General features: G+C 63.2%; 5 protein-coding genes across 5 annotated transcripts in view; 4 read left to right on the top strand and 1 right to left on the bottom strand.

Moving 5' to 3' along the window:
* FGR (FGR proto-oncogene, Src family tyrosine kinase) overlaps positions 1-5,343 on the bottom strand; it is a 10,086-nt gene extending 4,743 nt beyond the window's left edge. Inside the window, exons 1-4 of the mRNA XM_084274321.1 lie at positions 5,318-5,343; positions 781-841; positions 299-551; positions 96-198 (exon numbers count right to left, since the gene is read on the bottom strand). Coding sequence (XP_084130447.1) covers positions 96-198; positions 299-539 — 344 coding nt within the window. The 5' untranslated portion in view covers positions 540-551; positions 781-841; positions 5,318-5,343. The remainder of the gene's footprint in view (positions 1-95; positions 199-298; positions 552-780; positions 842-5,317) is intronic.
* A 2,838-nt stretch (positions 5,344-8,181) lies between these two features.
* LOC311200086 (digestive cysteine proteinase 1-like) lies at positions 8,182-13,807 on the top strand (the record flags this gene model as incomplete). The annotated part of the gene is made up of 11 exons (XM_084274254.1): positions 8,182-8,233; positions 9,301-9,360; positions 9,574-9,666; positions 9,788-9,960; positions 11,025-11,268; positions 11,364-11,559; positions 11,645-11,838; positions 12,243-12,334; positions 12,419-12,580; positions 13,138-13,327; positions 13,515-13,807. The coding sequence occupies 11 exons, from the start codon at positions 8,182-8,184 to the stop codon at positions 13,700-13,702; spliced, it is 1,644 nt and encodes a 547-aa protein (XP_084130380.1). The 3' UTR covers positions 13,703-13,807.
* A 1,432-nt stretch (positions 13,808-15,239) lies between these two features.
* LOC311200045 (digestive cysteine proteinase 1-like) lies at positions 15,240-19,175 on the top strand (the record flags this gene model as incomplete). Its single annotated transcript, XM_084274205.1, has 11 exons — positions 15,240-15,288; positions 15,706-15,765; positions 15,992-16,084; positions 16,191-16,363; positions 16,657-16,897; positions 17,269-17,470; positions 17,721-17,914; positions 18,036-18,127; positions 18,213-18,374; positions 18,611-18,800; positions 18,988-19,175. The coding sequence occupies 11 exons, from the start codon at positions 15,240-15,242 to the stop codon at positions 19,173-19,175; spliced, it is 1,644 nt and encodes a 547-aa protein (XP_084130331.1).
* A 3,429-nt stretch (positions 19,176-22,604) lies between these two features.
* FAM76A (family with sequence similarity 76 member A) lies at positions 22,605-37,555 on the top strand. Its single transcript, XM_084274301.1, has 9 exons — positions 22,605-22,724; positions 24,505-24,569; positions 25,322-25,376; positions 26,451-26,603; positions 27,954-28,111; positions 28,576-28,662; positions 33,120-33,255; positions 33,621-33,722; positions 36,136-37,555. Exons 1-9 carry the CDS (start codon positions 22,644-22,646, stop codon positions 36,220-36,222), a joined length of 924 nt encoding a protein of 307 aa, XP_084130427.1. The 5' UTR covers positions 22,605-22,643; the 3' UTR covers positions 36,223-37,555.
* A 6,531-nt stretch (positions 37,556-44,086) lies between these two features.
* SESN2 (sestrin 2) lies at positions 44,087-52,470 on the top strand. The gene is made up of 10 exons (XM_084274430.1): positions 44,087-44,228; positions 47,848-47,913; positions 48,784-48,981; positions 49,363-49,545; positions 49,794-50,003; positions 50,334-50,484; positions 50,610-50,725; positions 50,937-51,127; positions 51,273-51,417; positions 51,503-52,470. The coding sequence occupies exons 1-10, from the start codon at positions 44,151-44,153 to the stop codon at positions 51,587-51,589; spliced, it is 1,425 nt and encodes a 474-aa protein (XP_084130556.1). The 5' UTR covers positions 44,087-44,150; the 3' UTR covers positions 51,590-52,470.
* The last annotated feature ends 13,875 nt before the right edge of the window (positions 52,471-66,345 follow it).

Raw genomic sequence — 66,345 nt, 5'->3', positions numbered from 1 at the left:
GCAACGGAGCCAAGGCAGAGCCTGGGTCCTGATGGGGGTTGCCCATAGCAGGGACTGGGGATGGAGGGGGCCAGGGGGATTCGGGAGGGGCTCACGTGTTGTTGATGATGTGGAATTTCTCCCCTTTCTGGAAGCTCAGGTCATCCTCTGTCCTGGCCTCATAGTCATACAGGGCGATGAAAAGCGTCACCCCCCCGCCTGCAGCACACAGAGGGGACCACGGTGACCCACTGGGTGTCCCTGGTGCTGCAGGGGTGCAGCCAGAAAACCCCCCCAGCCCTACCCCCCCCACACTGACCTGCGATGCCCCCGCTCCGCATCGGCAGCGTGTTGGAGGTGAAGCCCCCCGGCCCCGCGAAGGAGGGGGCTGAGGGCACCGCCGCGCCCTGGAAGTTGTTGAAGTCGGGGATGCGGGTGAAGACGGAGCTGGGCTGCGTGGGGTCGGGGTCATACTGGGAGGCGGGCGGGGGGGGGAACCCCACCTCATCCCCCAGCTGACCCTTGCCGGTCACCTTCTCTTTGCAGTGCACACAGCCCATCCTGGGCACGGCCTGCGGGACAGAGGCACCGTGAGCCCTGCGCCACCCTGGCACACGTGTGTGCACACACGCTCCCTCGCACACGTGTGAGCCCCGGCCCGCCCCAAGCAGCGGGGGCTGGGTGCCTGTGCTGTGACCCGGGGACACCAGGGTCACACCGGGCACCGAGCACAGGCAGGGACCAGGCTGCAGCCAGCGCACCCCGCGTCCCCCCCGCACCGTTGACGGCCACCCCACTCACTGTGACGGCTCCTCGGGTCACTTCAGCTGCTCCATATCACCTCGGGTGGGGGAAGAGGCACCTGTGGACACAGGGAGGGCATCAGGGAAAGGGTAGGAGTCCCCACGGGCTGCGAGACACCAGCTCAGCTGCAAGACCCCAGCTCAGGCTGCAAGACCCCAGCTCAGGATGCAAAACCCCAGCACAGGCTGCGAGACCCCAGCTCAGGCTGCAAGACCCCAGCTCAGGCTGCGAGACCCCCGCTCGGGCTGCAAGACCCCAGCTCAGGCTGCAAGACCCCAGCTCAGGATGCAAAACCCCAGCTCAGGCTGCAAGACCCCAGCTCAGGCTGCCAGACCCCCGCTCAGGCTGTGAGACCCCCGCTCGGGCTGCAAGACCCCAGCTCAGGATGCAAAACCCCAGCTCAGCTGCAAGACCCCCAGATCAGGCTGCCAGACCCTCGCTCAGGCTGCAAGACCCCCGCTCGGGCTGCAAGACCCCAGCTCAGGCTGCCAGACCCCAGCTCAGGCTGCAAGACCCCAGCTCAGGATGCAAAACCCCAGCTCAGCTGCAAGACCCCCAGATCAGGCTGCCAGACCCCCGCTCAGGCTGCGAGACCCCCGCTCGGGCTGCAAGACGCCCGCCTGAGCTCGAGCAGCCCAGCACCGGCTGCGCAGCTGGAACCACATCCTCGCGCGGGTTTCCCTCCCCTTCGAGCCCATCACCTCCCTCCCAGGCGAGAGGCCTCCGCCGGCTGCGCCGAGGCCCTGGGAGCCGGCAGGGTGGGAAGGAGACCTCAACGTGCCCCGTCCCCGTCCTGTCTGGGGGAGGAAGGGGCCTGCTCGCCTTGCTGCGGTCGCAGCCACGCTCTTCCGGCCCAGCCCGCGCTCGGCTGCAAAGGTGTCGCGGAGGAGGAGGAGGAAGCCGGACCTGTCCTGTGGTGATCTGTGAGGAGACATTTCTGTCCCCAGCCCTGACACCTCCGCTGCATGCTGGCCACACACCCACCCACACCAGTCTGCCCAGTTTGGACCTGGCTGAGCTTTCAGTTGAGGGCTCTGTGGTGACACGGCAGAGCTCGCCCTTGTCTCCAGCCCGGGGACAGAGGGAAGGTGCTGTGAAGCCGTCCCCTGTGCCCTGTGCCCTGTGCCCTGTGCCCTGAGCTCCGGAGGAGACCGAGGGTTTAGGGTGGATGAGACGTTTCAGGAAGGTCTCCCTGAAACTGCTCCTCGATCCACTTTCCTCTCTCAGCAGGGGGTGGGAAGGGCCCAGCTCTCCCCCCTCCACCTTCGCTTTCGACATCAGCGTGTGGCAAGGCCGCGGCCGTTGCCGACGGGGCCATTGCCAAACCCGAGGGGTTTGCCCAGCTGAGCTTTGGCTTTAGCTGACGGTCAGTGGCTATTTTGGCCTCTGGACGTTCCCAGCTCCCACAGACCCCGTCCTCTCTCAGTGGGGATCACCGCCCCCCCTCACCAGCACGCTCAGAAACTTCCCATTTTGCCCAAAACACTGCAGGGCCGTGGGACTGAGCCGCTGCCCATGCCATGCCCGGGCCTTCACACAGCAGCGCTGCACCCCAACGCCCTTTCTGGGCACTCACAGAAGCCCCAGGCTGGTCCCTGCCACCCCACAGCAGGAGAGGGTGGCACAAAAAGTCCCCTTGAGTCCTCTTTGGGGAAGGGACATGGCTGGCCTCAGGGCTGGTGGCTGTGTGCTGGCGTCTGGCCTCGGCTCTCCCGCCACGGAGCTGCTCAGAGCCCGGGAGCAGATGGTGACCGAGCCCTTCCCGCACCGGCTCTGCCAGCACCGGTCCCAACCAAGCTGCCAGCTCCCGCCCTGCGCTGAGACCCAGCCAACTCATCACCCCTGCCGCTGCCCCCGCCCCGCCGGGCACGGCTGGACACCAGGCAGCCACATCCCTGGCCACCCGTCCATCTGCCCCCTGCTCCCCCTGGGACACGGGGCAGCTCAGCCCCATCCCAAGCCCTGGGCTGGAGAGCAACATCCCAGCACACCCCAGTGACACCCTGCGTGTCACCCACTGCCCCATCCATCCCCTGCCTCCATCGTGCTCTGGGCAATAACAGCAACACCGGGTCAGGTTCTGGGGGGGACACACGGAGCTGCACAGGGGGATCCAGGGGCTGCTGGAGATGCCATGTGCCCTGTGCCGGGGGGATGAGCCAGGGTGGTGAGTGTGACGCTGCACCCAGGGGTGCCATGGCTCCCAGGCAGCAGCAGGGAGCCCAGGCAGCGGGAGGAGGAAGCAGAAGGAGCAGAGCGTGGGGGAGGAAGAGGACGGTTCTGTGGCCACCAAGGGGAACCTGGGGGCTGGCAGGACCCGAGGCCTTGGGGATGGTGGCAGCTGGGGGGGGCTGGGCAGGGACCACAGCGGGGCCAAGCAGTGGCTGCAGCCCCTCGGGGACTGCGCCCTGTGCCCACCCCTGTGCTGTGTCCCCCCGCCTTGGCCCTGCACCCCCCTGTCCTTTGCATGGGGCCTTGCAGCCCAGTGGCTCCCAGCACCGTGCTGCAGCCTCCCTGGGGAAGAGGAACCGAGACTGCTGCAGGCTCAGCCCCAGCCCGTGCAGGCGCCTCCACTGCCCCAGAGCTCTGGAGCTCCTTGGTCCCAGGGGGAAGGAAACTGAGGCACGGAGCAGCTGCAGCATGAGAGGAGAAGGTGCCTTGTTTTAGGTGGCTTGTTAGGACATGTGATACTGAGCCATGTCCCCATCCGTGCCCAGCACCCCCACAGACCTGGGGAGGGGATGAGATGTATGCTGCCCCTCCACAAGCCGCTCCTTGGCCCAGCATGGTGGCAGATGGTGTCCCTGCTCCTTCCCTGCTGCACCCAGCCCTGTGACAGGAGCTGGGGCTGTGGAGTAAACCCCTGCCCCTGCTCCAGTACTCCCAGTTCACCCAGTGACTCACGTGTCCCCCGCAGCTCCCAGAGGAGCACAGCATCCCCCAGCCCCTGTCAGGAACAGGGGGTGCGAGCAGGGATGGGGAGGGTCCTGCTGTGCCCAGAGAGACCCAGGCCACGAGCAAACAGCTCCAACCTCTGCAGGACACACGGACAGCAGCACGGGGTGCAGTGAGCCATGGGAACGTGTGCTGGGGTGACAGCTGCAAGAGGATCCCCCCGAGCAAGGGTTTCCTGGGGGGGTGTCCCACCCCACCCTGGTTGGGGCACACGGGCTGGGGCACTGTTGGCAACTCGGTGGTGGCATGGTGCTGCTCCCCAGCACCCTGCGGCGGTGACACCGGCAGGGACACCCCTTCCCCTGCCTGTCCATCAGTGGGACAGGGCTCAAACTGGGCTGCTGTCCCCCAAAACCGGCTGCACCCTGGCTGGGCAGTGCCAGCGCTGGGCTGGCATCGTCCCGGTGCCAGCCCCGGGAGGCAGCAGGCGCTGCCCCCCAACGAGACCCCAGGGCAGGAGAGGAAGGACTCACCCCCTCCCCCCTCCCCTTCCCAAAAAGCCATCTGTCCCCACAAGCCCACGAGCCGGTGCCCAGGGCACAGGGCGTCCCCTCGGCCCCTCCCTGGGAGGAGATGCCCATGGCAGGGGGAGCTCCCACCCCCCGGCCCCGCAGCCCCACCGCTGGCTGGGAAAGCAGGATTTCCGCTGGAAGAAGAGCAATTCCCGGATCCAAGGGGCTGCGGGGCGGAGGGAGGGAGCCGGCCAGGGCTCCAAATACAATGTCCCGGGAGGAGCGGGGCGGGGAGGGAATTGTACAGGGCAGGAAGCCACCAGTTCCTGTCCCTGCTCGGGACACACCAAGGGCCGGGAGATGAGGCAGAGCTGCAGGCAGCGGGGGAAGCACCCGCTCCGGCCGGGCCCGAGCCCCCCGCCGCTGCCCCCGGCCCCCAGCCCCGGCTGGGAAGCGCTCGGTCCGCAGCGGGAGCGTTGCCGGGCTGGCACGTCGTGGGCACCTGCGGGGATGCGGGGAGCGGGAGTGTGTGTGTGTGCCCCCCACCCCCCCGCCCCCATCCCGGTGTCCCCCCTGACCTGCCCCTTCCCCAGCCTCGGGTCCCGCAGGGTGCAGGCGGGTTCGTCCCCGCAGCCCCCCCGCTGCGCCGGTGAGTGCCGGGAGGGTGAGCTGGAGCTGGTGGCTGCCCCCAGCCCCCCCGCACCACGGCACCAGGCGGGCTGCCGCCCGTAACACCCTTTCCCCCCCCAAGCTGGCCTGCTGCTCCCCAGGACAGGGAGCACGGGGGGTCTCCTGCCTCCCCCGCACCCCCCCCTCCCGGCTCATTGCAGAGCCGGGTGTCGCTCCGGGGGGAGCGGTGAGGGCAGGATCCGGTGGCAGCCCCCTGGCAGCCCCCCCCCTGGGGCACGGAGCCGTCTGTCCCCACGGCTCAGCGCCGCGTCCCACCCCGCACCCAGAGCCGCCCCACACATGGCGGGAGGGGGGGGGGGGTGTCAGCTCTCAGCACCCCCCACCCCACAGCAAGGGGACTGAGAGACACCCCCCCCTTTCCATCGCAGGGGGCAGAGCCCCCCCCACCCCCCCCACCTCACACACCCCCCCCCCGCAGCCCCGTGCATCCCTCCTACCGTCAGCCCTCCTGCTCCGGTTCGCATGGACCCCGCTCGCAGCCGCCCCCGGCTCCCAGGGGTACCCCCGCAGCGCCCCGCACCGCCCGGCGCTGGGGCCGGGCTCCGAGGGCTGTGCGGGGCAGGGCAGGGCGCGGGGGAGCCGCGGGGGAGAGCGGGAGCGCCGGTGCGTGTGTTTCCCCTGTCTCTTCGGCGGCTCTCGCAGCAGAGCAAGAGCTTCCCCTCCCCTCGCCCCCCCTTCCTCCCAGCGCTCCCAGCAATGGGTCATTGTACCAGCCAGCCCAGCCGGGGCGGCCGCGGGCTCCCCCCTCGGGCTCCCCCCTCGGGGTCCCCCCCGGGGTCCCCCCGGCATCGCTCGCACAGGCCCGCGGAGGTGGTTACCGGAGCGGGGGGTGGGACAGACACACACACGGGGGACGGGATGGCATCGCGGGGACCCCCCAGCTCGCAGCGGTACCGGGGATGCTGCGGGCTGGGTCACAGGGTCTGCGGGATGCAGCTCCGCGCCCCGAGGATGCCCGCGCCAGGCTGGGGGGCTGCCCGCACCCCGCCCCCCCCCCCCCCAGACAGCGCCCGGCATCGCCCCCCCGACTCCCCCCCCCAGCAGCTGGCACAGGGGCAGCATATTGAGGATGGGGGCTGTGACCCTGGCACGGGGCCTCTGCGGGGGTCCTGCTGGGGGGGTGAATGGGGAAGGAGGAGTTGGGGGGGCAGTGAGGGGGTCACCTCACCTGGCCCTCTGAGCCATGTTTGGGGGTCTCCTACGGGTCCCCCCAGGTGGGGCTGCAGCTCAAGTGGCTGCCACAGCCTCTGATAAACCCCCCCTGTGCTCCCTGGGCAGGTGAAGCTTCTGGTGGGGTCACATCGGCCACAGTGACCCACAGACCCTTCTGGGGTCTGGGAGAGGGGCTGGACCCCCCAGCACCCTGCCTAAGCACCCACCTGAGCCCCCAGTACAGGTCACTGGGGCACCCACCCTGCAGAGAGCTCCTCAAGCTTTAGGCACCCTGACCATTGCACCAAGGGGGGGCTGGGTGCTGACCCCAGTTTCAGGGCAGCCACCCCTCCCCAGCTGGAAACACCCTCTGCACACCCACCCAAGCCTGGCCCTGTGCCCCCCCCCCCAGCCCCCAGCCCCCTCCCACCGCAGGGGACGGTGTCAGCGAGGGGCCGGTGATACTTTTTACGTGCCCCCCCCCCGCAGTTTCCGGCGTGGGGCTGTGCTGCCCGGGGGGTGAGGGTGCACGGGGAGGGCAGGGGGCTGCAGTCACACCCCACCCGGGCTGGCTGCATCCCCTCTCAGCCACCCCACACCCCCCCCCACCACGGCCGGGCTGGGCTGTCTGCTGGTGGACGGGGGCACTTCCCCATCCCTCCGGAGCCTTCCTCCTCCTCCTCCTCCTCCTCTCCCTGTGGTTAGGCCTCGCAGCTGACCTCTTTCCTGTGTGACCTGGTGTTTCCTGTTCTCAGGGGCGGGGGCCAGGGCTGGCTGAGGTCCCGTGTCCGCACCGGGACAGGCCCGTTGTCCCCTGGGCCGATGTGGCGGTGGCCTTGTCACCCCCCGACTCCTTCTGGGGATGGGGCATGTCACAGCTCCCATTTAGTCCCCACTCTGGTGGCTTTTGGGGTTCGCTGGGACTTGCTGGGGGGGGGTGTGTGGCATTCAGACCCTGTCCTGGGGGGCACAGGGCACACAGGGAGGGGACCTGCTGCTCAGCAGTCACCTGAAGAGTGATGAGCCCCCCCCACCCAGGGTCCACCTGGGCTCCCAGGACCCTTCCCCAGGTGTTTGTGGTCAGCATCAGCCCTTGAAAAGAGCTGCTGAGGCCCTGCCCACCCCCCACTGCCTGCATGCTGGGGTTTTGGGGGGCTCTGGCACAAGGCAGGTGCCCCCACTGTGGAGGGGACAGGGCAGGTCCTGGGGTGTTGGAGATGCTGAATGCCTGACCCCCAGGGGGGCTCCCTGTCCTTGGGGGTCACAGTCTGGTGTGGGGTGTCCCCTTGGTGGAAGGCAGCCTTGCCAAGAAGGGTCCCACCCTGGTCCCTGCGTGCAGGATGGAAATGGGGGTGGTGGCATCTAACCCCCCACCCCAGGAGTGTCCTCATCTCTGCCCCCACTGCTTGGGGAGCCCCCAGAAGCAGGTAAGAGGGTGAGGGAAGGTGGGTGGTTTCCCTGTGTTGCTGGAGGAAATGCTCCCCTGCCTTGCTAGGTCAGGCTTTCTGCTTCAGCCTGGCTGCTGCCCGTGCCTCAGTTTCCCTCTTTGCCATAAGAGCAGCTGAGCAGCGAGTGAGGGGTGATAGGTACCCCCAAACCCTGGAGGCTGGAGTGCCCGTGCTTCCCTGTGCCCCACAGCTGGCTCAGCCCTCCTACCCTTCAAGCCCCCCAGCAAGGGGTTCCCAGTACTCCCAGTCTCAGCTGCCCTCTGCTCTGGGCTCTGCTTCCTGCCCGTCACCCTGGTGTCGGGGCTGCTGGGTGAAGAGCTCCTAGAACAGGAACTCTCTCCCCTTGCACCCCTGCACACGGAGAGGACGTGCAGCCTTCAGCACCCCATTGCTCTGCCAGGCTGGGTGGGGGTCCCCATGAGTCCAGCCAGTCCCACCCCCCCGCACCCTCCCCCACTGCTCCCAGCTTTGGGGCTCATCCTGCACCCCCTGTGCCCCTGCAGCACCCAGCGTGGCTCCACCTCCCTCTGCAGGGACCCTGCCAGGACACGCTCTTCCCGCAGCACCCCGGGGGTGCCCGGCCCCCGTCGCGCCCCGCCAGGCACCACATGATGCTGGTTCCGTCCCTCCTCTGGGGAGGGCCCCAAATTCTGCCCTGACGGCTGCTCGGTGGAGGCCAGAGCTGGTGCTGGGCGGTGAGGATGGGTGTTCTCTGCTGGCTGGTGGCCTCTGCGCTCTGTGTCACCGTCCGGGGTGAGTGAGTGGGGGTGGGTGGGTTGGGGGGTGTCCCCCCAGGGTGAGTGACCACCCCCCCCCGTGGCACCATCCCCGGTGGGGATGGGAGCTGGGGGCACCCAGGTGGGTGTTGCTCCCCCATCCCGCTGCGTTACTGGGATGCAGGGTGGGTGGGCTGGGTGAGTGGCTGCTTGCTGGTTGGGACCCCAAATATGGAGCTTCCCCCAAGGGAGAGGAGGGCTGGGGGGAGGAGATGTGCCTCGAGGGCTTGGCTGGGCTGGGGGGGGGGGGCGGAAACAGGGGCTCAGCTGAGCCTGAATCAGGGTTTAACAGGCACAAGCCTAAGGTGATCCCTGGGTTTGCTGGTTGGGCTGGGAGCAGCGTGGGGGAACGGGGTGGCCCCACATGACCCCCTTCCTGGTGGGTACAAAGCCAAGCAGGGCTGTGGGGTTGCTGGGTCCATAGCTGCTCCCCCCACCCCATTTGTGGGTGCTCAGAGCTGGGGTGGGGGCAGCGGGGCTGCGGGTCCCTGCCTGCCCCAGGTTTGGGGAGCAGGAGCAGGGGCTGGGCAGGAGGATGCTGAGGGAGGGGAAGGCTCCCGGCAGTGGGTGTGTTGGCGTGGGGTTGCACAAGTTGGGATCCCCTGAGGGAGGTTGGGGGGGGGGGTGACTGGGAGATGCCCGGTGAGACCAACCGGCTCCTGGGTACCCCTCATCCCTGCCCTGCCTGTCGGGGGGGGGGCAGCCTGGCCACATCCCCCCTTGGAAACACCATCCAAAGCCTGGGGTGGCACCACTTCCCAGGGGGTGTCACCCAACGGCCCCCCAGCAGCTGGGGTCCCCTGGGATGGACCATGGTGGGGGTCCCTTGGTGTAGCGGTGGGTGCTGACCCTGGGAGGGTGTCAGTGCTGGGTGGCCCCTGCACATGGCACCACCCGGCTTGTGGTGCTGCTTTGGGCCCCCCCAGCCCCGTGCAGGGAAGGGGAGCCCTGCCTCGGGCTGACTCCTGCCCCCTCACCCCATCCCTGCTTGGGTCCAGGGGGAGACACGGCCCCTGCTGACCCCCACCCTTCTCTGCCCTCCAGGACAGGACCATGGGCTCTCCCGCCACCCCCCACAGTTCGGCTCCATCTACCATGTCCGAGGTAACAGGACCCCTCAGCACCCTTTGAGTGGGGGATGCTCAGCACCGGGCAGGACCAGGACATCCCAGTGCCAAACTGGGTGCTTCTCCTTGCCTCAGCACCCATGGGGACAGCAGCCTGTTTGGTCCACATCCCCTGTGGGTGCTGGGGGGATCGGAGAGGGATGTTGGGGTGCTCGTGGCTGACCTGTGTCCTGCACTGGGGACCCCACAGGTGTCATTAACCTGCCCTATGCTGAGATTGAGGAGCCCTTCGAAGCCTGGTACAATGGGACTGGGAACAAGAGCCGGATCCAGTACTATGGGGGTGAGCAGAACGTCCCTCTGCCCCCGGCTCTGCCTGTCCTGACCTGGCCCTATTCACCCCTGTGCGAAGGGAAGCTACAGGTGGGACCACTGTGCCTCAGTTTCCCCTCCTGCTGGCACAGGGCAGGTGATAACCTACCAGCTGGCAGCGGTGAAGCCTTACGGGATGCGGTACAAGATCACTCCAGAGACCACGGAGAAGGAGGTGAACGCCAGGAAATGCTTCCAGCTGCCTGGCTCCAAGGAGGACGTGGTCAAGGCTCAGAGCGTCTTCCCTGCCATCGAGGGCTTCAAGGTGAGGGAGCTCCAGGCTCTGGGTGAGGGTGCCGGGCAGCTGGAGATGCTCCTCTCACACCCAGGGGGTGCTGGGACAGGCCAGGACAAGCCCCTGCACCCTGGGGTGTGGGGAGGGTCAATTCTCCACCCGGATCCGGGCTGGACTCCCGGCGTCTTTCCCAATCCTGGCAGCCGTGTTGGGACGTGTCGCAGCCCACACGAGCGCCGGCGCTGCGGGACGGCTCAGGCGTGTCCCTGCACGGCGGCTTGGCTGCTGCCAGCACCAGCCTGCGGCGGGGCGGGGGGCACAGCGAGCAGGGGGGCACGGCACATGAGTGGGGGGCACAGTGAGCAGGGGGGCACGGCACATGAGTGGGGGGCACAGTGAGCAGGGGGGCACAGTGAGCAGGGGGGCACAGTGAGCAGGGGGGCACGGCACATGAGTGGGGGGCACAGTGAGCAGGGGGGCACAGTGAGCAGGGGGGCACGGCACATGAGTGGGGGGCACAGTGAGCAGGGGGGCACGGCGCATGAGCGGGGGGCACAGTGAGCAGGGGGGCATGGCACAGTGAGCGGGGGGCACAGTGAACAGGGAGGGGCACAGCACAGTGAGCAGGGGGGCACAGTGAGCAGGGGGGCACGGCACATGAGTGGGGGGCACAGTGAGCAGGGGGGCACGGCACATGAGTGGGGGGCACAGTGAGCAGGGGGGCACAGCACATGAGCGGGGGGCACAGTGAGCAGGGGGGCATGGCACATGAGTGGGGGGCACGGCACGTGAGCGGGGGGCACAGTGAGCCAGCACCAAGCCCAGCACGTGTCTGCAGGCCGAGTGCTTGGAAACACATGGGGGAAAACCTGGAGCCATTTGTGGGGTGCAGCCAGGCCCCCCGGTACGGGTGTACAGCACCCAGGCACTGCTGAGCTGGACTTGGGGGGGTCCTGCCTTGTGTCGCACCCCGAATCCGTGTGCTGCTGCACCCCCAGATGCGCTGGGGATAAAGGCAGCGGGTGGGGTGGAGTGAGCGCGGGGGGGGATGCTGGGGGTGCAGAGCCCCCTCCCCTGAGGCCCTGTCCCCCCAGTTCCTGCGGGAGGAGTACTTCCAGGGCCGGTACTGCGCCGTCTGGCAGAACGTGACGCGCTGGGCGCAGAAGAAGAACGTCTACACGCTGTGGGTGACCAACTCCAGCTGCGGGGTGGCCCCGGTGCACTACGAGATGCGGGGCTACAACAGCCTCCTGGGCTCCCACTACGACAAGTACGAGATCCACTACTCCGACTTCGACAACAGCTTCCCACCCTCCATCTTCGACCTCCCCGTCAACGGTGAGCTGGGACGGGCACCCCTTGCAACCCCCCGACCCTACCCCTGGGGCTGATGGCAGCTCCCCCCCCCCCTCTCTTTGCCTCCCCCCAACCAGAGACAAAGAAGTGTGGGGACCTGCCGGGCAGCGCGGCGGAGCACCGGGTGCTGGTGAACCCCATGGAGGACCTGGTGGGCCGGCACCAGCCCTGGGCACACGAGGTGTTCCATCACTACCGCCGGCGGCTGGGCCGGCGCTACGGCTCCACGCGGGAGCTGGAGCACCGGCAGAGCATCTTCGTGCACAACATGAGGTACAGGCGGGACCCCCACCTCCCGCGGGGTGCTGCCTGCCCCCCGGGCTTGGCGCTGGCTGATACCATCCCTGCTCTGCTGCAGGTTCGTGCACTCGAGGAACCGCGCCGCGCTCTCCTACACGCTGGCGCTGAACCACCTGGCCGACCGCACACCCCAGGAGCTGGCTGCCCTGCGGGGCCGCCGCCGGAGCGGGGTCCCCAACAACGGGCAGCCCTTCCCCACCGAGCTCTACGCCGGCCTCATCCTGCCCGAGAGCCTCGACTGGCGCATGTACGGTAGGCGCAGGGTTGGGGTGTGAGCACAGAGTCTGCCTGAGCTCCCCGGCTCTGTCACCTCGTTGCACCCTCCCTGGGGACCCTTGTGTTCCCACAGTCCCTACTGGAAGGCTGAGGCAGGGCTCATGCTGCAAGAGGCAGCTCAGGGGCGCTCAGTCCCTGTGGGGTCTGGTGCCCCAGGGACAGATGTGATGTCCAAAGCTGTGTCCAGCTTCCCCCATGTCCCATCAGCTGGGAGCGACACCCCCAGAGCTCACCCCACCCAGGGGTCCTGCAGGGTTGCTGGCACGTTCGCTCCCTCCCCGATCAGCACAGCGAGTCCTTGGCTCCTGCCTCTGTTTCCCCTCCACCTGCCCTCACCCCCCAGTGCCGCCCCAGCCCCTCACCCCATCCCGCTGTGCCAGGCGCCGTGACCCCCGTGAAGGACCAGGCTGTCTGCGGGTCCTGCTGGAGCTTCGCTACGACGGGCGCCATGGAGGGAGCGCTCTTCCTCAAGGTGAGAGCAGGGCTGGGTCCCAGGGATGCCTGGGGGGTGCTGGGATGATGCCGTCCCCATTCCTGTGGTGTGTGTCCCCCCCAGACCGGCGTGCTGACCCCCCTGTCCCAACAAGTCCTCATCGACTGCTCCTGGGGCTTTGGGAACTATGCCTGCGATGGGGGCGAGGAGTGGCGAGCCTATGAGTGGATCAAGAAGCACGGTGGCATCGCCAGCACAGAGTCCTATGGCTCCTACAAGGGGCAGGTGAGGGAGGGCAGCCCCATGTCCCTGCTGGGGTCCCCCAGGTCTCAGGGTGATGGCCCAGAGGGGCTGATGGGCTCTGGAGTGGGGGTGTCCCCCCCATTCCATGGCACACAGGTTCCCTCTGGCTCAACGCACAGCCCAAAGCTGAGCCCCAGGGCTCGGCTGGGCAGTTTCATCACCTTGTGCCTCAGTTTCTCGTCTTGCAAAACAGAGACAGGCTCCTCCACCCCTGGGTGGTGCCACAGGTCCCTCTGTACCCCAGGGTGCAGGGTGGAGCAGGACTCCCTGGGGACAGGGACGTGGCCTCAAGCTCCCTGCGGCTTTGGGTGCAGACCCAGCTCCCCACACTGCACACAACCAACGCTGGGTCCCTGCAGCCATGGGGGAAACGTCCCCAGCACAGCGGGCAAGGGGGGACAGGGGTACCCAAGCTAGGATGCTGTCACAGCCTGAACCCCAGCTCGCTCCCTGCACCAGAGCTGAGCTGCATGGGTAGACAGGGTCCTGGCGAGGGGGGCTTCAGGTGACATGGGGTGTGTGTGTCCTGGGTGCTGCAGAATGGCCTGTGCCACTACAACCAGTCTGAGATGCTGGCCAAGATCACCGGCTACGTCAACGTCACCTCGGGCAACCTCACGGCGGTGAAGGCTGCCATCTACAAGCACGGCCCCGTGGCCGTCAGCATCGACGCCTCGCACAGGACCTTCTCCTTCTACTCCAACGGCGTCTACTACGAGCCCAAGTGCGGTGAGTGGGGGGCTTGGGGGGGGATGCAGGTGCCCAGGGAGATGCCAGATCCCCTCCTCCTTGTTGAGCATCTTGGGTGGGGGTAGAAGAGGGTCCTGCAGCCCCTCTGGGACTGGGGCTGCTCTCTGGCCAGGGGCTGCTCTCTGGCTGGGGCCCCACACCACCTCCCTGGTTGCTCCTCCTGCAGCGAACGAGCTGGGCTCGCTGGACCACGCGGTGCTGGCCGTGGGCTACGGGGTCCTTCAGGGAGAAACCTACTGGCTGATCAAGAACTCCTGGTCCACCTACTGGGGCAACGATGGCTACATCCTCATGGCCATGAAGGACAACAACTGCGGCGTGGCCACCGAAGCCACCTACCCCATCCTGGCCTGAGCCGCCTCAGCCCTGCCAGGAGAGCCCTGCTGACACTCTCAGTGCCCATCCCTGGGTCAGCCCCTCCGGTGTGACACATCACACAGCAGGATGGGGACATGGGGTGCTGGACAAGGGGCAGGGTGGGGACCCAGCTGTCATCTTGCCAATAAAGACCCTGGAGAAGTACTGGGCTGCTTCTGCAGGAGGGGTTTGAGTGCTGCCCCTCCACAGCCCCAGTGCCTGTGGTGTGGGACAGCCGTGCCCTGTGTGTGTCCCTGTCCCCAGCTTGTTTTGTGTCTGGGGGGTGGCAGGGCCCCTGGGGACACACACAGTGTCTGCCTGGCAGAGCTGGCTGCGCTCCCCACATCCCAGACGCCCGGTGAGGGGAGCGGCTCTCCCAGCCCTGTCTGAGACACAAACAACCCTGGGGATTTCTGCTGAGACTGGAGATTCCTGGCGTGGGGTGGGGAGAGGGGGGAGCAGCCACCCTCTGCCCCACTGCCCGGGCCCTGTTGTGGCTACGGGTGGGATGTTTGCTGCTGCCAGGGCCCCCCAGGGAAAGGCACTTTGTGGCTCATCCCTGATGGGGCTTCGAGCTCTCAGGGAAGATGTAGGTTGGTGCTTGAGGATCCCAAACAGGGTGAGAAGCCTTTTCCTGACCCCCTTGGTCTTCCCACGCAGGCACTGCTGTGTGCTGTGGTCTGGGGGTGCTGCAGCACCCCAGCCCCACACCCAGGGGTGCAGCTGAATCCCTCCTGCTGTGCCTGGCCCTTATCAGCTGGTTTGGGCTGGGGTGGCCCAGGCGCTCCCTCTCACCTTGGGCCAGGGCCAGCAGCGCCCAGCCAAGCAGGAGAGGTGAAGGCTGTGCTGCCTGGGGCTGGGGGGCTGTGTTCCCCCTGGGTCTGGCTCCTGACACTTTGGCTGCATCTTCCCCCTTTTCCCATTGCCCTCCCCCCCCCCAAACAGCAGCCTGGGGGTCTCTGGGATGGAGGAAGGACACAAACAGCCGCCCTCTCCACAGGCTGCCCAGAGCTGCCTTTGGTGGGGACACAGTGGTCCTTGTCCCGGGGGCCTGGGGGCACCCTGAGGGGCTCTGGGTGCCTGGCAGGATCTTGCTGCACCTCCTCACTCTGTCGCTTTGCAGATGCTCCCCCCTTGCTCCAGCACAGCCTGGCCACGAGCTGCTGCAGGGAGACACCCCAGGCACCCACCACCAGTCCCCCAATCCAGGGGGCACCCACCACCAGCCCCCCAATCCCTGAGGTACCCACTGCCTCTCTGGGGTATGACCCTGCTATGAGGTACCATTGCCTACGGGGGTCTGGGGTCCCACCCTGCTCCCCCCCACCAGCACAGAACCTTGGCACCCACCCCTCATGGGTGCCCGTGCTAGGGCAGGGGGGGCAACACAAAACCACGCCTCCCCCTTGGCATAGCCCAGCCCAGGGTAGGATGAGGCTTTGCCCGTTGGCTGCCTGCAGCTCCTGGCCTGCCCCCCAGCAGGATTTAAGCCCACCCTGGGTGCAGGGCAGTGGTGTGGGCTGGGGTGCACAGGATGGAGGGGCTGAGGATGCTGCTGGTGTTGGGGGCTGCTGTGCTGCTGGGTGAGCTGAGTCTGGGGGGGGGATGAAGGCCGTGCCCCCATCATGGGGTGATGCCACGTGCCCCTGAGCCTGGGTCTGTGGGGGTCCTGGGCTGCTGTGGGGTCCTCTCCCTGTGTATGGTTGCCCCTCATGGCCTGGGCTGTGTGCGGGGGCTTTGGGGTCTTGAGCCAATTGCACCCCAGGGAGGGTGGGGATCTGTGCAGGGGCTCTGGGTCGGCCAGGGGGCTGGTAGAGGAGTGGGGACTGTGGGCTTGGGGATCCCCGGTCTCTGCCCTGCCTGGGATGTGGGAGCCCTCCCAGTATGGGCTGGGTCCCACGGGACAGTGAGCCAGGGACCAGCATCCCTGCCACCCCCCGTGCAGAGGAGGGTAATGGGCAATGTAGAGGGGGGTGGTTTGGGGTTTGTTTTTCTTCCAGGAGCCGAGTGCAAAGCTGCTCTGGAGACACCCACCTTCGGGGACGTGTATCATGTCACAGGTACCACTCGGGGACGGGTCCCCTCTGCCACGCTGCCTGAGGGGTCCGGCACTGGCTCCCACCCGATGTGCCCGAGCTGAGAGGCTCCAGCCCCCTGCGAGAGCCGGGGCTGGTTCACCCTGGGCTGCTCCCTGTGCTCCCCTCCAGGGTTTGGGCAGGGAGACAGGGGGTGTCCCAGGGGCTCTTCCCCCGCAGCCCCCTGAGCCCAGCCCCTCTGTGCCCGCAGGAGTCATCAGCCTGCCCTACGCCGAGATCCGGGAGCCCTTTGAAGCCTGGTACAACCTCACCGGGGGCAAGAGCCGCATCGAGTACTACGGCGGTGGGTGCACAGAGGGTCCATCCCCCCGGCCCCTCAGCATCCCCCTCCTCCTGCCCCAGCAAAGCCCTGGGGCTTGGCTTGACCTCAGCGCTGGCCCCGTCCCCAGGCCAAGTGATCACCTACCAGTTCGGCTCCATCGAGCCCTTTGGCGCCAGCTTCAAGGTGACTCCTGAGACCACGGAGACCGAGGTCAACGTCCGTAAGTGCTTCCGCATCAACGGCACTGATGGGGACCTCATCACCCCCCAGAGTGTCTTCCCCAGCCTGGAGGACTTCAAGGTGAGCCCTGGGGGCACGGTCCCCCAGGATGCGGGATGGGGCAGGGGAGGGGACCAGGGACCCCTGTGGGTATAGGGTGTGTGATGGTTGCTACCCCTGAGCCCTCCCAGGCTGGGAACGGGTAGATACAAGGCTGAGGTGGCCACGGGTGGTGGGGTGGAGGGGTCACACGCAGCTTGGCACGATGCAGGCTGGGTGCTTGGGTGGAGAGCCATCACTGCAGGGTGCCCCAGCTCAGCGGGGACGCGGTGCCGGTGTGGCCCGGCCGTCCCCGACGCGTGCGCCGTGCGCAGCGGGTGCGGGAGGAGCGGTTCCGGGGGCAGCCCTGCGCCGTCTGGCAGAACATCTCCTACTGGGGCCACAAGAAGAACGTCTACACGCTGCGTGTGGGCAGCTCTGCCCACGGGGCCGTGCCCCTGCACTACGAGGTGCGGGGCTACAACAGCCTCCTGGGCTCCCACTACGACAAGTACGAGATCGACTACTCCTCCTTCGGGCACCGCTTCCCCGCCAGCGTCTTCCGTCTCCCCGAGGGTGAGCATCCACCCCTGCACCCCTCTGCCTTCCTCACGGGCCCTTTGGGTTGTGTTGGGGCTTTTGTGCCAGAGCCTGGTAATTTTGGGTGAGTTGGTTTGGGAGTGGGAGAGCAAGGAGCAGGGATAGCTGGGCAATGGGGGTGCTCTCCCGCTGCTGGCGCCGTGCCGGAGCGCAGGGTGCTGGGTGGGGTACTGGGTGCTGGGGAGCCAGCTCTGCTGTGGGTGCAGGTCCCCCCCTGCATGAATGTGTGTCTGTGGGATGGGCACACCCCCCCCATGGTTTTGGGGGTGATGTGCTGTGCATCCCACCTGGGGGGGGAGGGGGCCAGGAGAGCCCGTCCCCACCGTGCTGTCCACGCCGCGTGGCAGGGGTGCATTGTGAGCAGTGGCCAAGCCCCGGCCCCGAGCACCGTATCCTGGCCAACCCCATGCGGGAGTTTGTGGGGAGGGTGCCTGAGACCGACCACGTCCACCACGGCCTCTTCCACCGCTACAAGGAGCAGTTTGGGAAGAGCTACAGCAGTGAGGAGGAGCATGAGCACCGCAAGCGAGCCTTCATCCATAACATGCGGTACGGGGTGCCGGGGGGATGCCCAGGGGTGGGGTGCCCAGGGATGAGGTGCCTGGGGATGGGGGTGCCCAGGGATGGGGTGCCCAGGGGTGGGGTGCCCAGGGGTGGGGTGCCCAGGGATGAGGTGCCCGGGGATGTTGGTGCCCAGGGATGGTGGTGCCCAGGGATGGGGTGCCCAGGGATGTGGTACCCAAGGGTGGGGTGCCCAGGGATGGGGTGCCCAGCGCAGTCTCCCACTCCCCTCTCCCAGCTTCGTGCACTCGAGGAACCGCGCCGCGCTCTCCTACACGCTGGCGCTGAACCACCTGGCCGACCGCACGCCCCAGGAGCTGGCTGCCCTGCGGGGCCGCCGCCGGAGCGGGGTCCCCAACAACGGGCAGCCCTTCCCCACCGAGCTCTACGCCGGCCTCATCCTGCCCGAGAGCCTCGACTGGCGGCTGTACGGTGAGGAGGGAGCCGCTGTGGCTGGTGCATGAGGCTGGGGGGCAGCGCCCACGCTGGGGTTTGGCTGGGGACCACTGGCCTCCTCCAGCACCGTTACCGCGTGCCCGTCCCGCTGTGCCAGGCGCCGTGACCCCCGTGAAGGACCAGGCTGTCTGCGGGTCCTGCTGGAGCTTCGCTACGACGGGCGCCATGGAGGGAGCGCTCTTCCTCAAGGTGAGAGCAGGGCTGGGCCCCAGGGATGCCTGGGGGGGTGCTGGGATGATGCCGTTCCCATTCCTGTGGTGTGTGTCCCCCCCAGACCGGCGTGCTGACCCCCCTGTCCCAACAAGTCCTCATCGACTGCTCCTGGGGCTTTGGGAACCAGGCCTGTGATGGGGGTGAGGAGTGGCGAGCCTATGAGTGGATCAAGAAGCACGGTGGCATCGCCAGCACAGAGTCCTACGGGCCATATCTAGGGCAGGTGAGGGTGACAGCACTGATCGGGGGGGTGCAGTGCCCCCCACACCCCAGCCCTTGTCCCCAGGCTCTCCCAAACTGTCCATCAGCCCTTTGGCAGCAGATGGAAACCCAGCTTTGGCTTATGGATGCTCCATCCGAGCTGCCCCCTCCCTTCCTCTCCCTCACTGGGGCACATCAGATCCCCCCACCTGAGCCACCCCAACACCCCCAGTGCCAACTGTGCCTCCTGCCCCACAGAACGGGTACTGCCACTGCAACCAGTCGGAGCTGGTGGCCCAACTGGCCGGCTACGCCAGCGTGGAGCCGGGCAGCGCCGCGGCCCTGAAGGCCGCGCTGCTCAAGCACGGCCCTGTGGCCGTCAACATCGACGCCTCCCACAAGTCCTTCGCCTTCTACGCCAACGGCGTCTACGAGGAGCCGCGCTGCGGTGAGGGGGGGGACCCCACACCCGCCCCAGGAGGCTCCGTGCCCCATCGCTGGGGCCGGGATTGGGAAAGGCCTTTGCAGGGTGGGATTCGCCTCCCCGCGAAGGGCCTGGCTGGGGGATCCGGGGCCACTCTCCAGCCCCGGGGATGGGGCCTAAGGTGTCTCCCTTTTCTTCTCTCCCTGCCCAGGAAACGAGACGTCGGCGCTGGACCACGCGGTGCTGGCCGTGGGCTACGGGGTCCTGCACGGGAAGAGCTACTGGCTGATCAAGAACTCCTGGTCCACCTACTGGGGCAACGATGGCTACATCCTCATGGCCATGAAGGACAACAACTGCGGCGTGGCCACTGCTGCCTCCTTCCCCATCCTGGCCTGATGGGACACGTGTGCCCTGTACCCCCTCCAGTCCCCTGGGACAGTTCCAGATGGATGGGGGGCTGGCAGAGGGTGGTGGGGCCCCAGGAGGTGGTGGTGGGGCAGAGGGGGTGGCTTGGAGGGTGCTCCCCACCCTCTGGAGAAGCATTTTGGCAATAAAACCTGTAGAAGTGACAGTGTCTGTCACGGGGGCTGTGGTCTGCCTGTCCCCCACAAACCCAGCCCTCTCCGTACCTCTTCTATAGCCCCCCCTGTGATGAGTTTCACCCAGTGCTCAGCCCAGGCTCACCCCTCCTGCATTAAACGGCTTTTCCATGGGTGAGAGCACCCAGATCTGTGGGCTCAATCTATCCCCACAGCCAGAAACTCAGGCTGGGCTGAGCCTGCCAGGCTGAGTTACCCTGTGAGGAGGAGGAGGAGGAGGAGGCTGGTTTTGGCTGGGCTGGGATTTTCACCCTGCCCTGGCTGGGCCCTTCCCTCCCCAGGCAGCTGCAGGGCCAGGTGGCCAGAGAGCAGCTCCAGCCCCGGCTGCTGTCAGCACCGGGTGAATTATCTGTGCAAACCTCTCAAAACAAGGTAATTACTCTGTGAGCAGGGACGTGGAGGGAGCCAGAACACGAATATTCTCTGGGAGTGATTTACAGGCAGCCACAGGCGGCCCAGAGAACAGCAGCTGAACCAAACTGGCTTTTGGCAACTTCTTGGCTCCCCAAAGGCTCCAGACAGCCCAGGGTGGGGTGTGGGGGGCTGAGCAAGAGCTCCCACCATGCTCCCTGGGGAAGGGGCTGCTGGGGGTCTGGGTTGGGATGCAGGTGGGTGGCTCCCAGAGAGGTTTCAGGGGTGGCAAAGACTAGGAGGGTGAGATGGCTGCCCCAGCCCAGAGGGAGGTTTTCCTGGGTTGGATCCATCCAGCGCCATGGAAAGGGTCTCCCAAGCTCTGGAAGCAGCAGCTGCCCAGGTGATCCCAGAGGAACCCCCCAAGGTGGCAGCGTTGGAGACCCTGCGGGCTCGCAGCCCCACACAGGCTCCTCCTTCCCCAACCGCTTCTCCCTTGGCAGCTGCTCCTTCCCATCCTGAATCCCAGCCGCTCCTTCTCCTCCTCCTCCTCCAGCTCCAGAGAGCCGCAGCTCTTCCCCTCCCCACCCTCAGCTTTTTGGGGGGTGGGGGGGTGTTATTTCTCCTAACACATCATTTTCCAGCTGTACTCTCAAACCCCAGGACGCCGGGGCAGCCCCAAACCCCCCACCTCCGCCTGATTCCTCCCCCCAAAACCCCGCAGCCCCTAAGCAGGGAGGGGGGGGGGTTGTTTGGAGCATCCCCCGCCCCTGCCAGGCTCTGCCTTCTGCTTTCACCAGCCGCTCTTTCCCAAGCCCAGCCCAGCAGCTCCTCATGAAACGCGTTTCTCCTCCACACAGCACATTTGCCCGGTGATTCCAAGCAGTCCCCGAGGTAGCCAAGCACAGCAGAGTTGCGGTTTAATATGCACACCCACGCAGCTCCCTCACAACCCAGGACACTCCCCCCTCCTCCTCCTCCTCCTCCTCCCGGCCCTTCCTGGGAAAGGCTGAGCGCTGCAGCTCGTGGTTCAGCTCCAGCACTTGGCACAAGCTGGGCTGGGAATTCGCTGTCGTCTGGTGTAGGGAAAAGAGGGAGGGAAGGTGGGGGAAGAAGTTTCCCTGAGATTTCAAGGTATCCCCAGGAGGAGGGTGGAAGAAGAACACAAGGATGCCAGGCAACAGCACAGGAGGGAGCAGATCACACCACTGTTGGTTTATTAACACAGCTCTCAGGTGTTACTGCCTTTGATCCCGGTGCTGCAGGTGAACCTCTGACTCCCAAGGGTCTGATTCCCTGTCCCTCCAGGCAGGGAGTGTTCCCCTCAGCTCAGGGCTGGGAGAAATGATGGCTACTTGACTGGAAAAGGAGTGACTCCATGGGGAAGGTGGCTGAAGCCCAACCTTGTACCTGAAATAAACCAGGGGAAAGGCCATTCCCAGCACCCAGAGCCTGGTTCTTCCTCCCAGCCTCCAGGCACAGCTCTCAGGCCCTGCCTCGGCTCACTGATGAGGGTGCAGGGGCACCCACTGCTCCTTCCTGCCTCCCACCCACCCCCCTGTCCTGACCTCTTCTCTCCCACGGCCTTCACCCACCTTGCAGGGCCCTTCCCCACTCCTCCCTTCCCTTCCTCCTTCCCCTTCCCAGCCCCTCACCCTGCCCTGACCCAGCTCCCTGCCTCCCACCCACCCCCCTTCCCTGACCCCTTCTCTCCCACGGGCTTCACCCACCTTGCAGGGCCCTCCCCCTCTCCTCCCTTCCCTTCCTCTACTCCTTCCCCTTCCCCTCCCCAGCCCCTCACCCTGCCCTAACCCAGCTCCCTGCCTTCCACCCACCCCCCTGCCCTGACCCCTTCTCTCCCACGAGCTTCACCCACCTTGCAGGGCCCTCCCCCTCTCCTCCCTTCCCTTCCTCTACTCCTTCCCCTTCCTCTTCCCTTCCCCAGCCCCTCACCCTGCCCTAACCCAGCTCCCTGCCCTGACCCCTTCTCTCCCACAGGCTTCACCCACCCTGCAAGGCCCTTCCCCTCTCCTCCCTTCCCTTTCTCTACTCCTTCCCCTTCCCAGCCCCTCACCCTGCCCTAACCCAGCTCCCTCCCCTCACCCACCCCCCTTCCCTGACCCCTTCTCTCCCACGGGCTTTACCCACCCTGCAGGGCCCTTCCCCACTCCTCCCTTCCCTTCCCTTTCCCTCTCCCAGCCCTAACCCAGCTCCCTTCCTCCTCCGGGCCTGCAACTCCCCCCCTACCCTGCCCCAATCTACAGATCTCCCTTTCACCTTGCCCAGGCTTTGCCTTTCCCTCGGGCCGGGACCGAGTCAAGGGACTGAGGGGAAAGGGCTGAACCGGGCCTGGGCGAAGGGGCTGGGCTGGGCCTGGAGGAACCAGGCCCGGAGGGGGGGGGGAACCAGGCCCGGGGGGGGAACCAGGCCCGGGGAAGAGGCTGAGCCGGGCCTGGGGCTGAACTGAGGCCGAGCCGAGCCGGGGCGGGGCCGGGAGAAGGGGCCGAGCCGGGCCGGGCCCGGCCCGGCTCGGCCCCTTCCCCCGTCCCCGGCCCGGCCCGGCTCGGCCCCACTTCCGGGTCGCTGTCGCAAAGCATTGTGGGTCAGACTCCCCCCCGCCCCCGTCACGCCGAGGACGGTTGTGCCGCGCGACGCTCCCTCCACGTGACGTCACCGCTCCCCCCCCTTCCCTACCGCCCGCAGAGGGAAAGGGGTTGGGGGGCGGGCGATGAGCTGGGCACGCCCCCCCTTTTCCCTAGAGTGACGGCGAAGTCGACCAATGAGAAGCGGAGAAAAGCGTGAGTGATGTGGAGAGCGGCCAATGGGGATGGCGGAGCTGCTGGAGGGGGGGCGGGGACTGTAGGCCGGGCGGCCGGGGTCGGGGCTGGGCTGCGCCTGTCAGCGGGTCGGCGGGATGGCGGCGCTCTACGCCTGCACCAAGTGCCACCAGCGCTTCCCCTTCGAGGCGCTCAGCCAGGGCCAGCAGCTCTGCAAGGTCTGGGGCGGCCGGCGGGGCCGCTTGGGGGAAGGGGAATGGGAGGGCTGGAGGGGAGGGAGCTGCTGGGGCGGGGAGGGGGGCGGGGGGGGGGCAGGAGCTGGGTGGGGGCTGCTGGTGGGGAAGGGTCGCAGGGTGACTGGGGGGGCTGCTTGTGAAGAGGGGTCACAGGGTGACTGGGGGCGAAGGGTCACAGGGTGACTGGGGGGGCTGGGGGCAGCTGGTGGGGAAGGGTCACAGGGTGTTGGGGGGGCTGGGGGCGAAGGGTCACAGGGTGGTGGTGGGGCTGCTTGTGAAGAGGGGTCACAGGGTGTTGGGGGGGCTGCTGGTGAAGAGGCGTCATAGGGTGACTGGGTGGGCTGGGGGCTGCTGGTGGGGAAGGGTCACAGGGTGTTGGGGGGGCTGGGGGCTGCTGGTGAAGAGGGGTCACAGGGTGACTGGGGGCGAAGGGTCACGGTGTCTGGGAGGGCTGCTGGTGGGGAAGGGTCACAGGGTGTTGGGGGGGCTGCTGGTGGGGAAGGGTCACAGGGTGTCTGGGGGGGCTGCTGGTGGGGAAGGGTCACAGGGTGTCTGGGGGGGCTGCTGGTGGGGAAGGGTCACAGGGTGTTGGGGGGCTGGGGGCTGCTGGTGGGGAAGGGTCGCAGGGTGTTGGGGGGCTGCTGGTGGGGAAGGGTCACAGGGTGACTGGGTGGGCTGGGGGCTGCTGGTGGGGAAGGGTCACAGGGTGTTGGGGGGGCTGCTGGTGGGGAAGGGTCGCAGGGTGTTGGGGGGGCTGGGGGCTGCTGGTGGGGAAGGGTCACAGGGTGTTGGGGGGCTGCTGGTGGGGAAGGGTCGCAGGGTGTTTTGGGGGGCTGGGGGCTGCTGGTGGGGAAGGGTCACAGGGTGGTGGGGGGCTGGGGGCTGCTGGTGGGGGGTCCCTGAGGGCATGCAGGGAGGCTGGTGCCTCAGCGTGGCTGTGCGGGGCCGAGGGCTGTGCGGGGGTCACCCTGGGAGGTGGGGGGGGGCTGGAGGTGTGAGGGCGGCTGTCGGGGGGGTGGTATCGACAGGCTGATAGGGGAGCTGTTTGTGGGGGCTGCTTGGGCAGGCTGGGGATACGTTGGAGGGGGGTCGTGGGGCAGATGTGGGCACTGCTCACCAGGAGAGGCCTGGGAGCAGCTGCAGGGCAGGGTGTGAGGGGGCTGTTAGTGTGAGGAGAGGCCCTGGTGTGGTTGGGGGGTGTTGGGGGGCTCTGAGGACATTTGGGGGGAGGCCTTATGGTCTCTTAAAGGAAGAAGGTGGGCCTTGGGGGACAATCTGGGGGGCAGTTTGGGTGGGGAAGGATGAGATCAGGGCAGAGATGGGGAACGAGGAGCAGGAAGCGGAGCAGCCAGGGGCTGCTGAGGCAGGTGGGGTGAAGCAGGGTGAGCACAGGGAAACCTCTGAGGCTCAGGAGAGTCCAGGGCTGGAACCCCCCCAGGCACAGGACGCTGCTGGAGGGCAGAATAGGGTGTGAATAGCTGTGGCAGGACTCAGTGTTCCTGCCCAGGAGGTGAGGCCAGCTGCTGGGACCCTTCTCTGGGCACACACAGAAGTCCCCACTGTGAATCTCAGTGTACTCCTGGCTCACCTGTGACACAAGCCACTCCTGTCACCCCTCCCCTGCTCACAGCCCTGGCAGGAGCAGCGTGGCTGTACAGGGAGGAAGGGTTTGGAGCTGGAAGGATGTCAGTGTGTGTGCTCAGGAGGTGGCTGGGGCTCTGGGGAGCAGCACTGTGGCTCACTGGAGGTTCTCTTGTTGCAGGAGTGCCGGATCGCTCATCCCATTGTTAAATGCACTTACTGCAGGACTGAATTCCAGCAGGAAAGGTAAAATACCTGCTGAGCTGGGGACACTCATCTTCTCCTCACCCACCCAGGCAGCTGTAGTGTTCCCACACATCTGATGACCGAGCCCCAGCCTGTAGGTTGTGGCTGTGGAAGACTCAGGGGACCTTTGGCCACCTCCAGAGGCTGCTGGGCGAGTCAGTGTGCCTCTGCCTCATCCTTGCACCCTTTGTTTCAGCCAGTGCTGGGGTGCAGGGTCTGGCTGCACCTTCCCAGGCGCTTCCCTCTTCTCTGGTGCCCAGGAGTGATTTCCTGATGTGTTTCCTTCAGCTGCACTTGTGCCTTTTTGCCTTTCTGCAAGTGAGGGAGCTGGCAGAGGAAGGGCTGGTGACATCAGTGGGTGTGTGTCACTGTGTGGGGGGTGTTCTTTCCTCTGTGTGTGTCAGACAAACACACCTCTGTCCTGTCCTGACCCTCCTCAACCTCCTCACCCCGAGCAGAGCCCAGCCTCTCACCCCTGCTGCATCACCCCTACTGCCAATTAGCTGCTGATCAGACTAAGGACAGAAAGCTGGTGTCATCTGGAGATGCCTTAATTAAAAGATACCTCCCAGTAACACCACTTCCTGGCAAGTTATCCCCAGCCAGCCAGGGATGGGAAACACACTTTGAGTCCCTAGTGAAGAGAACACAGGCCTGCTGTTAGAGCCCAGGGGAGGCAGGGATCCTCACCACAGAGGTTTGATTTTCTTTGGGGAAGTGTTGATGGAACAATCTGTCCTCCTTTTCCACAGCAAAACCAACACAATATGCAAGAAGTGTGCTCAGAACGTGAAGCTCTACGGAACAGTGAGTGAGGGGCTCGCTCTCCATGGCCTCTTTTCATCTCTCTTGTCTGTGTCTTGCTGGAAGAGGGTTTCACAGGCTGGCTGTGCTGCCCTAGAATCATAGAAACCCAGACTGGGCTGGGTTGGGAGGGACCCCAAGGGTCACAGAGCTCCAACCTCCTGTCACAGGCAGGGACACCAACCACCAGGCATGATCTAGACAAGGTTGCCCAAGGCCACATCCAACCTGGCCTTGAACACCCCCAGAGATGGGGCACCCACCCCCTCTCTGGGCAGCCTGTTCCAGCCCCTCACCACTCTCTCTGTACAGAATTTCCCCCTAATATCTAATCTAAACCTTCCCTCCTTTAGCTTTAATCCATCCCCCTTGTCCTGCCATTATCTACCCTTTCAAAAAGTTGATTCCCCTCATGTTTATAAGCTCCCTTCAGGTACTGGAAAGGCTGCAATGAGGGTCCCCTCCAGCCCCCTCTCCCCTCTCCCCTGCTCTTTGCTGAACAAGCCCAGCTCTTTCAGCCTCTCTTCGCAGGGGAGCTTCTCCAGCCCTCTAATCATCTTCATGGCCCTCCTCTGAACCCTCTCCAACAGTTCTACATCCTTCTTGTATTGGGGGACCCAGATCCTAGCACGACTGATCAATAACACAACAGCCCCTCAAGCTTGTGAAGCCTTTGCCTTCCCTTTCAGCAGGGGAAAGAGCAGCTCTGCATCGTTTCAGCCCAGGAAACGAACCATTTGATACCCCAATCGAAACCAGAGCGTGCTGACACAGGCTGAGCTGGCTGCAGGAAGCAGGGGGGGGAAGGAACCTTTCCTTCCTCCTTGTCTGGAATCTGGAAAAGGAAAGGAAAAGAGATGTTTTGATTGTTTCCATTGTGGTGTTCTGCATTTTTGTAAGGATTTTGTAACCGGGGGGTCTGGATGGAGCCTGAGACCCCCCCAGCTCGGCGTCGCTGTTAGGTGGGGACAGGGAAGTGGAGGGGTTGGAAGGGATTGGGGTGGGGTGGAGAGAGAAGGGGAGGTGTGTTGCTGTAACCAGAAGGCTCTGCTGTGTCCTTACTCTTGTCTCTCCCAGCCAAAGCCCTGCCAGTACTGCAACATCATCGCTGCCTTCATCGGGAACAAGTGCCAGCGCTGCACCAACTCGGAGAAGAAGTACGGCCCCCCGCACGCCTGCGAGCAGTGCAAGCAGCAGTGCGCCTTCGACAGGAAGGACGACAGGAAGAAGGTCAGGGTCCCTCTTGGGAGCAGCCTGAGAGGGTGGTGGTAGGGCTCTGAGGCCCCAGCTGGAGTCCTCTGTCCAGGTCTGGGGTCCGCAATGTGAGAAGGATGTGGGGGTGTTGGGAGTGGGGTCAGAGCGGAGGGGGTGGAGCAGGTTCCCTATGGGGAGAGGCTTGAGGGAGCTGGGGTCAGCTTGGGGAAGAGAAGGTTGTGGGGGGACCTCATTGCAGCCTTCCAGTCCCTGAAGGGAGCAGAGGAACAGGAGGGGAATCAGCTTTTTAAAAGTGTAGACACTGGCAGGACAAGGGGGATGGATTAAAGCTAAAGGAGGGAAGGTTTAGATCAGGTATTAGAGGGAAGTTTTTTACAGAGAGAGTGGTGAGGGGCTGGAACAGGCTGCCCAGAGAGGGGGTGGGTGCCCCATCCCTGGGGGTGTTCAAGGCCAGGTTGGATGGGGCCCTGGGCAGCCTTGTGTAGCTCCAGGTCTGGAGGTTGGTGTCCCTGCCTGTGGCAGGGGGTTGGAGCTCTGTGACCCTTGGGGTCCCTCCCAACCCAGACCAGTCTGGGATTCTAGGTTTCTATAATCTGTCCTGCTCCTCCACATGTTCTCCAGCACTGGGAAAGGGGCTGGCCCTTGGTTGTGAAGGGTTTTCCTGGCGTTGAGCTGAGCTGTGTTTTGAAGTCCTTTAATCTTTGAGACCCTCCACACCTCTGCCAGATCTGCTGGGAAAGATCTTGTGGGTTTGGCCTGAGGGTAGGTGGGCTGGCAAAGGAGGAGGGTCCTCCCCTCACCCCTGGAGTGAAAGGCAGGTGCCTGCTTGGGGAGAGGGATGTGGAACAACATTTGTGCCCTGGCCTGAGGAGCTGGAAGTGTCATACCTCCCCCTGGAAGCCCATTCCACAGCTCTCCCTTCCCTAGGAGCTGTGTACTGCTGAAGCTTGCTTCCTGCAGCCTGTAGGCACCCATTGTTCCTTCTGGATGCAGGCTGGTACTCCCTGTCCTCCAGCAGAGACTCCTGCTGGGTTGGTGTCCAGCCACTCCCCAGTCACCTACCATTCCTTGGCATGGCTTTGGCAGAACTCCCACTAGAGTGAGCACCTCCTGGTGAAAGGGTGCTATAAACAGCCCCTCAGCAAAGCTTGGCAGGGGCTGCAGTGGGATAGATAAGCTGCTGCTAATGAGCACTGTCTGCCTCACACCAGCCCTGCCAGATGCACCTCTTACCCTTCCCAAGCACTCCAGGGATCCTTTCTGAGTTGCCACTCGTGATCTTAAGCCTGAAGATGCTTCTTGTCTTCTCTGCCTTTGGTTTGTGGGAAGGAAATGAGACCAGAGCTCCTCTCTTTCCCCTTCCAGGTGGATGGGAAGCTGCTGTGCTGGTTGTGCACCCTGTCCTACAAGCGTGTCCTGCAGAAGACCAAAGAGCAGTGCAAGCACCTGAGCAGCTCCTCCAGGGCCAGCCTGCAGGAGAAGGAGCAGTACAGCAGGCTCAGCACTGGCACCCACTACAACAGGTGACCTGCACAGGCTTCCTGGGGTGCAGGGTGAGCAGAGGGGGTGCCTGGCTGCTCCTTAGGGAGTGAGGGAGGAGCCTGGGGGGGCTCCATACCTCAGGGATGGGGTTTTTGTTGGGAGAACCTGCCTAAGTCAGGCTTTGCTGGTTTGCAAACCCTGCTGTGCTGGTGTGGGCTGGTGGTCCAAGAGTGAGCCACCTCCCTGAACCTGGGAGCAATCACAGCTCAGTTGCATTTGTACCATGTCATGGTTGGAGTGCAGGTTTTCAGTGTGAGCTGTTCACTGACTGACACCTTGTTTTCTGTTTATTTTTAGTCTCCAGCTACTCTCCAGGGAATGAATTTTTTATCAGGCTTGCCTTGCACTAGGAAATCTTGTTTTAATAGGCTCAAAGTGGGTGGGAATATTTATCTGCTTCCCTGTCTCAGACAGGTTCTGACACACAATTTCCTCCTCCTTCCAGCCAGAAAACCTTATCCACCTCTTCTATTCAGAATGAAATCCCAAAGAAGAAAGCCAAGTTTGATGCCATATCTGCCAATGGTGACAGGTGAGCCTGGGACGTGGGGGAGCTGTGGGTGGGCACCCTTGTCTGCTGAGGCTTGTGGAAGAGAATCCTGTGTGAACAGCAGGAGGCTCTGACAGCTGGAGCTGGGCTTTGGGACCCTGAGGGGCTGCACCAGCAGCTCTCCAGAGCCCAGCAGGCCAGTATCACTTGGCATTTAGACACCAGTTTGGAATGGGTAGTGCCTGTGACCTGCTGGAACAGAAACTGCTTGTTGGCTGAGCTCCCCTCAGTCAGAAAGCTGCAGCCAGATCAGCTTTATCCTCTCCCTGCAGTGATGGGAAGGGGGCTGCTGGCTGCACTGCAGCTGATCTGCAGGGCAGAGCATCAAGACCCTCCTCCCACTCCCCTCCTGGGGCAGGGACAGGCAGCCCAGCAGCTCTGCTGGGAAGCTGCTGGTCCCTCTGTGCTGCCAGGCTGGTGTGTCCACCCCAGCCCCACACACAGCACCACGGCCAGGCTGGCAGAGGAGCAGGAGCTGCCATGGGGCTCTGTTTCCTGTGCTCCTGTAGGTTCATTGCTTTCATTCCTGCCCTTCCTCTCTGACCCTCAGCGTTCCTCCCTCTCCTGAGATGCTCTATCCCCCTACTCAGAGTGCTGGCTGCTTCCCAGCAGAGCCCCAGTGCCCACCACTCTCCTGCTTCCCCAGGCAGTTCACCTGTTTCCTGCCCTCCCTCCCTCCCTGGGAGCTGCTGTGTGCCTGGAAGCTATCCCTGCCCAGGGATCTCTTTCCAGACAGTGGGGAATTGGGGGCACAGACCAGAGCACAGGCTCGTTAGTGCCAAGGGGGTGTTAAAGCCACTGGTAATTAATTACCTTGCATGTCTCACAGGGATCACAGCTCCCATCTCCCTGGGGATGCACTGACAGCCTGTCAGTGCTTGTCATGCACAGCACTGGAGGTGGAACTTGCAGCATTCTCTAGGGCAGTGCTTCCTACAGCCTGTTTGTCATCTGCACAGAGTTTTGGGGTTAAAGTTGGAGGAAATGGTGCAGTAACTGTGGCTCAGGAGCAATGGCTGAGCACAGGGTGGGTCAGAATCCCTCTGAGCCAGAGCAGAGGCTGCAGACAGGCCCCTGGTAGAACCCCTGCAGCTCTCCCTCTAGAAAGGCTCCTGCTCACCTCCTGGGGCTGCTCTCTAGGCTGTAGGACAGCACCAGGGTGGGGGGGTTTGTCTGCTCTCTGCAGCCTGGGGTGAGACCAAACAACTCCCTGTAACATCCCTGCTGACTGGAAAACCTCCAGGCAGGAAAGGTCCTGTGCTCTGGCATCAACTGCTCAGCCTCAGGGACCCTGCCCTGGAGGAGTCAGGGGCCTGGGCTCTGCTCTTGGGTGAGCTGCTGTCAGTCTGGCTCCTGCCAGGGCTGTGCTGCTTTCAGTGATGAATCCCAGTAACGAGCCCTCTGTAATTTTAGCATCTCCTAAGAGCTGTGGCAGCATGCTGGGGAAGGAGGCAAGCTGCAGCTGCCTGAAATAGGCACATGGCTCTGGTTCCTGAGAGGAATAATAACACTGCCTCAGCAAGCACGTTTGGGAGCTGCTGGGCTTGGTTTTGTGAGGATGAATCCCCCAAACCCTCCCCTCCTGCCCCGTTTCCTATGAGGTTGGTCCCTCCAGAGTCAGCCTGGAGCCTGGGTCGCAGCTGGAGTGTGGAGTGGGGGTCTGCCCAAGGCTTGTTTTCATCAGCAGTGTGATGCACAGCCAGCTCCTCTTCCTGCTGGGATCAGCAGAGTGTTCTGTGCCCCTGCATCTTGCCCTGGGTGGAGTTTTAGTGTGTGGTGGGGTGTTTTTTGTCTGGACTGAAACTTGGCTGCTGGTTCAGCCAGCCTGCTCTGTGCCTCTTTATGCCAGCCTGACTCACACAGCAAAATCCTGAAGCTTGGCAGTTGTTTTCCCTAATTTCAGCCCTTTAACAGGTGCAGAGTTCCAGGCAGTCATTCTGGGCTCTCAGGAGAGGCAGGCAGGTGTCTTGGGAAGGGATCCATTTCCCCCCTGTGCCTCTGCTGCAAGCAACAGCAGCTCATCAATCCACTTTTTAACTAGGGGGGTGTGTTTGAGGCTGCCCAGGCACAGAGTGTCCCCTCACCTGTCCCCAGGGGCTGGATCCTGGCTCTGGGGTTTATTTGTAGGGAAGGCTGGTGCTGGTTTGGTTAGTTGGTGGTCAGTTGTGACTCTTAGTGGGGCTGTTACAGGAACAGACTCACTGGCATTTGGCACTTTCCCTGCTAATTCTGCAGTCTCAGACCACTTCCTTGGCCTGGGGTTAAAGGCAGAGAAACTTTTCTTTGCTGATTTGTCAGTCTCCCCCCCAAACAAAAAGGGGTGGGGGTGGGAAATCTGCTTTAATTAGCACCTTGACACGTTTGAGGGTGGATTTTGCAGCTACTGGACAGGAAGACGCCTGCCTGTGCTCACACAGTGGCAGGAGGGGATGCCTGGATGCTCTGAGCCCACCCTTAGAGACCCCAGGAGGCCCTTGCAGTCCTGGGGGTGGGTCCTGGTGTCAGTTGAGGCTCCTGGCAGGCTGGTGGCCCTCCCCTGCCTGGTCCCCACTGGGTGGCAGGGCTGGATCTCACCTTCCCAGCCTCACAGGAGCTGCCAAGGAGGAAGTTTTTCCTGCTGGAGCTCAGGGAAATGTGAGCATCTCTCACTCTATCACCCCAGGACAGGCAGGAGGGAGCTTGCCTGGGCACAGGAGTGGGGTAGGCAAGGGTTTAGCCAGGGTTTAGCCTCTGTGGAGGCTGCTTTCTGCTTCCTTTCCCCCCTCTCTCTGCTCTACAGCTGAGTGGGAGCTGTGAGCTGCTGGTGGTAACAGGCTTGCACACAGAGAGGTGCTGCAGCACCCACCATCCCAGCCTCTGCTGTACTGGGGAAGGGTGTTAAGGGGGAAGGGTTGTCTGCTGGGGGGTGTGTGTGTGTGTGTGTGAACCCCTCCTGCCCCCCCAGTGTGACAGGACAGCACTGGAGCTGTACCCAGGGACCTGCCACATCCCATGGTGTGTGGAGTGGGGCTCTGGCTGTGGGCTGGCTCCTGCAGACTGCTGCAGTTCCCCTTCACCAGGCTTCCCCTCTTGGTGCCACAGGGACACCCAGGGGTGTCACATCCCTGCAGCTGCCCCGTGGAGGGCTGCAGGACCCTCCTCCTCTTGTGCCACAGCCTGCTGACCAGCCCCATCAATGCTCACTGGGCTTTTAATCAGGCAATGGATGATGTCCAGGCAGCAGAGGGGAGCCCTGAGTGAGGGTGTACAGATGGGGAAGCACAGGGGTGACAGTGTATTGGAGAGAGGTGGTGATTTGGGTCCAGCCCCTGCCTTCCCCAGCCCTTAGTGCTCAACACAGGCTGTAGGACGTGTGTTGACCTACTCTGGAGGCTTCAAAAGAACAAAGCCAGGCTTCAGGTAACCCTGGCTGTTTATCTTTACAGCACCAGAGCTGCCTGATAAGGGTCAGACATGAAGTAATCTTCTAGGTGAAGCTTTGTTGCCTTGTTAAAGGTTTATGTGGCAGTTCCAGGTGTGTGGCTGGGAGTGTGCTGCCCTTTTAGCACCAGCAGATAAAAATCAGGCTCACCTTCAAGGCAGGAAGGAACAGAAGGCAGGCAAGGATCAGGTGAGCTCCCCAGGCCTGTGGCTGCAGCTTAGCCTGGCTTAGAGATGGAACATTCCTGCAGTGCAGGACTCTGCCTGGCTGCCCCATCACTGGCTGTCTCACAGGGAGACTGGTGATGGTGAATTTACCAGCACAGGGGAGCAACTGGTGTCCAAATAAGCTCTCAGCTGGTTGCTCAGGGTTAGAGTACCTGGTGGTGTGCAGGTGGGGGGTGTTCAGGTAGCTCTCTGTGTGCCCAGAGAGTCTTTCCTGCTCCTGAGTGGTGCTGAAGCTTCTCCCTGAGTTGCTGTGTCATGGTGAAATCCAAAGACCAAAGTCCAGGGTGTCTCTGTACCCTTTTCCCTGCTGAGGACAGTGCTGCCTTTCATGGAGGTGTCTCCCTCTGCTGTGCTTGTTGAACTCCAGGTTATTTGTTTCCCTGTCACCTCCCCTCCCTGCCAGAACACTTGTTTACAAGCAGTGGAGGGTTCTGCTGTACTTTCCAAGGGCTGCCTGTGAGCAAAGAGGGCTCCTGAGTGCTTGTGCAAAGTTCATTAGCCCTTGGGTTTGAAAGGGGACCTGTCCTCACTGTGTGAATGGCTGAGGGTCACCACAACAGCCCTGTGCCCTTGCTGATGGTGCAAGAACTGGGCATGTCACATGTGATCCCTGCTGGCTGTTGTGTCTCCAACTCCATGGGGCATCCAGGGCAGAGACACAGGTAACCCCTGCACCCTGGGGGTGCTTGGAGGGCACAGTGTGCCAGGAGATGGTCCTGTCAGTGTGGAGATCCCCTGCCCTGGTGCAGAGGAGGGGTCCTGACAGCACCTCTCCCTCCTCTTTGCTGCAGCTTTTCTCCAGACCTCGCCCTGGACTCCCCTGGCACCGACCACTTTGTGATCATTGCCCAGCTGAAGGAGGAGGTGGCTACTTTGAAAAAGATGCTGCACCAGAAAGATCAGATGATTCTGGAGAAGGAGAAGAAGGTACAGCACTGGGCTGGCTTCCCCCTGCAGCACTGTTCACACAGACTGCTCTGCAGTGGGCTCTGGAGTGAGCAGGAGAGGTTCTGGCTGCCTCCAGGCTGCCTCCTTTCCAGAGGCAAAGAGGTTTTCTGGGATCACCAGCAGATCTCATTCCATAACAGGTCATTTTCTGACTGCTGCCTTAGAGGCTGTTGTGTGGGGCAAGGCTGCTGCTGCTCCCTGTGCTGCTCAGCTCAGTCCTGGTCTCTCTGCTCTCCCCCAGCCCACCCCAGCGTGTCTCTGAGCTCCCCTGGGCACACACCAGGTCTCTCTGGCAGGGTGTGCCTGGGGTGAAGGCATCCATCTCCTTTCCTGTCTGTCTGCAGATCACAGAGCTGAAGGCTGACCTGCAGTACCAGGAGTCTCAGATGAGGGCAAAGATGAACCAGATGGAGAAGACACACAAGGAGGTGATGGAGCAGTTACAGGTGACAGCATTTTTGTTCTAACTTGCTGAGCTGTGACTGAGGACACCCTGATCAGAGCTGCTGCACACCCAGCTCTGCTCACACTCCTCTGGCCTGGCCTGCAGCCTCTCTGCTCTGCCAGGCAAAGCCCCCAGCTCAGTACCAGGCTGCAGTGCATCATAACCCCTCTTTGCATCCTCCCTGCTGCTCTGCACTGGGGCTCAGGCTTGCTGTGTTGTGAATTGCTGTGCCATGTCCCTTCTGGACTAGCTGAGAACCATCAAGCTCGTTTTACCAGTTGCCAGGATGAGGTTTGAACCTGTTTCCTCAGACTGCAGCCCCCCTGTCAGTTCCCTGCCCCACATCACTCCATGTCATGTATGTGACCAGGAACCAGAGAGAACAAAGCTCAAGAAACAACTGCAGTTCCCTTAGCACTGTATCTCTGCAGTCCAAATAAAGCAAGCCTTGAGCTCCAGGGAACAGGGAGAGCAGGATTCTTGTCCTGGCCATGGAAGCACCAGACAGACTATCAGAACGTGCTCCGAGCCACCGAGGGGATGAGGCCAAAGGGGAGCTGGTTACAGGGAAGGAATCAGACAGAGAAATGAACTCTGCACCCTTTAATTACCCTGGGGTGTAGAATGATCTAAAGCCCTAGTGATGAGAGAACAGGAGGGGGTAAGACAGAAAGCCCCAGCAAACAGCCCCTCCTCCATCCCCACCCCCAGGTTCATCAGCAGAGCAGAAGGCAGGTCCTGGAGACCCCACGTGTTGAGGTGCTGAGACCCCCTTGGCCACACAGGTCCTTAGGCACCCTGCCTGGAGGCTGCAGTGTCTGTGCAGGGTGTGCCAGGGCTGGGCACACCTCCTGCCCCACTGTTGGGGGGGCTGTTGACAGCCAGAGCTGCTGCTTGTGTTCTCCTGGCTGCTCCTGCCCTGCCTGTGTCAGCCCAGGGCTGTGTCTGCTGTGGCTTTGGGGGTGCTGCCTGGAGTGAGCTGGTGTCCTTGCTCAGCTCTGGATACACTCCTCTAGCACAAACCACTGCTTGCTGGCTGCCTCAGCAGCCCTGGCTGTGGGGTGAACTGGGGCTGACTGGGAGGTGACCCCCTCCTTGCAGTGGTTTCCCAGGGCAGGGCATGCAGGTTGCTCTGTGTGTGGGGGGGATCAGTACACCCTGATGTAGCTCAGAGAGGATGTCTGCCTTGAAAGCTGTGGGACCCCTTCCAACAGCCTGAAACCTGCTGGATTCTGAAAAGGAGGGAGCAGCAGATCCCTGAGCAGGTCTGTGTGCAGCCACCTCAGGAGCAGAGGGGGGGGTCTGTGTCTCAGCCCCTCACTCTGGGGGTCTGGGGGTGCCCCCACCTCCTCCTCTCTGCTCTCCCAGTGTTGTGCTTCAGCTGGTACCGACTGAGGCTCTGGAAACTCCTCCCTGGTTCCAAAATAAATGTTCAAATCCTCCTGGTGTACTGTAGGTGCCTTGAAGTGTTCCTACCATTCACTTCTGGACCGTGCTCTGGGGGGTTGTTATTTTGCCTTGTCTCTTCATGGGGGGGGGAGCAGAGGTGCCTGGATTCTTCCAGTCTGCAGGAGGTGAAAGAAGCTGCTTTTCCACATGCAGCCCTGGAGCAGAGGGTTTAATTCCTCTAACAGCCCTTTGCATATTCATTCAGCCACTGGAAACCAATGCAGAAGACCTGTATCTGGCTTCACACAGGTTCTACCCCTCCTCCTATGGCTGTAGTATGATTTACTACACAGGCTAGAGGAGGGTGAGCTCAGAAGGCTGGTAAAGGAGCTAGAGAACCTTGTCTATAAGTCACAGTGACTTCTAATTGGTCACAAACCTGAGGGACTCCTAAGTTGCTCCATGTTGGTGCTCTGATGGGTTTGGAAGCTTCTGGTAGGGATGCAGGGTCAGGGCAGCGCTGAGTTCTGATGAAGTCTTGATGAAACCAGGGGTGCAGCAGAGCTGGGGAGCAGTGAGCAGCTCCACCCCGTTCTTGGTATAGGTGGAAGTGTGGTGTGGGGGAATCCAGCCTTCAGCTCACTGAAACCAGGGTCAGGCTGTGGGGCTGAGTCCAGCGCTTCCCACGCTGCCAGAGCGCAGCAGCTGCTGAAAGGGGAAGGAAGGAGGAAGGAGGAAGGGAAGCTGGTCCCACTGACCTTGGTGAGCCTCCTTGGCTGGTTCACTGCAAGCTGTGCCCTTGTCACCTTTCACCCCACATCCCAGCTGCAGCAGGGAGGGCTGGGGGAGAAGGGATGGGCAGGTCCCTCCCTGGCTGGTTAGAGGAGGGGTGCCAGACTGGAGCTGTGATGCCATGCAGCCACCTCTCCCTCCTTTCATCTGCAGCTTCTGCCCAGGCAGCTCTGGGACCCCAGGAGCTAATGATGATCCATACCATTAAACACCCCTTTTCCCTGTGTTTCCAGGCCAAGAACAGAGAACTCCTGAAGCAAGCAGCTGCCCTATCGAAGGGCAAAAAGCCTGAGAAGTCGGGAGCAATAACCTCCCCTTAAACCAAACCCCCCAGTCTGGGAGCTTTCCCCAGCATTAGCCAAGGAGTCTAGGAGACCTGCCTGATTGCTGGAAGCCAAACCTCAGTGTTGTCCCTCTCCCACTGCCGTGGCCTCGATGGAAAACGCCCGCTGCGTGTTGCCTGGCTTGGATCTCTGTTGAACACCCGTCTGTATCACGGTGATCCACGGGGAGAGGTCCCACCAGCCTAAATTCCCCCCTCCCTTCCCCTGGAAGAAGCTTTTTCCTCCCTAACCAGTTACTACCACTGCCAACCCTTCCTGTCAGCAGACAGGAACCTGCTGCATTAGAGACTCTGCTCCCAGCCCCGCTGCCTGAGGCAGCAGCCACGGCCAGTCGCTGCGCGGATGAGATGGAGCTGCCTGTGCTGGGAGCCTGGGGGGGGTTTATTAGTAGTATTTTGTATTTTCTTGAACTGTTCCCTCTTTAAAGGAGCTGTTCCCTCTTTAAAGGAGCTGTTCCCTCTTTAAAGGAGCTGTTCCCTCTTTAAAGGAGCTGTTCCCTCTTTAAAGGCAGCCGGTGCATCGCCAGCCCCACAGCTGTTGCTGGCAGGTTGTGCCACTGCTGAGAACGGTTGATGCAGCTTTTTGAAGCTGTTTCCAAACTGGGGGCTCAGTATTTATCTTGGAAGGGGTTGGGGGGTTTTTTTTTTCTTCTTTTCTCTGTCAGCTTGGCAAACCAAACTGCCTAGTGGTGTGCTTTTTTGTGTTTTGTTATGATAGCTTTTGGGTTGGGAGCCAGAACCTAACAATACAGACCCAAACACACCCCATACTCCCCCTCCCCTGGTTACTTGGTGACCCTTGGGGCTTTGATGGCTTCTGAAGCTCAGTGTGATGGAGCATCTCTTACTCCCTTTCTTTCCCCTGAGGAGAGTTCAAGCTGGGGATGTTTCCTCTGTTCCCCTCAGTCCCTGGGTTGAGCTCACCCCCTTTCCCCCCTCTCCCTGCCCTGGTGCTCCCTTCCAGATGCAGAAGTAGGGGCTGGCTCCAGGAAAGCGCTTACTCAGGCAGCGACCCAAGCCAGGGAGTGTTTCTCGGGGCTCTCTGGGGACATTTCTTACTGCTGATGGAAAACCAGCAGAATAAAAGGGCTATGAACGTTCCCTGCAAGGGGGACGAGCTGCTTGGGAACAGCACCCAGACCACAGACCCTTCCAGCGAGGCCGGCGGGGCCGGGCGCTCCCCAGGCTCTGCCTCTTGGGGCAGGAAAGAAGGGGAGAGAGGGATGAAAAAGCACTTGGCCACTGCAGAGTGTAGGGGGGGGAAAAGCATAGCACAGCTCTCAGCTGGCAGCAACACTCCTCAGCATCCAGCACCGAGCTCCAGACAGGGGGTGGGGGGGAAAAGACCCCTTGGGGTTGGAGACCCTGGGGCAGAGGGGTGGGTGGGACTCTGGAGCGGTGGGGTAGCGAGGAGAAACCAGCCTTTGTGGTGCAGGGCTGGCTGCTCTTGTCAGGGGTTTTTATTAAGCTTTTAACTAGATATTGTGGTTTGTTTTTTACCCTTGTTTGGTTTTGTTACTGAAGATGACTTCACTCAGAGGCACTTTTGTTGGTTTGTTTCTGGATGCTGTTGGCAGGAGCACGCCGCAGCACCAGACACTCTGGGGTGGGGTGGGGGGGTTGTTCTTTTGGGGGGGGTTTTTTAGAGATTATTTCTGATGTGAAAACAAGAAAAACAAAACCCAACGTTGTTACACCTTGCCAGGGTGTGACAGCAGGGAAATGCCTGGTTTTATACTCGTTTTTAGCAAATGAGGGGCATTGGTGGGGTTTTTAAATGGGGCTTGGCTTTTCCACCTCCCTCAGGACACAGAAATGGGCAGAGGGAGGAGGGCCCTGTGTGCAGAACTGTGCTGGGGCTTTTTAATTGTGATAAATTGCCGATGCAGTCGAGTAGCTGATGATTTGTAGTTAGAGCATCGTTTCTTTGTATGTTTGTAACGAGGTTTTAAAAGGGATGTTTGGATTTGTACAGAACTCTGACAACTGTAAAAGTGTTTTAAAAAAAACAAACAAACAAACCCCAAATCTTCACTTGTGTCTGATACTTTCTATTTGCCTTGAAGAGAAAAAAAAACAAAGCAACCAAAGCATCCTTCCTGCCTGGAGCTGATCCTGCTGCTGGGCTGCCTGGTGGAGCATCGAGCACGCTGCTTCAGGGTCTGGTGTGCATGGGAAGGAGATGGCATTTTGAATTGATCTCTCTTTAAACCCTCCAGGGTTACCTGGTTACATCCAGCTCCCCAGGACCCACTTGGCTGTAGCCTAAAATGGTCTGGGTAGGAGACAAGCAGAGAGAGAGGCTCGGTGAGTCGGTTATTCCCAAGGTGTGAAACAAGGTGAGGAAACACTGTTGTGTCTCTGCAGTCTGCCCTGTGCCTCAGCCACAGTCAGGCTGCTTTGTGGTGGTTGGGGCTTTTGAAAGCTGCTGATTTTCCAGTAGAAATCTGGTAGTGGAAAACTCTGTGGAGGTTTCCATGTGGCAGTGCCTGTCCTGGAGGCAGCTGTGGTTCAGCGCCCTGGGCTGCCCAGTGGGATGAGCAGCGCTGGGGCACACTGGGCTCTCCAGAGGAGCTGCCCTGTCCTGAACAGCTCTTCCCAAGCGCTGTGTGCAGTGGGACAAGCCAAACCTGAGCTCTCTCAGAACACCACGCAGCTCTTTGCAGCTCAAAGTTACCTCTCCCTGTTTTACAGAGCTGGGAGCTGCACTCAGCGAGTGGCTGGTTCTCTTGGCATCGTTACCTGCGGCTCCCCGAATTCCCAGCTCAGTGTGGGGAAGGACAGGAGTTGCTGTGGACTGTTTCCCATCGGTGCTGTGCTGGTCTCTGGCTGCTCATGGCTCGGAACACAGAGCCCAACTCTGGGTTTCCATCCTGGTTTTGCACCAGGGTCTCAGCATCCTGACCTGGCTGAGGGCCCCCGGCTCGTCTCACTCACAGCACTGGAGCTATTGCAGCCTGGTGAGTCCCTTCACCTTGTGCAAGTGCCTGTGCTGGGTCACACCAAAAATTGGGGCTGGTTCCCTCACCCCAGGCAGGGGACAAACCCCACATGGCTTGGCCAGCGGGTCCGTCCCAGGAGGTTGGCTCAGAGGGTCCCTGAGCTGGGTGTTCCCTCTGTGGCCTCAGGCTGCTGCTCATCCCTCCTGAGCAGACAAGGTGCCTGGTCACAGCCTGTCTGACTGTGGGGTGAAAGGTCTGTGCCTGCCAGGGGTCGGCACCTCTGACCCCTTGGTGTCCCAGTGCTGAGGCTGCTTTATCTCTGCTGAGTGAGCAAACCCCTGTCCTGGAACGTGCCTTGTTTACAGCAGGTCTGGAGAGACACAGCGCTGCTCTGCCCCAGGCTGGGCTCCTGCTCTGCCCCAGGCTGGGCTCCTGCTCTGCAGCCAGGGCTGTGTCCCAAGGGGCTGCTCTCATCCCTGCCCTGGCAGGAGGGTTTCAGTCGGGTTTGTGGGCAATTCCCAGGGTAAGAAGCGTCCGGCTCCTGCCCTTATCTGCCAGCACAGGCTTCCTCCTCTCTGCTTTACCCACGGCTCCTAAAGCGGTTTGGACATCTGCAGGAGGACATCTGCATGTGTGTTTTTAATTGAATGGGGGCTGTGATTGCTTTATTGCTCTTCCAAAGCTTAAGGGGAAATGTGGGTTTGATGGTAACTGGCCACACTGGGGTATCACGTGCTGATCTCAGCCCCCTCCCAGTGCTGAAACCAAGGTCAGGAATGAGACCCCCAGGCTTTTGGTCAGTGTTTTCCCCATTCCCCTCGTTTCAGGGCTGTTGACCTGACCCCCCTTGCCTGTTTCCAACAGATGCAGGAACTCAGAGCAGCGCTGACTGGGGAGCTGGAGCTGGTTGGGTTTTCAGGGCACAAAGAAAACCTCTGGCAGAGCGTTTCTTGAGCTCTCCTAACCAGGAGGATTAGATTCTTCTGCTTCTTTCTTCTTAAGTAATTACTGGAATAAACATCTTCTCTCCAAACTTGCAGCCCCCCTGGCAAGGGCCTGAAACTTTAGTAGGCAAATGAGTATAAACTGTTCTGCAGCCTGACAGCAGAAGTAAATGACTTAACCAGCCAGTAATGACCCCAGCCACGCTCCCCTCCGCTCCTCCCTAATTGCTGGGGCTTTCTGGGAGCCCTGGCTCAGGCATCACACACCCCGGGGGCAACAGGCTTCAAAACTGGATTTTTAAATCCTCTAAAGCTCCAGGAACTTGTGTGTCCTGCCTGAGCCAGGAGAGGTGGGCACGAGCCTTGTTCTGCTCCTCACCCCCACCAGCCGCCCGCAGAAGTCGGTCCCCACTCCTGGAGCACGTGGGGGGAGCAGCTCAGTCCTGCTGCCATTCCCAGAGGCTGCAGAGAAATGAGGATCGCTCACCAGTTCACACCAGTACAAACCATTGTCTCTAAGTTGCATCTGTCAGCCTTGCAGTGTAGGAGCCCTGATGGCGAGAGGCCCTGAGAGTGCTGAGGGACACACTGGGGTCACCTTCCCCCCTTCCCCTCTTCCCCCCTTCCCCTCACCACTCCAAACACAGAGAATATTCCAGAGAACCCCCCCCCTCTCCCCCTGGAGATGCTCTGGGCTTTCTTCACCCATCCACCCAGGCCAGGTGTGGGGTGAGCAGCCACAGCAGCCATCCAGCATCCCGATCTTGGAGCAGGGCAGGTGGGGACACATCTGACCCACTCCAGGGGGTCCCTGTGGGGTCTCTGCTGCTCCCCTGTGTCGCAGGGTCTGGGCTGGCCAGTGTGATGCCCAGAGGCTGGATGAGGCAGTGACTGTCCCTGGCCACCCTGCTGCTTGAGGGGACACTGTGGGCTGTGGGCAGTGGCCTCTCCTTCCTGCCCGGCTGTCCTGCAGTCAGGGCACCCTCAGGCCCTCGGTAATCAGGGACCTGCTGCATGATCCGTGTTTCTGGAAGTGGGGTGTCTGGGTTCCCCTCCTGAGGAAACACTGTTCCTCTGCCACCCTTTGCTGGTGGATGCTGGAATGAGCCCAGCCCAGCACTGCCGGGTGCCCCCGGTGAATCACCAGCACGGAGACACCCCACAGCAGCATGGCCTTGACAAGCAGGTGCTGCAGAGCTCAGACTGGGGCAAAAGGTGACCCCTCAGGTGTCCTGGGGTGAGGCTTGTGGGACACAGGGACCCGAGATGCTGGAGCTGCTTTGGCCCTGTGCAGTATCACCCATTTCTGGCACACAGTGTGGGAGCACCCATGCTCCCAGCAGCTCAGATGCACCGGGGGGGTCATGTCATCCAGCCAGGCTGCAGGGAGATGGCAGCTGGTGGGCAGCAGCAGGGCAAACCCACCACGGGAAGAGCTGAGGCTCCTCTCAATGGCCGGGCTGGGCTGACCTGCAGAGCGGATGGGCCATCACGTGCTGCTCCTCATTGCCAAGCGAGCGCATCCCCAGCTCGGTGATCCCCCCCCCAGCCGTGCTCAGCCCCCTGCCCAGCCCCACACAGGGCCATGGAGCAGCCCGGGCTGGGACTCTGGGACTCTGGGACTCTGGGCCTCTGGGACACACGTCCTGCTGGCAGGGCCCCCGCTCCCTCCACCGGGGGTATTTTTGTGTTCAGCACTTGGCAGCATCTCCAGCCTCTCACGCTGGGCCCCAGCCTGACACGCCCATGGCCACAGGGTCCCCAGGCCCATCTCAGCTTTCTGGGGCTTCGGGAGAGCAGAGGGAGCCCCTGCCCCCCCCCCCCCCTTTGTTTACACCCCGTTGCCTTTGCAAAGCAACAGGCAGCTTTTCACCTCCGGGTTGGTGTGTCCAGCCAGGGCAGAGCTGGAGCTCATAGCTGGGTGCTGGCTGGGGCCAGGCAGCACCTCGGCTCCTGTCGGGGTCTCACGGGGCCAAAGGAGCCGGCGATGGGGCTGGACCTGAGGAACATGGGGTCGGGTCCCCTCAGAGCAGGAACAATCCCGACCTTGGATCAGATGCTGCTGAAAACCCGAATCCTTCTTCCCAGGCACCCCAAGTGCCAACACCACTTCGGGGTGGCCGGTGCCAGGCGATGCCCTCGCGCCAAGCGCCGCCCGGACCCCACAGCCTCAGCACGGCACCGCGCTTGAAAACACCCCTAAAAATAGCCCAGGGTGTTTGCAGCCAGCGGCGCCCCGGGACGGGGACAAGGACAAGGAGCAGCTGACCTGAGATGCCTGAACCTCTCTCCGTCCTCTCCCTCAGAGGCCGGCACAGCTCCGAGCGTGCCACGGCGTGCTGGCCGTGCCATGGTGTGCCAGCCATTGGCCGTGCCGTGGCGTGACGGCTGTTGGCTGTGCCATGGTGTGCTGGCTGTGCCATGGTGTGTTGGCTGTTGGCTGCACCATGGCGTGCTGGCCATTGGCTGTACCATGGTGTGCCAGCTGTTGGCTGTGCCATGGTGTTCTGGCTGTGCCATGGCGTGCTGGCTGTTGGCTGTGCCATGGAGTTCTGGCTGTGCCATGGTGTACCAGCTGTTGGCTGTGGCATAGTATGTTGGCTGTGCCATGGCATTCTGGCTGTGCCATGGTGTGTTGGCTGTTGGCTGTTCCATGGTGTGTTGGCTGTTGGCTGTTCCATGGTATGTTGGCTGTGCCATGATGTGCTGGCCATTGGCTGTGCCATGGAGTTCTGGCTGTGCCATGGTATGTTGGCTGTGCCATGGCGTTCTGGCTGTGCCATGGCGTGCTGGCTGTTGGCTGTGCCATGGTATGTTGGCTGTGCCATGGAGTTCTGGCTGTGCCATGGCATGTTGGCTGTTGGCTGTGCCATGGAGTTCTGGCTGTGCCATGATGTGCTGGCCATTGGCTGTGCCATGGAGTTCTGGCTGTGCCATGGCGTGCTGGCCGTTGGCTGTGCCATGGTATGTTGGCTGTGCCATGGCGTTCTGGCTGTGCCATGGCGTGCTGGCCGTTGGCCGTGCTGCCAGCACCGCGCCGCCGAGACACGCCGATTCCTTTACTTGGCAGGAGCTCAGGAGCGGAGCCGGGAGGAGGCTGTTGCCAGGCAGAACCCGAGTTGTTTGTGCAGCCGACGCCGTTCGCTGGACTTTGCCGCCCGCCGGGGTGTTTGATGCCGCCTGGGGGATTAACCCGGTGTTTTTCCTCCTTGTGCCTCCTCGCACTGGGCTGGGTGGCGGCTGCCTGAGGGGACGGGAGCTGGAGGGGCCGTGTGGCTTGAGGAGGAGGAGGATGGGGAAAGCTGCTGGGGCGGCTGGAGGGGGGGGGGACGCAGAGCCAGGGGGCGAGGCAAGAGCGAGAGCGGGGCCCCGCTCTTGCCTCGCCCCCTGGCTCTGCGTCCCCCCCCCCTCTCCAGCCGCCTTTGTCCCCCCAAACTCTGGATGCCCACAGGCTCTGTGGGCGCCTCTTCCTCCGGCTCCCTTTTCCCTCCAGCCCCAGGAGCCTTTTCCCTGCGCCTTTTCCCCTGAGCTCTGCGGGCGCTGGGCACAAGCCCTGTGCTCAGGGACGGGCTGGGAGGAGAGGGGAAACTGAGGCACGGGCTGGCGGCGGGCTGTGGCTCCCGGGGATGATGATGTGGAGCTGGCTGGGGGGGCTCTAGGGTCGCCATACCGCAGCGGGGGGGGCGGGGGGGCAGCTGCCCTTCCTCCGCGGGGCACCGGGGCGGGACGAGAGGCACGGGGGCTGCCGCACGCCGGGAGCCGGCGGGGGGAACTACATCTCCCAGCGCCCCCTGCGCTGCCGCGCTCCCATTGGCTGGCGGGGCGCGCGTTGGCCGAGCCCCCCTGTGACCATTGGTCGAGATGCGGTTGGGGGGCGTGGCTACCCAGCCCCGCCCACCCGCCGCCGCGCTATGAAAGCCGGGCGGGCGCGGTGGGGGGGAGGAACAACCGTGACCGGAGCCGGGGCCGCCCGGGGACCCCTCCCCGCCCGGGCTGGGGTCGCCCAGCCCCGCGCTGCCATGCTGCTGGCCGGCTCGCCGTGCCGCCCCGCGGGGCTGGAGGAGCTCCGGGGCTGCGGGGTCCGGCGGGGCGCTGAGGTAAGGGCTGGCTCGGGGCTCCCCCCCCCCCTCCCGGGGTGGGATGGGGGTGATGTTCACCCAGGGGTCCCTCGGGGAGGGGCTGGCGGTGTCCCCCCCCCCCCACCTGGGGCCGGCTGCAGGTGGGGAGGAGCGGGGCCGGGCTGTAAAATAACCCTCCCGCCATCTGCAGCGAGCCCGAGGACGAGGGTGCTGGGTGGGGGGCGGCGGGGTGGGGTGCTGGGAGCCCACCTGGGGCTCCTGGGGGTGGGTGGTCCTGTCCTGGCAGGGGACCGCTGTGGGGAGATCGTGGGGTCTGCTGAACTCTCTGGGAGCTGGGCAGAAACCCTGTGCTCAGGCACGGGCTGGGAGGTGAGGGGAAACTGAGGCAGGGGCTGGCGGTGGGCTGTGGCCCCTGGGGAGTGCTGTGGAGCTGCTGGGGTGCTCTGGGGTCACCAGACAGTCATTCATGTCGTGCTGCCGTTCCCGGGCTGAGTGTGGGGTCTCTGTGGTGTCCCAGGAGCCTGGGAAACCTCAGGCATCGCCCGGGGCTTTTGCGTTTGGGCTCCTGTGTGCACGACCCGAGTCCCGAGGTGTCTGTGGAGCCTGGTGGGATCTCCCCGCGGAGTTCCTCTGCCGTTACTCCTGACCTGAGCGGGGAGCTGGAAACCCCGGGACAGCGGGTGGGAGAGACCCCAGCCAGCAGCGCTGCCCAGAGTCCCCTCCGGCGCTTGTCCCGGCCAGAGCTGAAGCCTGAAATGGGTGTTTTGGAGCAGGGAAGGGATGGGGGTGGTGGTGGGGATGCTGGGGACACAGTCGGTGTCTCCACAGCCGCCCCCGACACGTGGGCTGGGACCGTCACCCCACGGCCACGGCCCCTCGGCTCCGTTCCCACGTGCTGTGCCAGCTCGGCTCTTCTCCCTGAAACCTCTCCGGGTGCTGGGATGGAGCCGGCTGGGGGTTGGGGCTCCTTGCCGGGTCTGGGGGTGCAGCAGGGCAGCTGCTGCCCAGGTGGTGGCTGCGCTCCCCGAGTCTCCTCTTGCGTCAGCGGGGCCGAGCCCGGCGCTGCCCTCGCCCCCCGCCCGGCCCGGGGGCAGCGCGGTGCCCGGCGCAGGGTGAGGAGGGGCCGAGCTGCGCTGCCAGGTGGCTGCAGGGGTGTTTGTTTAACCTCCCCTTATCGGGAATCATTTTCCAACACCTGACTAAGCACTGGCACCGCTGCGGGGAGGAGGCGGGGGGGGCCCCTCACTGCTTCGGGGGACACACATACCCCCCTTCCCTGCTTGTCTGTCCAGACCCCCCCCTCTTGCCCTGTGCTGGCTGCACTGGGAGCCGGTTGCGTGGCTGGTGTGGGTCAGGGCATTGCCCCCGTGCCTCAGTTTCCCTATCGGCAGAAGCAGGAGGAGCCAGCCGCCCGGTGTGGTGAGGGTTAACGGCGGCGCCCCTGAGGATTGCTTAATGCAGCAAAACATAACGAGCTTCTGGTAGGGATGATTAAAATGCACCTTCAAAGGTCACCCTGAGCTGTCACCGGGAGGCGGTGGGAGGGCTGGGCGCCGGCTCCCTGCTGCTCCCGGGGCTGGCACTCCGGCGCCCCCGGATTTACCTGCTGGGGTGTCTCCATCTCCTCCCCGGGAGCCTTTTGGAGCCCCAAAAGCTCTTTCCCCCAACCTGTGAGTCAGTGGGGAGCCAGCTCAGCACCCGGAGCAGCGGTGGCACCATCCTGCTCCCGCTGTCACCCCTCTGGCTTCCCTGGTGACTCAGGGCAGGAGCATCCCTGGTGCTCGGAGCATCCGGAGCCTCTGGCCCAAGGCCCTGGCATTCTGTGACCTGGTGGCATGTTGTGACCTGCTGCCTGGCACACGGGGAGCGTGTGGCCACACCGGCAGCTGCTGCGTGGGCACCTCGTGCCATCCCACACCCCTTCCCAATGTGGCACTGGGTGCCAGGCTGCACCCGCCGCCTGGGACGGGGTGGGAGGCACAAGGCACCTGCTGTTGTCAGGGCTGAGCCTGGCTCCAGCTCAGGGGGGTGTCACTCCCAGTTGAAGTGGGCAGCAGCCCAGGGGCTCGTCCCCTCACAGGGCACCCTGACAAACACCCCTGGGAGAAGGGACCCCCCACCCCATCAGTGTGGCTGGGGAAGGGGACGTGCTGCATCCCCATCTGTGTGTGGCTGGGCACCTCTTCCTGCTGCAGGAGGCTGGGGCATGGTGCTGGGTGTGATGCTGAGTGCTGGGGGGAGCGGGTTTGGGGGCAGGGCTGCCCTTGAGCCCCCCAGGTTGGGAGGTGTGTGCTGGTTGTGCTGTGGGTCTCAGCCCTGTGCATCCCCCTGCCACGACTCTCCCTGCACTCAGAGCAAAGCGGGGCCCAGGGACAGGGTGCAGCCCCCCCTGTGCCACCCCGGCTCCTGCTGGCAGAGGGACCCCAGGGGTGGGAAGAGGAGGTGGGTGATTCCCTGGAGGGGGGGGACCCTCAGCACCCTCCACCCCACCCCCCCTGGGCAGCAGGGCCACTGCCAGCACCTGTATCCGGAGCGTGGGCTGAGGAAGTCGCACTGTGGGTGTTTGGGTGAGCGCCCTTTCTGCCCCCTGTATCGGGGGGGGGGCTCTGCACCCCTCGCCCTCCCCTCCTTCCCAGGGGTGGGAGCACCTGGGCCCCTTTTCCTCCCAGCCCCAAACCAGATCCTGGGGTTTCTGTTGGTGTTTTGGGGGGGGGTCATGGTAGCTCTTGGGGCTGGGGGCTGTGTGGTGTGTTCCCCCCCCCCCCCACTCCCCTGCGCTGGCACCTCTGGGTGCTGCTGTGGTGCTGGCAGGAAACTCGTCATGCTGGTGGGATGCTGCGGTGTGAGAGTGGGGTGGGGGGTGCTGCATCCCTGTGTCCCAGCTCTGGGGCTGCCCCACGCACACCCAGCCCCCCCCTGCAGCCGGGGTGGGTGCGGGGGGTGTCCCAGTCCTGCCGTGCCCGGGTGGGTGCTGGTGTTGGCACATCCCCCCTCGCTCCTTGGTCGGGATTTTAACGGGGAAAACGATCCGGTGGGAGGAAACCCACCGTGGGGGTGCTCGTTGTTCCGTAGGGGGGGGGGGGGTGTGTGTGATGGAGCTGGGGGGCATCAGACAGGGGCTGAGCCCCGTGCCCAGAGCAGGACCCAGCCCGGGCCGGGCGGCTGGTTTGGGGTGCAGCTGGGGTAACGGGGTGGGGTGGGGAGGGGGAACCACCCGGAAAGGCTGGAGCTGTTTATCCGGAGGGTTTTCGGGAATCCCGGAGTCACCGTGGTGCTGGGCCCTGGGAAGGAGCCCCGGGGCTCCCCGGGATCCCCCCCCTGCTGTCCCAGGGACTCCCCGGGATCCCCCCCCCTGCTGTCCCAGGGACTCCCCGGGATCCCCCCCCTGCTGTCCCAGGGACTTCCCGATGTCCCCAGGACTGTTTTCCCTGGGAGGCGGTTAACTGGGGGGGTGTCCCCTCCCCTGTCTCGCGTCAGCGCGGGTCGGTGTCCCGGTGTGTCACCTCCCGGGGTGCGGAGCAACACCCCGGCCCGATTTCATCAGGCGCTGCCGGCCTGACGCAACGGTGATGGGCGCGTGTGCCCGGCCCGGGACTCCCGGGGGCTCCCGGCTCACGCCGCCGTCCTTCTCTCCTAGGACAGAGGGGCCAAGGTCCCCCCGCAGCTGGGGAGGGGTCCCAGCGCCTTCATCCCCCTGGGAGAGGTAAGAGCGGTGGGGGTGGTCGTGGGGGGGTGGGCGCGTCCCTCTCTGCCAGGGGTGGGGGCTGTTCAGGGTGGGTTCTCCCCCTCCTTTTCCCCTTCATTCCTAGTGCCCGGGGAGGGCTGGGATGGGAGGGGGTCACCCGGGGGGCAACACTGTGACACTTGAGGGGGGGGTGGCTCATTTTGGAGGATGGGGGGGGGGAGTAGGTGTGTTGCTTCATCCTGATGTTTTCCTGCCCCGTGTCCCTGCCCGTGCCTCAGTTTCCCCATTCATCTTTCCCCTGTTCTGAGAAGGCAGCCTCAGCCCTGCCCTGCCCCCCCCCCTTCTCCCGTCCCCTCCAGCCCCCCCCCAACTGCCCTGACGTCCCCGGGGCTCCCCATGCCCCCTCAGCCCTATCTCAGCACCCGGCGTCGGCGTCCCAGATGGTTCCTCCTTCGGGGGAGATAAGGCCGGGGTTTCATCACCGCGCTGGGGTGGAGAGAGGGGGGGCGGGGGGGGACACACACACGGGACACACAAACCCCGTCTCCTCCCCTGCCAGTGCCCAAATAAACAACCCGACCCGCGGCTGAGCCGGCCGGGCTGTGCAGGGTCTGGCATGGAGACCCCCGGACCCCCCCTGCCCCCCGGGGCTGGGAGGGGGGAGATGGGCAGCGGGACCCCCCCGCGGTGTCCGTACCGGGCGGCGAGGAGGAGGAGGCTGGGTACCACCGGCGGGGTGAGCTCCCGGTGCCGTGGGGATGCTGCTCTGGGGCTGATGCTGATGGGGGGGGTGGGGGTCTCCCTCTAGCCCAGGGAGGCTGTGGGAAGGGAGGGGGGGATGTCTGCAGCACACAGCCCTTCCTCACCTTCCTCTCCCTCTCCCGGCAGATCCTGCAGGAGGGTGAAGAGAGCGGCCGACACCAGCTCCTCATCGAGGCCTTGGTGTCGGAGGGCAGGGTGGACAACATCACCATGGTGATGGGGCTGCACCCCCAGTACCTCAGCAGCTTCTGGAAGACCCAGTACCTCCTGCTGCGCATGGACGGGCCCCTGCCCTACCACAAGCGGCACTACATCGCCATCATGGTGAGGACCGGGGTCCCTGGGGCACCTGGGGTCCTCTGCTGGGCTCCTGCCTGGGGCAGGAAGGTGTTTGGGACCCCGCAGTCGGGGTGCCCCTTGGAGATGGGGGTCCCAGAGGTCTGGAAGCGCCTTTGGGGTGGGTCCTGTGGTGCACACCCAGGGTACCCCAGCCCCCTTCCCCTCTAGAGCACCCAGGGAGCGGCATGGATCTGGGGGGAGACACCCCTGTCTGGACTGTTCTCCCCAGGGAAACCCCTCTGAGGGGGGTGGGAGGGGGGCTGGGGGCGGTGTGGCTCCCTGTATTGGCTTCTCCAGGGGCTCGTAGCAGGGTTGGGACCCCCCTGCCCAGTGTGTGGGGGGCTGACTGGCTGACATGTCCCACAGGCAGCAGCCCGGCACCAGTGCTCCTACCTGGTGGGCTTGCACGTGGGGGAGTTCCTGCAGGTGGGGGGCAACCCAGCCTGGCTGCAGGGGCTGCACTGTGCCCCCCGCAAGCTCAGGAACCTCAGCGAGATCAACAAGCTGCTGGCACACCGGCCCTGGCTCGTCACCAAGGAGCACATCGAGGTGAGACCTGGTGCTGCCAGCACACACCACCCCCAGAACGCTCCCTGGGTCTGGGGGCTTGGCCCCAGGGGCCTCATCCTGCACACACAGCCCCCTCCTGGCTGAGGGAGGGTCCGGGCTGGAGGACAGCGTGGGGAAGGGGTCACCTGGCCCCGTGGCAAGGGGTGTCCTGCCAGCAGGGCTGGTTGATGGGTGCAGGGTGGGGGGGGGGGGGGATGGGGGTCTCTCCAACACCATGTGCCCCACAGGCCCTGCTGAAGCCAGGGGAGGACAGCTGGTCGCTGGCAGAGCTGGTGCAGGCCCTGGTGCTCCTCACCCACTACCACTCGCTCGCCTCCTTTGTCTTCGGCTGCGGCATCAACCCCGAGGAGGAGCAGGATGGGGGCCGTGGCTGCCAGCCCCCCGAGCCCCCCAGCGACAGCAGCCCCGGCCCTGAGGACAGCACGGGGGGGTGTGGGGTAAGTGGGGAGGGGGTGGCTCTGCCTTGTGCGGGTGGGAAGGGTGTGGGGGGCGCTGGAGTGTGTTATGGTCCTTCCCCTGGGAAGAGCTGATGCTTTAGGGCCAGGCAGGGGCACCCTCCTGGTTCCCAGGATGAGTCTGGGAGCAGCTGGGGGGGGACAAACCCAGGGGCAAATCCTCTTTTGGGGAGTCCTGGGGCTGCTCCAAGCACAGCAGGGCTGGGCTTGGTGTGCAGAGAGTGGCTCTGGGGGTTCCAGGTCTGCCCTGGGCTTGCAACCCCCCTAAAAAAACCTCTCCTGACCTGGGGTGCCTCTGCTCTGCCTGCCCAGGGCAGAGATGCCATGAGGGAGGTGGAGATGCTGCTGGAGAGGCTGAAGCTGCTGCAGGAAAGTCAGCTGGAGGAGGAGGGGGTCACGCAGGAGGAGATGGCATCACGCTTTGAGCTGGAGAAGACGGAGAGTTTGCTGGTGGCTCCTTCGGGTGAGGAGGAAGAGGAGGGGTGCCCTGGCTGGGGAGGGGGGTCCTGGGGGGCTGGGGGAGGGGGGAGGGAGCAGGATCAGGCCCTGGCTCTGTCTGGCTCACGCCGCTGCGGTGATGCTGTGCAGATGTCGCCGACCCCTCGCCGCAGTCCAAGGTGCTCTGCTTCGTGGAGGACCCCGAGTTCGGCTACAAGGACTTCACCCGCAGGGGCGAGCAGGCACCCCCCACCTTCCGAGCACAGGTGGGTGCTGGGGGTCCCACAGGGTGCTGGGGGGGTGGGTCCCTGCTTGTCTGGGGGCAGGGGGCTCCTTCCCAGCTCTGGGCACCCCATGGGTTATGGTCTGGGTCTGGTAGCTGGGGAGGTGAAGGTGGAGGGGGGCAGCCCCCTACCCGTATCCCCACCTCCGAAGGGACCCCACCAAGCCCCAACCCCGCTGTTCCTCCTCGGGCAGGATTACACCTGGGAGGACCACGGCTACTCGCTGATCAACCGGCTCTACCCGGACGTGGGGCAGCTCCTGGACGAGAAGTTCCAGGTGGTTTACAACCTGACGTACCACACCATGGCCATGCACTGCGGCGTGGACACCTCCATGCTGCGCAGGGCCATCTGGAACTACGTCCACTGCGTCTTCGGCATCCGGTGGGTCCCTGAGCTGCTGCCCTGGGTAGAGCCCCCTGGGGGTCCCCGAGTCCTGGGTGCTGTTGGGGGGCTCAGCTCTGGAAAGAGCCTGGGGGTGTGCCTGGGGTAACTGTTCTCTCTCTCTCTCTCTCTCCCCCCCCCCCAGGTATGATGACTACGACTATGGGGAGGTGAACCAGCTCCTGGAGCGCAGCCTGAAGATCTACATCAAGACAGTGGCTTGCTACCCTGAGAAGACCACCAAGCGGGTGTACACACAGTTCTGGAGGCACTTCAAGCACTCAGAGAAGGTGCTGCCCACTCCCTCCCTCCTTCCCACTCACTGCAGGGGCTGGTGGGGGGGGGGCTCAGCACTAATCCTGCTCTCCTTGGTAGGTGCACATCAACCTGCTCCTGCTGGAGGCTCGGATGCAGGCAGCTCTGCTCTACGCCCTGAGAGCCGTCACCCGCTACATGACCTGACCTCTGCTCCCTCCTCCTCCTCCTCCTCCTGCTGCCACAGGGCTGGGGGAGGGCTGGGGGGAGCTGGTACCCTAAAGACACTGATGGAAAATTGCTCCAGCTGGAGCTGGGGAAGGAGAAGCAGGGGGGGTGCTCCCCTTGCCCTTCATCCCAGGAGAGGGGACCCCCCGGGAAGCCGTTGGTGCTGAAAGACCCTGGATTGCCAGAGGGTAGGGGGCTTTGCCTTGGGTCTTGGCTGGGAGGAGTTGGGCTCCTGGGGGGGTGCTGCTCTGCCACCCCCTCCCCACGCCTTGGCCTCACACCCGAGGAGGGGGCTGCAGTGAGGGGAAGGGTCTGGGCAGCACCCGCTGAGCCCCCTGTATCGGGGTGCAAGTGGCTGGGGCCAAGGCTGCAGTTCCCCCCACCTTCTGTGCCCTGGGGATGTGGGGGTGTCCCCTCCCTGGCTGGGGGTCTGCCCAGCCTGAGCCCCCACCCCTGGGTGTGAAGCACCTTTGAGCCTGGGGTGTGGGCAGGGGGAGGATGGGGGGTCTCTGGCACCATTCTCCAGCCAACTCTGCAGCTTCAGCCTGGGTGGCCGAGGGGAGGGGGTGGCTGTGCTGCCCCCCTACCCACTGTGGGGGGGCTGGGTTTGGTGTGGGGGGCTGGAGCTCTTCCCAGCTGCAGCTGAGCATCTCCCTGCGGCGCGGGTCGCTGGTGGGGGGGTGCTGGGCAGGAGCCCCCCCAGCCTGGCTCTGGGTCCAGCAGCATCACCTGCTGCTCAGCCCCTCTTGGGTTTGTCTCTGGGTTGCAGCTGGTGTTAAGTTATTTCTGGGTGCATTTTGGGTGGAAACACCCTGACTTTGCTACAGAGCCTGTTGGGGAAAATAAAGTTGTTGTTTTTATTTTTTCCCCCCTTTTCTTTGTTCTTCCTCCAGACGCCTCCCCAGGGCAGCACAGCCCAGCCAGCACCTGGGGGCTGTTTCCTTTCCCCTCGCTCAGCCCCAGGGCCTGATCCTGCTTCCACAGGCTGGGATGGGGTGGGGGGCTGGGACCAGCCCTGGGTTGTCCAAGGGGCAGATGTGGGGTACCCTTCGTGTCCCCTTGAAGCCCTTCTCTCTGGCCAGGATTTGGGCTACACTTGTCCCAGGGTGGGGGTCCCAATGCCCTGATCCTGTCCCCACTGTGGAGCTGAGCTGGGTGCTGGATGTGGAGCCTGGTGCTTATCAGGGTGGGGGCAGCAGCCCTGGCAGCTGGTGATAAGTTCCCTGGGGGGGTGGGGGGGGCAGGGGAGGCCCTGTCCCAGCCCCTGTCCTGTGCACCCAGGAAGCTGTGAGGAGCCAGGTCCTGGCTCTGTGGCCATCGGGACCCTCCAGCCCAGGTGGGACCCCCAGTGCTGCCTGAGGGGCACAGGAGGCTGGATGGGGCTGGGGCAGCACGGTGACACTTTGCTGAGGCAGAGCCTCTGTGCATCACAGCTGTGGGGGGGAAGTGCTGTTGGGGCACTGGGGAAACTGAGGCAGGAGGCTGGCTCAGCCTGAACTCCTGGGGCTGGAGCTGCCATCCAGGTCCCCGGGGGAGAGGTGAGCAAATGCAGAGCAGAGAGATGAGGGGCAGGTAAGAGCTTTAACTCTGAGACACCAGAGACCCCCTGGGGTGTGGGGGGTCCTACCTGGGCTGCCCCTGGGGCTGGAAATACTCCCCAGGGAGGCTTTTCCAGCGCTGGCCCCAGCTGAGCCCCAGTGATGCTGGGTGACCTGCCCCCCACAATCTGTCACCCTGGGACCCCCAGTGAGGGGACAGCGCTGTGTGGGGACCTGGCTGTGCCTGGGGACCTCAAGTGCGAGTGGGGGGTGGTGGGGTTATTCCCAAACACCCTGGGAATGGCACCAGGAGATTCTTTTCCAGCAGGATTTTGGGGTGGGTGGGTTTCTGATGCTGGTGGTTTCCCCCCCCCCCATGTGGGGGGGGTCTGGCCACAGAGTCGGGAGGATCCCAGTGTGTGTGTGTGGGGGGGGGTGTTTGGTGTTGGTTTTTCAGAAGAAATGAGAAAATGTCAAATTCTGGGGAACCAAAACCAGGGGGAGAATGGAGGAGCCAACCCTGGGGCTGGGCTGAGGGCTGAGCCGGGCTGGGAGGGGGTTTCCTGGGGCTCCCTCGAGGCAGCCGAGGGATGCTGGGGGGATGGAAGGAATCCTCCAGCTGAAGGCACCGGTCCTGGTGGGAAAGCTGCCCCAGGGCGGGGGAGGGATGGACACTGAGCCTCTCCCAAAGCCACGGCCAAGCTCCACGCCTGCCCCTGGCACAAACAGCACCTCACGGGGTCTGTGTCCTCCCCCTCTTGTTTTTCCCAGTGATATCAAGTAACTGGGATGAGGCCGGGTCCTGGGGCACCCAGGGACCAGCAGTGCCACCCCCACCCCCCCTTAACCTGCCAATCCAGCCCAGGCTGCTGCCCAACCCCGGAGCTGGGGTGATGAATCAGCAGCTGCAGCCCCACCGGGACCAGATGGGGTTAGAACCTTCCAGCAAGTGCTGCCGTGAGTCAGAGCCTCGTGAGGGGTGGTGGGGCGGGGGGGGGGGGGGGGGGGGGGGGGCTGCAGGTCACAGTTACCTCGCTCTGTATTTATCCCAGCCCTGCAATTTGTGTGTAATTAATTCAGCAGCAGCTTCCAGGGTCTGTCCCATGGGGCAGGAGGTGTGTGAGGAGCCCCCCACCCCCTCCCCGGAGCTGGGGGTACCAGCCCCAGGGCTGCAGCCTGTCTGCACCATCGCCCTGGATCTCAAAGCAGCCCCTGGCTGTGGCAGTTACAATAATGATACTAATTGCAAGTGCTTTGTTCTCCATCAGCCTCAAAGCGCTCTGCAAATGGGGCATCACTGGGGCTGCCCTCACCATCCCTGGTACCTGAGGGTGCAGCAGCATCCTGGGCACTGAGGGTCGTTCCTTGCTGAGCTCAGCACCAGCCCATCTGCCAGAGGGATTTGGGCAGCCTGGGAAGTCCCCCACCCTGGAAATCAGCTGGGACAGGGCTCAGCCCAGGCAGGTTTGTGTGGGGCTGGGGGTGAGGGGCTGTATCCTCACCCTGAGGTGGTGGCTCGTTGCCCTGGGGCTGCGAGAGGACACGTGGACCCACTGGAGAGGGATGAATTGGGGCTGGACACAGGGCAGCTCTGAAGGGGGAGCGGGATGTGGAGGGTCAGCTCAGTGGTGGGTGGGGGTCTCTGCCCAGCACCCATCAGCACGGCTGCAGACACCCCATATCCCCACCACGGGACCACCCGTGTCCCAGCGGTGAGCGGCCACCTCGGCAGAGTCCCACTGTTGTCACCCTGGCCTGGGACAGGGCTGAGCCCAGCAGCCCCAGTGCTCCCAGTCCCTCCCAGCCCGCTCTGGCAGTTCATCCCCAGAGCTGCCCGGTGAGGGTTTCTCAGGGCAGTGGGTGGGTGGGAGGGAAGGGACCAGCCCCTGCTCGCTGCCTTAGCTCATGGGAACAGAATGTGTCCCATCTCTGGAGCCCAAAATATCCCCTGGCAGCACCTGTGCCCGGCGCCTCCTCGGGTGCCCCACACGGTGCCCGGTGCCAGCCCCTGGCTGTGCCACCAGCTCCCTGCTGAGGGCCCGACACCCTCACCGGCTGCACACGCGGCCGTGCCCAGCCCAGCACTCTGAGAGCTGCTTTTGCAGCAGTTTTACCCAGAAATGCAGCTCTGCACCCTGCCAGCGCCTGGCCTGGGCACGAGGAGGGCACCTCTGGGTGCCTGGAGCCAGAGTCCCTCCAGGGACCCCTCCCAAACCAGCTCCCTCCTTGCAGACCCAGCGGGGATGCTTCACAGGGTGGGGGTGGGTTAGGACCCAGCTCTCTGCCCCTCTGCAGCACGGAACAAGCTGTTTGCTCTGGATTTAGGAGCGGCGATTCTGCTGTCCCTGGGAAGCCGCCTCGCTGGGACAGGCTGGGATTATCCCCAGGGAGCTCCGGGCTGTAAATCCCAACCGGCTGCTGGAGCATCCCAGGCCCTGGACCGCAGCCAGGCAGCAGCCTGTGGTGATGGGCTGGAGGCAGCTGTGATTCGGGATGTGTCCCCGAGCTGCTGGCACCTCATCCCGGCTGCGGGGTGCCATCCCGCACCCCAGCCCCACGCCAGGCGGGGAGGGGGGGACGGGCGCAGAGGGGACCCCAGCAACCGAGGGGGACGGATCAGCTCCACCAGCCGCTCGTCCCTCAGCTCCCCGTTTCCTGGCCGGGCATCAGGCTTTCAGCCCGAACGACCCCCGGCCGGGCGGCGGGTCCCAGCCCCGGTTCCGGGGGGACCTTTCCGCGGCCGGGCGCGACCGGCCCGGGGCTGGCGGAGCCGGGGATGGCCGGTCCCCGCCGCCCCGCCCGCAGCTCCGGCTTTCCTGGGTCGGCAGCGCCACTCGCTGGGGACCGGCAGCAGCGCTGGGGACCGCCCGTTGCATCCCTGCTGCGATCCTGCCCTGCATCCCTGCTCTGCATCCCTGCTGCGATCCTGCCCTGCATCCCTGCTGTGATCCTGCCCTGCATCCCTGTCCTGCATCCCTGCTGCATCCCTGCTGTGATCCTGCCCTGTATCCCTGCCCTGCATCCCTGCCGCGATCCCTGCCCTGCATCCCTGCTGTGATCTCTACCCTGCATCCCTGCTGTGATCCTGCCCTGCACCCCTGCCCTGCATCCCTGCTGTGATCCCTGCCCTGCATCCCTGCTGTGATCCCTGCCCTGCATCCCTGCTGTGATCCCTACCCTGCATCCCTGCTGTGATCCTGCCCTGTATCCCTGTCCTGCATTCCTGCCTTGCATCCCTACTGTGAGCCTCCCACTGCAAACCATCCCCATTACCAACCTACCCAGTTCCTCGTTGCAAACCAGCCCCACAGCCCCACTGTCACCCCTCTGCGTGCCCCCTGCTGCCACCCCACTGCCAGCCTCCCCCCATCCCTTTTCCTTGGCAGTGCTGGTTCACAGCAGGGCAGGGCATGAGGAAACAGACAGCACAGCTGGCATCCTTCCCTCTCCCCTGCGGGATCTGGAGCATCCTGGTCCCTCGCAGACATCACCAAGGGCTGCTCGGGGTGGGAGGGTTTGGGTCTCAACACCCATCCCTCCCCCTGCTCTGCCCATGCTGCAGCCGTTGCACAGGGCAGGGAGCAGGGTCAGGGTGGCAGCTGGAACCCATCCTGCCCCTGAGCAGCGGTGCCACGTACCCCAGAGACCCTGAGCTCTGCCCCCAAGGGAAATGCCCCCCTGTTCTCCCCTCCCCACCGGGCAGGGGGCTGTGGCGCTCGCTGGGGACGTGGGGAGCGTGTCCCTCCAAGGGCTGACAGCTGCTCTCATCTGGAAAGGCCTGGAAGGGGAGGGCTGGAACACGAAGGGCTGGGCAGCACAGAGCCCTGGCTCGGCTTCCCTGCTCCCCAGGGCTGGTTGTCTCACAGCAGGCTGGGCAGCACACGGGGCTGCAGGAGCAGAGCCTGTTCCTCTCATCACCCTCCTGACGCCGCAGCGAAGCCCCTCTGACCCCCCCCAGCAGCTTTGGGGAGGAGGTTTTGTCATCCAGAGCTGGGGTTAGCAGTGGCTGCAAAGATGCTGCAGCCAGGAGCTGCTGGGGGGGGGGTTGTGTCACCTTCCCCTCACCCCTCAGAGGTTTGGTCACCCCCCCCACCCCAGGGCTCATCAAATGTGAACAGTCCTGAGCTGCTAACAGCAACCAGCCCTTGATGGGCTCGAGGATGGAGGGGATGTGGGTGAGTGGCTCTGAGAGCAGCACCCTGGGGTGGGCTCATCTCCCCCCTCCCACGAGCTGCAGAGGGACCAGGACACGAGGGTTTCCCAGTGTGATGGATCAGTTTGGCAGCATCACCAGGGGGGATGCTGCTCGTAGTGGTGCTGGGGTGTGTGTGTGTGTGTGTGTGTGTGTGTTCAGGGGGTGGCTTCTCTGGCCCATAACAATCGCTGCTCCTGGCTGAGAGGTTAGAGGAAGCTCCTGGAAGCTCTGCCTTCGCCTTGCTGGCTCCCCAGCCTGGTGTCTGCAGGGCTCAGAGCTGTCAGAGGAGGAAGGAGGCGCACGGGAGCTGATGGATGTCCCTGGCTCTTCCTGGGATGGAGGAGCTGGCGAGCATCTCACCCCAGTCCTGGCTCGGCTGGAATCAGCAGGACTCAGCCACGAGCTGATTCATCCCCCCATGTTTATGGAGAGTTTTAGGGCCGTCCCAGGCAGAGCTGCCCCTGGGCTCCGCTCCCCGGGGCGGCTGGGGGGCTGTGGGCACCCAGCTGCTCCCATCCACTGAACTGGGAACAAGGATGAGTCACATTTCCCAGCGCTGGCTGCAGGGGATGGGAATGAAACACACGTGTTCAGGGAGCCCAACCCAGGGCACCAGCAGCCGGGGTCTGTCACGGAGGGGGTGATCTGTGTGTCGTGAGGTGATGGTGGGACCTGGGGTGGTGACCCCTGCCCGGATGATGCAGCACGAGCCGAGCACCAGCAACACGCCCTGGGAAACCAGTGCCGGAGCCGTGAGAAGGATTCTGGCCACAGCTCCTGCTGTTGTCTGGTTTCTCCAGCACCGTGGCACCGTGTGATGCCAGCACACTGCCAGCCCGGCACTTTGGCTCTGCCGGCAGCATCGGGGTGCTCCTCAGCTTGCTTGGTGGGGAGAGGCCACTTGGATTGGGGGGCAGGATGCTATGGCCCTGGGGTCCCCTTGCTGGCATCCCGGGAGTGCTGCCGTGACTTGGACAGTATCAGCATCACCAGGAGAGGAAAGGCCGCGGGTCCCCGGCTCGGGAGTGGCTCCAGCAACAGCCTGAACATCCCGGGGTTCATCTGCCAGAGCTGGAGGCCAGCAGGTCCCGAGGCCGCGATGGTAACGGGGGATGGGGAGAGGGTCCCCGGGGAGAGCGGGGGGTGTGGTGGGAGATCAGGAGTCTGGGCAAACTCCTTCCCACTCCCCCCCCCCCAATCCCCCCCACCACCCCCTGACCCCAACACCTCACCCCAACCCCACCATGAGCCCCGTGACCCCTGTCACCCCAAAACCTGACTCCACCGCCCCCAGACCCCCCAAACCCCAGCTGCCACCCCAGACCCCAAGTTCACTCCCAGCCCCCCGACCGCCTTCACACCCCTCCCTCCGCCCCGTCCCGGGGCGTGGCCTAGCACAAGGGGCGTGGTCTATCGAGGAGGGGGCGTGGTCTACCGCAGATGGGGCGTGGCCTGACACAGGGGGGCGTGGCCTAGCACAGAGACACCCCCCCAAGGGGCGTATCCTGCCGCGAGGGGAGTCTCCTGCTGGTGGGCGGACTACAACTCCCGGCATGCTCCGCGCCCTCCTTCCCCAGGGCTTCCGGTGGGGCCGGCCCGGGAGCGGCGGCGGAGCCGGCGGGTGCAGGTGAGGGCGGGCGGCCCAAGGGAGCCCCGCCGGGGGCGGTTGGCCCGGGCCCGGCTCGGCTCGGCTCGGCTCGGCTCGGCCCGGCCCGGCCCCTCTCCCCCCCCGGCGGCGCGGTGCGTGGGTGGGGGGCGGCGAGGGGCGCTGGGGAGGGGGGTGGGGGGCACTGGGGGCTCCGCGGGAGGAGCCGGGACGGAGCGGCGGGGGCTCCGGGCTGCGCTCCGCCCGCCTGACCCGGCGGGGACCCCCCGGCTCGGGTCGGGGCTCTGTGGCCGGGCCGGGCCGGGCCAGCCTCAGCGGGGCAGCGGGTCGGGGGCCGGCCGGGGCTTTGGAGCGGCTCCGGAGCCCGGCCGGGGCAGCGCGGGCCGGGGTCCCCGAAGGAGCGGCCGCCGGTGCCCCCCGAGCCGAGCGCCGGCCCGTCGCTCCGGGGCAGCGCGGCGGAGCCCCCGGGGCAGCCCGACCGCTTTGTCCCGCCCGCGCCGTCGCGGTGCCGCCGTCGCGGCCGTGGTGTGTGTCCCCCCCCCCGGGCCGGGTCAGCGCGGCGGGGGCCGGTCGGTGCACGGTGCGTATCCCGGCCCGCAGGGAGCCAAAGTTCCTCCTCTCAACTTTGCCATGTGCGGCCGCTGCCCCCGGGGCATTGGGGAACCCCCGGGGGGGGGGTCTCCGGGCGCGGAAAGCGGCCCCGAGCTGCGCGGGGCAGCCGTGGGGTGCTGGGGGTGAGGGATGGGGTCAGCCCGGTTCGCCCAGCGCTGGGATTGCGGAGGGTAGACGGGAGCACGGCCGAATTCCCCGCCTGGGTTCACCACGAACAGCCTGTCGCGCCCAGATACACCGCTCCGAAAAGTAGACAGGACCCACAATGGTCACCTCTGGGTTGAGAAAGGGGTTTTAAGCCGCGCAGAGTGCGAAGAAGGGGGAAACGAAGCCAAAATGCGGCCGCCGGTGAGGCACCGGGTAGCGCAGGGCTCATGCCCAGGGCAGCGATGGGAACGAGCCCCTTTCCCACCCGGGGTAGGTCTGAACTCGTTCTGTCCAGCAGCGCTGGGAGGAGCTGTGTCGGTCTGTCCTAAACGAGCGTGGCTTCAGGTGCTCCAGGCTGTTCCCCCCAGGGCTGTGCTGCCGGGTGATGGGTGTCTCCCAAGGGTGGGTTTTGCAGGGTTCTTTCCCTCCCCCAGTGCCAGGCGGTGTCCGGCTGAGCCGTGTCTGGGCACAGAGCATCCTCCGTCCCCTGGGGAGCGCGGGGAGGCTGCTGGGAACAAGGGGAATGTGATTGCATCCTTGGGTTTGTGCCGCTGGATCAGTAATCTGTGATTATACAGCCTTCTACTTCATTCAATCACTGGTTAATTTGATTTCCAGTTTAATTTGATGACAGTTTTGAGAGCCAAATCACTTGTATTTAAACAAATGGCTTCTATTTTGATCAAATTTCATTGTGTTTGGCATGTGTTGGGGCATTATATGTATTAAAAAACGCTGACACCGCGGTTCCTGCAGGTCTATTAGTTGGTGATGAATATTCAGCTCGGAGCGATGCAAAACCTGTGTCTGGCAGGGGGGAGGGGGGCTTAAAGCGAAACCCTGGCACTGGTGGGACTTGGAGTGGTGGAAGTTAGAGCGGTGCTGGGGCTTTTCCTCCTGCTCTGAGCACAGAGCAGGCTGTGGGTGCCCTCGTGGTCTGTGGCATCACCTCAAAACACGCTCATTTTTCAGGCAGAATCAGAAGTTTGAGGTGCTGGGAGGGCAGGGAAGCTGCTGGGCTGTGGAGAGTGAAGTTGTCCTCTCGCTCCCAGTGAAGTGAAGGTGGGAGGGGAGCCCAGGGGTGCCCCGTGTCATTGGGAATGGGCTCCCCACTTCTGTGGGGCGGGAAGTGTTGTGTGTTTTCACTGACTGTGAGGAAGCTTTTCTTGCTTCTGGATCCCTTGCTGGTGGGTTTGGGGCCCTGGAAGAGGGTGGATGTGTGCTGGTGAGAGGGTTGGCTAACACCAAGGGGAAAGCCCCTTCGGAGAGCTGGTTTTATCGTTTAATTAGCAGCTCGTGCTGACTCATCAGTGCTGCAGTGATAACTCTTTCCAGGGCTGTTCCACAGCCAGCACTCGCACCTTTGGTTTCGGTTGGGGGTCTTCAACCCCTTCCCAGCTGCTCCCAAATCCAGGGACAGATTCCAGGTGAGGCATCGGGGTGCAGACACGTGGCTCTGTCTTCCTCCTGCAGAAGGTCACCCAAAATTCTCTCCAAAAATGGGGACTGTCCTGAGTTTTCCCCTGCTCAGAGGCTGTGATCTGGGGAAGGGGCAGAGGCTGGCGTGCCTTGCCCATGGGTGATGGGATCTGGGTGCAGGGCTGCACATTTCCTGGTCCTGGCTCCGAATGACGCTGCTCAGTGTTTGGGGGTTGGAAGGTGACTGTGCAGGACCTGGGATGACTAATTCCACGCTGGTGTTTACACTCCTAGCACATGAGGAGCTGCTGTTTTCCCAGTGTCTTGACTGACAAAGTTGGTGATGGTCAGATCCCTGTTCTGGTGTCTCTGCTGCCTGTGGTGTCGCTTGTGTGTCGGGTTGTTGGCTGTGGGGAGGTGGGAGGCAGCCTTTGCCCCCCAGCTCCAAGCTGCTTGTCACACTCCCTGGATTTCTTTGTGTGCTGATGACTCTGCTTTTCCCACACGGGACCTGGGAGGGGATGGGGGAGGGAGGACTCCTTATCTCCAGAGAGAGATTTTTAATGCTGTTAGTCAAAGGAACAGGCTTCATCTCCTATCCAAATGCACATGCAGCACCGGTGGCAGAGATACAAAACCTGAGAGCAGTCCAAGGGATTTCTCTCTGCTGAATCCTGAAAAAGGATTTATTCCCCCCCCTTGCTCAGCCCTGTGTTACCAGCAGCAGGAGGGGGGGGGGAAATGGGTAAACAGATTGTTAACTTTATTCTTTTGTGTTTGTGCTTGTGGCACGCTGATTACAAACCCCAGTGAAGACTTGCTTACCTGCCAGCTGCAGGGCTGAGTTCAGAAGTCCTGATGGGCAATGAATTATCACGAGCTAATTAACCCTCTCTGCTGAATGTCCCGGGGCAGAAGAAGGTGCATGCTGGTGGGGTGGGTCTGTGCAGGTCTGGCACCTCTCTAGCTCTGGCTGTGTGTCTGTTGAAACAGATTTGGCAAAGATCAGTGGACTTTGGTAAAGTCTAAGGGCAGTTAAACTGGGGATTTTTAACCTTTCTGCTCTGCCAGCTCCAGAAAGCTGCTGCTGAAAGAGCGAAGCTCTGTGCTGATGGGTGAGGTGCTGGCAGCTGGGTTTGCCTTTAGTTAACCCACTGTGAAAGCCAACGCTGTCAGTAGAGCTGTGTTGCCACAGACTGGTCTACAACCCACCCAGGTTAATCCCCAGCGCTGGTTTTCCAGCCAGAGGCAGCCCCTCACCTGGCTTCCTCCCTTGCCCGTGGGAAGGGTGAATGGTGCTGAGCGTGCCCTTTTCTCCCCACTGAGATCTTAAGGGTGCAAACAGGGACAAATTGGCCTGGGTCCTCCTGAGAAGCCTTGATTTGTAAACTTGGATCGAAGTCTGGGCGGTGCTGACTTGTTTGGTGTCTGCACAGTGTTCAGGGCATGCTCAGGGCTCTCTGTGCTGTAAGTGCTGTGTTGCAGAGGGTGTCCTAGCCAAAAAAACCCAACAGACCCCCAGACAAGCAGAGGTTACTGCTAGCTGTGTCCCTCAGGTGGGAGGTGAGCTGTGTCTCAGGGTTTGCACAGGCTGTGCTCGTGGAGGTGAGGTTTCCAGAGGTGCTCGTGGACAGGGGAGAGCCAAAGGTCGTGTCTTGGGAGAATGTGAGCTTTGAACAAAGCCTGTCACTGGGCCTGAAGGGACTTTGGCACCCGCCAGCCTCGCGTGCCTGTGTTGGCTGTGCTCTCCTGTCCAATTCCTCTCTCCTGCTCCAAGTCAGATCAGTAGTTTCGGTGTCACCGGTGAAGTTCCCTGGCCAGAGGAGTGGGGTGATGGCCTGTCCCAGCCCTTCCTACCCACAGTGCTTCTGCCTGAGGAGCCCCCCTGCACACCCATAGAAGCTGCTGCTGGTCTGCTGTTGGTGGCTCCATCTCCTGAAGAGTTTCTGTGGGTTTGATGTACTCTGAGATCCGCAGGAGCAGCTGCTGCCAGCAAGGCTGGGATCCTCCAGCAGGTGAGGCTTCAGGGGGTCTGCGCTGGGATAGGAGCAGGATGGAGAGGGGCTGGGCTGGGCTTTGCTGAAGGAACTGCCCTGGGTTCTCTGGGAATGTGTTTTCTTTCTTAAAGCTGCTGTGCTGGCAGTGGAAATCTGGGTGGACCTGCAGAGTTTCAGCGTCTGACCTGCGCTCCTGCGTGGGGTGACCTCGTGCTGCTGGGTTAGTGTGGTCAGAGGGGCAGTAACGCCTGAAGCTAGTGTCAGGCTGGCTGATTTTTGCCAGCCAGGTTTTATGGGCAGGATTTTCAGTCTCAGCCTGTCTGCTGCAGGCCCAATGTAGGATTCCTTGCTGGGGGGGGAATAGCAGAAATAGGAAGAGGGCAGTCAGGCCCTTTCGGCTTCGTTACCCTGCGAAAGGGGGTTTGCGTGATGCTCAAAGAGAGAACAAGAAGTTAGTTGCAAAGTGTTTCCCTTTTTGATGGGTGAGAAGAAGCTTCAGTGACAATACAGGCTGCATTCCCCTGTGCTGGGAGTGGAATTAGTGCTCACAGACTGCCTTTCACCTGCCTCCTCTGGCTTGGCCTGGCCCTGGGACGCAGCAGGAGGGTCACAGAGCTCTTCAGCTTGTGCTTCTGAATCCATGGAGTCCTGTGGCTACTGATGGAGCAGCCTGGGATGGGGATGGCAGGCCCCAGGGTCGGGGGTGGTGGGCCTGGGATGAGGATGGCAGACCCCAGGGTGGGGGGTGGTGGGTCTGGGATGGGGATGGCAGGCCCCAGGGTGGGGGGTGGTGGGCCTGGGATGGTGATGGCAGGCCCCAGGGTGGGGGTGGTGGGCCTGGGATGAGGATGGCAGACCCCAGGGTGGGGGTGGTGGGCCTGGGATGAGGATGGCAGACCCCAGGGTGGGGGTGGCAGCCCTTGGATGAGGATGGCAGGCCCGGGATGGGATCACAGCCATGCATGGACACAGCTCCTCTCAGCTCCACTGCACCTCTTCAGCGCAGTATCCACCCTTGGGTGCAATTGTCAGTGGGTGCTGTCAGGCCCCCTCAGCTTGCTACCTCCTGATACTAGCTGTGGCTTTAGGCATCCAGCTTTCCTGGTACCCCTTCAAAGCTGGGACGGGTAATAGAGGGTGGGAAGGCTTGAGGAACATTCCTACCTGCCAGCTCAGCCTGACGCCCAGCACAGCAAACAGTGGAGAGAAGCTCCTGGACTGGAAAACTTCTCTCATGCCTGAGTGGTTTGGCTGCTGATGCCAGGGTTCCTTCCCTCGCCCAGCCCTGGAAGCGTTCAGGAAGCATCCAGCTTCCCTGGGGCATGCTGTGGAGCTTGCAGAGAAAGCATCAGGCAGGGGGAAATGGGGGAGTTGTTGGGATTCACTGGGATGAACTGAGCACGTTGCGGTGTGTGTGGTCCAGTCACCAGCACACAGAAACCTGTGTGGGCACATCGGGCCTGGAAAGCAGAAGGAAGGAGTGCAGTGCCCTTGGATCCCCAGAATCAATTCCACACTCGTGATTACACTAATCAGTGCTGTTCCTCATCTGCTCTCAGCTCCGGAACGAAGCCTGCAATCTGTATTCTAATGACTGGGTTCTGTCTGCCTATCAACTGAGTACAGGGAGAACAGGGATGCTTGGGTGGACAGGAGCCCTGATTGAACTGCAGCTGCACTGCTGCCCTGCTGTTTGATGTCAGGCAAGACACTCTTTCCAGTACCTGTGTCATCCTCCTGTCTGTCCTTTCTGGGATGATGTGCACTCAGTGAGGGCGTAGTCATACACTGTGTTCATAGCCAGAGGGACGAGTTAATTCCCCTCAGCCTTGAGGCCCATCATTAGCAGCCAGGTTCTACTGGTCTGGGTCCCGTCCTACTACGTGTTGTACGGTGTGTAGATGGAGCCTTTAGTAAAGAGAATGTGAATAACAGGAGGAAGTATCTGAGTAGTAGGTACGTGCTGGGTACATCCTGCGGTGCTGCTGCGCTCAGGTTGAATCAGCAGCGTTCACGTAGCTGATCCCTGATTTCCACCATGTCCCATGGGATGGGAGTGTGTGTTCCAAGGCTCAGCTCTGCCTGTTTACCCTCTGTTTGAGCTGGATGCTTTTCCCAGTTCCACACTGGCTGTTACTCAAGTTCCTTTGCAGGGGAGGGTTTTCAGAGCTTTCCTTGTGCAGTAGGAACAAGTTTGCCTTGATTCTTCAGCAAATTACTGCTGCTCCTGGGAAGTGGTGTTTAGAAAGCTGCTGTGCCACATCCTGGTGTGGAAAGGGAGGTGGGGGAGAAGCTGGCAGAGATCTTTCAACTGCAAGGTGGAATTCTGTAGGTGATGCTCGTGTGTGGAGAGATCAGCAGCCCCTGCATAAACACTGGATATATTAACATCTCTAACTAGTAAATTTGTGGATAATCTCTTCTTTTGGAGGATTTATTCTGATTTGAGAGCATTAGTCTCTGGGGAAAATTAAACCTCTTTTAAATCCACTTTGTCAGGCTCTAGGCTGGGCTGTTGGTAAGCCCTGCCATCTTCCTCCAGCTTGATTGGAAACGTGGGGAGAGACATCACTGGCTCAGAGGCATTGGGGAGGGGGGTGTGTGTGTGGCTTTAGATGCTTTATCCAGATGTGTCCGAATGGATATGAAAACTGGTTGCTCTCTCCCTGCAATGAATGTGTGCAGCTTTAAGCACTGCCAAAAAGAACCCCAAAATCCAAGCCCCTAAACCAAAGACCCTCAGAGGTAATAAAGATTAAACGTTCATGGGAGCTGAGAGCTGCCTGTGTGCAGTCCTGGGATGCTGGGAGCTGTGGAAATGGCTCTGGTGACTGAAAAGTGAGTCTTCCTGCTCGTGCTGGGCGCTTCCGTGGGTGCCCAGGTGAACCCTCCTCTGAGGTGCAGCTGATTCATGGCCCTGTGTGTTTAATCAGAGTTTCTATAGCAGTGAAATCTGTCCTGAGAGGGTGGAGCTCACATCCAGCCCCGTGTGGGGTTTGTGAGAGGCAGGGCTGACTCCATAGCGTGTCCTGCTGATCAGAGTCACTTGACAGGGGAGGGATGTTGAGGGATGCTGTGTGACAGGGGAGGGATGTTGAGGGATGCTCTGTGTTTGCAGCACACACACCAGGTACCCAGACGACTCCAGCTTTTTGGGTGGCTGGCTGAGTGGTTCCCTGGGTGTGTGTGCTCTGTGCTGCTAAATGTGGAGGGCAGGATTA

This window comes from Gallinula chloropus, assembly GCF_964237585.1.
Source record: "Gallinula chloropus genome assembly, chromosome: 22".
Taxonomy (NCBI): domain Eukaryota; kingdom Metazoa; phylum Chordata; class Aves; order Gruiformes; family Rallidae; genus Gallinula; species Gallinula chloropus.
This window is presented reverse-complemented; position numbering and strand designations above follow the sequence as displayed.

Bases quoted from the DNA above. Each gene is read 5' to 3' on its own strand.
- FAM76A (XM_084274301.1), top strand. From the start codon at position 22,644: ATGGCGGCGCTCTACGCCTGCACCAAGTGCCACCAGCGCTTCCCCTTC. The intron at 24,570-25,321 runs GTAAAATACCTG...CCTTTTCCACAG, and splicing joins ACTGAATTCCAGCAGGAAAG to CAAAACCAACACAATATGCA. The intron at 28,663-33,119 runs GTGAGCCTGGGA...TCTTTGCTGCAG, and splicing joins ATATCTGCCAATGGTGACAG to CTTTTCTCCAGACCTCGCCC.
- SESN2 (XM_084274430.1), top strand. From the start codon at position 44,151: ATGCTGCTGGCCGGCTCGCCGTGCCGCCCCGCGGGGCTGGAGGAGCTC. The intron at 49,546-49,793 runs GTGAGACCTGGT...TGTGCCCCACAG, and splicing joins TCACCAAGGAGCACATCGAG to GCCCTGCTGAAGCCAGGGGA. The intron at 51,128-51,272 runs GTGGGTCCCTGA...CCCCCCCCCCAG, and splicing joins CACTGCGTCTTCGGCATCCG to GTATGATGACTACGACTATG.